This window comes from Camelus ferus, chromosome 13 (genome assembly GCF_009834535.1).
Source record: "Camelus ferus isolate YT-003-E chromosome 13, BCGSAC_Cfer_1.0, whole genome shotgun sequence".
Lineage (NCBI taxonomy): Eukaryota > Metazoa > Chordata > Mammalia > Artiodactyla > Camelidae > Camelus > Camelus ferus.
Genome location: NC_045708.1, coordinates 7,916,851 through 7,983,746, shown reverse-complemented (window position 1 = coordinate 7,983,746; position 66,896 = coordinate 7,916,851). Strand labels below are relative to the sequence as shown.

The 66,896-nt window shown below is 53.8% G+C and overlaps 5 protein-coding genes across 19 annotated transcripts in view; 2 read left to right on the top strand and 3 right to left on the bottom strand.

Moving 5' to 3' along the window:
* DRAXIN (dorsal inhibitory axon guidance protein) overlaps positions 1-22,809 on the bottom strand; it is a 23,039-nt gene extending 230 nt beyond the window's left edge. The window contains exons 1-7 of the mRNA XM_032495197.1: positions 22,693-22,809; positions 10,228-10,673; positions 7,696-7,886; positions 6,360-6,471; positions 5,857-5,946; positions 4,280-4,369; positions 1-789 (exon numbers count right to left, since the gene is read on the bottom strand). The exon at positions 1-789 is cut by the window's left edge and continues 230 nt beyond it. Coding sequence (XP_032351088.1) covers positions 677-789; positions 4,280-4,369; positions 5,857-5,946; positions 6,360-6,471; positions 7,696-7,886; positions 10,228-10,663 — 1,032 coding nt within the window. The 5' untranslated portion in view covers positions 10,664-10,673; positions 22,693-22,809 and the 3' untranslated portion in view covers positions 1-676. The remainder of the gene's footprint in view (positions 790-4,279; positions 4,370-5,856; positions 5,947-6,359; positions 6,472-7,695; positions 7,887-10,227; positions 10,674-22,692) is intronic.
* A 7,137-nt stretch (positions 22,810-29,946) lies between these two features.
* Positions 29,947-34,938, top strand: MAD2L2 (mitotic arrest deficient 2 like 2). Of its 7 annotated transcripts, none has more exons than XM_032495191.1 (10): positions 29,992-30,143; positions 30,284-30,362; positions 30,494-30,545; positions 30,645-30,763; positions 31,804-31,875; positions 32,452-32,552; positions 33,375-33,469; positions 33,790-33,863; positions 34,332-34,424; positions 34,600-34,938. In XM_032495191.1, exons 3-10 carry the CDS (start codon positions 30,506-30,508, stop codon positions 34,639-34,641), a joined length of 636 nt encoding a protein of 211 aa, XP_032351082.1. In that variant the 5' UTR covers positions 29,992-30,143; positions 30,284-30,362; positions 30,494-30,505; the 3' UTR covers positions 34,642-34,938. The 7 variants fall into 7 exon arrangements, with proteins under 7 accessions (XP_032351085.1, XP_032351087.1, XP_032351086.1 ...); XM_032495189.1 differs by having other exon boundaries at positions 30,284-30,367; XM_032495194.1 differs by lacking the exon at positions 30,284-30,362 and having other exon boundaries at positions 29,947-30,090.
* FBXO6 (F-box protein 6) lies at positions 31,342-47,327 on the bottom strand. Of its 7 annotated transcripts, none has more exons than XR_004325343.1 (8): positions 46,961-47,063; positions 45,425-45,558; positions 39,392-39,687; positions 37,360-37,486; positions 36,737-36,832; positions 35,744-35,879; positions 35,156-35,504; positions 31,342-34,247 (listed from the first exon to the last, which is right to left on the bottom strand). XR_004325343.1 is itself a non-coding variant. In XM_032495188.1 (8 exons), the coding sequence occupies exons 3-7, from the start codon at positions 39,654-39,656 to the stop codon at positions 35,176-35,178; spliced, it is 723 nt and encodes a 240-aa protein (XP_032351079.1). In that variant the 5' UTR covers positions 39,657-39,687; positions 45,425-45,558; positions 46,961-47,063; the 3' UTR covers positions 31,342-34,247; positions 35,156-35,175. The 7 variants fall into 7 exon arrangements, 6 of the variants coding, with proteins under 6 accessions (XP_032351079.1, XP_006192521.1, XP_032351076.1 ...); XM_032495188.1 differs by having other exon boundaries at positions 35,156-35,274; XM_006192459.3 differs by lacking the exons at positions 31,342-34,247; positions 46,961-47,063 and adding an exon at positions 47,235-47,327 and having other exon boundaries at positions 35,064-35,504.
* Positions 47,328-48,187: 860 nt separating this feature from the next.
* On the bottom strand, positions 48,188-53,314 carry FBXO44 (F-box protein 44). Of its 3 annotated transcripts, XM_032495184.1 has the most exons (7): positions 53,177-53,314; positions 51,968-52,249; positions 50,700-50,826; positions 50,449-50,544; positions 50,205-50,340; positions 49,133-49,310; positions 48,255-48,367 (listed from the first exon to the last, which is right to left on the bottom strand). In XM_032495184.1, exons 2-6 carry the CDS (start codon positions 52,230-52,232, stop codon positions 49,167-49,169), a joined length of 768 nt encoding a protein of 255 aa, XP_032351075.1. In that variant the 5' UTR covers positions 52,233-52,249; positions 53,177-53,314; the 3' UTR covers positions 48,255-48,367; positions 49,133-49,166. The 3 variants fall into 3 exon arrangements, with proteins under 3 accessions (XP_032351074.1, XP_032351075.1, XP_032351073.1); XM_032495183.1 differs by having other exon boundaries at positions 48,188-49,310; XM_032495182.1 differs by having other exon boundaries at positions 48,255-49,310; positions 50,729-50,826.
* A 99-nt stretch (positions 53,315-53,413) lies between these two features.
* Positions 53,414-59,122, top strand: FBXO2 (F-box protein 2). Its single transcript, XM_032495181.1, has 6 exons — positions 53,414-53,854; positions 56,810-57,181; positions 57,620-57,749; positions 57,828-57,923; positions 58,374-58,512; positions 58,682-59,122. Exons 1-6 carry the CDS (start codon positions 53,833-53,835, stop codon positions 58,814-58,816), a joined length of 894 nt encoding a protein of 297 aa, XP_032351072.1. The 5' UTR covers positions 53,414-53,832; the 3' UTR covers positions 58,817-59,122.
* Positions 59,123-66,896: the final 7,774 nt, after the last annotated feature.

Here is a 66,896-nt window from a genome sequence, read left to right as displayed (position 1 = left end):
GTCCACCAGCATCCACATGCCCCGAAGCTTGTTAGAAATGCAGAATCTACTGAATTGAAATCTGCATTTTAACCAGATCCCCAGGGGATTCTTACACAGGTGAAGGTTGGAGGAGCATTGATCTGGGAGCCTGGACAAGTCGGATAACCCTACCTCTGTTTCCTCCCATGTAAAATGGTAACCATGCCTTCTTTAAAAGGTCACGTAATAAATGAGATAACGTATGCCCCGCGTTTAGTACAGTGCCTGGTACGTAGGAAGCGTTGCATATTCATCTCCTGCCCTTGGGTTCCCTGTCTCTCAGGGAGTTTCCATTCTTTCCAGCTCAAAACCCGCTTTCTTTTTTAACTTGAAGCCGTTGCAGTGCTACGGTCGGACAGTAGAGGGCACTCTCTACATTGCCATCGCGGAGAACCCGGACAACGAGATGCGCAGGCGGCGTGGGTCTCCCATCGGCCAGGTGGTGGCTGCAGGTGTACTGCTGCTCGGCTCCTGGGCTGGGGGCAGATCGCCCAGGGCTCTCTTCCCGGGGCTGAGTGTCCTGGGCCTGAACCTGCAGCCTCAGTCATCTGGTCCTCCGTTTGATCTGCCACCGCTACTTATAAACAAATCGCCCGGCTTCACGAAGCCTCCCGCGTTCAGCCTCCAGGCTTGGGGAGGCGCCGCGCGCCGGCCGCTAGACGTTGATGAAGGATCCCTGGTCGCCATTGGCCGTTTCGGGCTCCACGCAGCGCCCTTTCCTCCGCGTGACCCTGCGGTTCCGGTGGAATTTGGCGTAGCAACGCAGCCCTGAGCGAAGAGAGGCAAGCGGGTCAGGGGTGCGACCAGTCAGTCCCCTCTCCCCAACCCTCTGGGACCCCCTGCATCCTTCCACGACCACCACCCATTTCTTTATTCAGCCCTACAACCAACCCATCCCTCCACAGCAGCCTGAGTGGGCTTAAAAAAGAGAATCATCAGAGGAAGAAGCCAAGAGTGAACAGATGGAGCACAGGGGATATTTAGGGCCATGAAACTATTCTGTGTGATACTATTATGGTGGCTACATGTCTATGCATTTGTTAAAATCCATAGACAAAGAGTGAACCCTAATGTAAATTATGGGCTTTAGTTAATAATGATGTATCAATATTGGGTCAATTGTAAAAAGTGTTACCACACTGATGTAAGATAATAATAGGAGAAAGTGTGTGTGTGTGGGTGCATATGAGAACTCTGTATTTTCTGCACAATCTTTCTATACACCTAAAACTGTTCTGAAAAATAGTCTATAAAAAACCTTTCTAAAAGAGATGCAGATTCTGCCCTCCCCTGTAAAACCTCTCATGGCTCCCCACTGTACTCCAAAGGAAACCTAAGTGTCCTACCCTGACTTACAAGACCCTCTGGGACCTGGACCTGCCTCCTGTCTGCTTTCCACCCCCATACGCCTCCTCACTCTCTAACTCCAGCCATACCCAGTCTTTTTGCTTTTTCTCAGCCATTTTTGGCCTCAGGGCCTTTGCACTTGCTGCTCTCACAGCCAGAAACCCCTTCCTGAAACTCTTTGCATGGCTGGCTCCTTTACAGCCTTCAGGTCTCAAAGGGTCCCTCCCTGACCACCTTAATTAAAGTAGGCGTGGCCCTCCTGACCCAGGGAGGGTTCCCTGGCTGTGGCTCTATCTGGCCACAGGCATCTCCTGACGTACATGGGTAGACATATTTTTTATTTAAGGCCACATCCTTCTGATGGGCGGTAGGAATTGGGGGAGAGATTTCACTGTTTTCTAAGCAATCCCTACATTTCAGTTTAGGAGTGACCACAGGGAGAGAGGACATCACTACTTTAAGATCCTCTTATGTCACTGTCAAGAGAATAAAGGAATTGCTGTGAAGTTCACGTTTGGGGTCTAGAATTTACACCTGGGTTACTGGGCTTTCAGACCTCTGGCCGCACAAGTGACACTTGGGCGGGAACAGGGGGCCATGAGCAGGAGTAATCGGTAGCCACAGGAGCCCATCCTGAACCTTCCAGAACCCAGGCTGGCCTTGAGTGCTGGACTTCAGCCCTGGTACCCATGTTCAGCATTTCAGGATTTCTCAGAAGTCCTCAGGACTCCTGGTCCTCACGAGGGTTCTTGGCATCACCTAGATCCCTCTGGTGTGGCATCTTGGTGACAATGTCTTCCTGGACCATCTTTAATGTACTGTTATTTCCACTCTAAATTTTTTTTTTCTGGAGCCTGAGTCTCCAGGGAGGTAGTAAGAGTTGGGTGGGACCAACCAGGGTAACAGGGGTCAGAGGAAATGAGCAGATGGGGTTTTGGATGCACACATATTTTTTGGACGCCTAGAAAGCTGTGCCTTCCCACCTAAGGCCCAGGGGAGGAAGGAAGGATGGCTTCCTGGGCAGAGGGGCCGCACACTGAGCACCCAATGGGGCATGTGCAGCTCAGTAGGGCCATGTCCCCCTCACCTAGGCAAGCTGAACTCTGAGGACCTGGCACTATTCTGGGCTCCCTGGACTGGAGTGGCCTCCAGCCCACTCTGCCCCTCAGTCTCCTTCTCTGCAAAATGGGCCCCCATCCCTGCACACAGGTAACAGAAGGCAGCTTTCCAGCATCTCCCTGCTCCCCCGACCCTGCCTGCCTCCATCCCCTTACCTCCCAGCTGTTCCCCCATGTCTCCACTCTTGCCCCGCACAGTCCTGCAGCCAGTGTGAGATTTTATACTCCTAAATCAGACCAGGTCATTCCCCTGCTTAAAACCTGCTGACATCTTCCAATTACAAATCAAATAAGGCCAATAAGGTGCTGGGGTGATATTCCCCCACCAGCTTCTCCCACGTCCCCTTGTGCCACTTTCCCCATTGGCCATGGTGTGCCAGGCTCACTCAAACATGCCAGCCTCGTTCCTGCCCGAGGTCCTTGGCTTTGCACTTACCCGGGACTCTCTCTCCCTCCCTCCGCCCCCATCTTCAGGTGTCTGGTTCTGCTGTCTGCTCCTGTCCATCCTCCCTAACACAACTCCCAGACTCCTCATCAGACCAGCCTGGATTGTTTTCTTTACAGGCCTTACTAGTTTCTAAAGGCATCTAGTTATTTGCTTATGGTTTGATCATCTCCCTAGAATGGAATCCATGAGTGCAGAACCCGCTGGTTCTCTTTGCTGCTGAGTCCCCAGTGTCCTGAACAGAACCCGACACAGAGGAGGCACTCAATGAGTATTTCTTGATTGAGAGGATGCATGAATAATCGGACCTAAGCAGCTTTATTGCTTTCACAGCAGATAGTTTTTGAGGCTATGAGCAAAAATAGGGCATGTGTCTCAGGATGGTCCATAGAGGAGCTGAGACCAAACTCCCTCACTCATGAGATGTCAACACTGGACGTGGGATGACAGTAAGCAATTGTGCATTTTTGGTATTTTGTTTTTAAAAGAGTGCTTTTCTCTTAGAAATATATATTGAAATAGTCATAGATGAAATATCTGTAAACTCCCAAGAGTCGCTTCAAAATCATATTGGAACGGGGGAACTGGATGGGGGTGGGGCAGACAGCACAGATGGGCTGTGAGTGATAATTATTGAAGGTGGGTGATGGGAAATCCCCCGTTATACTATTCTGACTATGTTAATATGTGTTGGAAAAGTTTCAGAATACAAAATTTAAACTATGCCCCCATTTTTCTAGTTGTGTAGATTTGGGCAAGTCACTTAATCTTTCTGTGCCTCAGTTTGCTCTCATGTAAAGTGGGGATAATAGTAGCCCCCTTCCCGGGATGGTTGTGAGGATTAAGGAGATAACGGGTAAAGTGCTTAGCACAGAGCCCGGCACACCTGGGCACACCTGGGCAGCAGGGCATGTACCGCTCCAGGTGGGAGCTTGGAGGAGTTAAAGAGAGAGCTGGGCATGTGCATCCTTCCCTGGGATGGTGCTGGAAAATCCACCCCCACCCCGTGTTACCATACTTGGAATGCCTTCCCTGGGATAGAATTCTGGTTTGAAAGCACCGCCTTCTCAAGTTTGATCTCAAAATTTTAATACACTCCTTTCTCCTCCCTTCTGCTGCCTCCAGATCTTGGGAGATCACGCCAGCTTGGGTTTCAAGAGGTGAGGAAAGCAAATCTGAGCAACGATGCCAGGAATCGAGACTAACTGAGTTCACAGACTGGGAAGGCACCGAGCAAAGCTTTCCTGCTCGGTCTTCCCTTCTCTTCTCTTCCCACCCAGCTTCCAGGAGGAAGGGAGGTTGTGGGGTTCTCAGCAGGCACCGAGGGGGCCCCCAGTGTCGGGCTCACCTTCCACACACATGCAGTCATCGAAGCATTTGTTGTTCAGGCCTCGGTTGTGGGGCGTGCAGAGATGCTCCCGAAGGTCGCAGCAGGTCCCTGCCCACAAGGCAAGCACACGCGGTCAACCATGCTGTGCGGACCCTCCCTGCCGCCCTGCACACACTCCCACTGGACAGAAGATCCATCATCTCCGTGGCGGGGCTGTCCCTGGCAGGGTGGGCCATCTGGTGCGAAAGGCTCCCAAGCTGAACCATCGATGGATGTAAAGGACGAGACCCCCCCAGAGACAGGCGGCAGAGACCCCAGCTGCCCCAGAAGGGTAGTTGATTGATCCTGGGAGGAGCGAAGGCGCTGTGGGATCCCCTCCTGGGAGAGTGGATGGAACAGCTGGGGGCTGCCAGGTATGGAGCCAGCTTGGAGCTGGGCTGGGCCTCAGGGATCACTGACTAACGTCCTCTTTTGACAGCTGGGAAAATGGAATCCCCTGGGAGGCAGGCTCGAGGCCCCGCCTCGGCCCCCATGGAGCCAGTTCTTGGAGCCACTCTACAGTTGACCCAAACTTGAGCCTTTTGTTTCTGCTCAGGGTGAAAACAATGGTTTAGAAAGGAGGGCAGCTTGTTGGAGCTGGTGGTCTGGCTTATACGATGCCACATGGCTGGTTCGGTTGCTGTTTTGTAGAATATTCTGGACACTGAATTAACAATCGCCATGGAGCTGTGCCACTCGGATCACCCCCCACCCCCTCCAGAAAGCATTTGCCGTCCATTGGCCGGGAGAGCAGTTAGCTGCTAGCCTCCTGCTGTTAACACCTGCAGGAAACACCTGGGCCGACTGTCACTCTGTTCCTGAGCAGAACAGCGCAGGCAGTGACTGGCTGGGTGGAGGTGCCAGGGCCTGGCTATTTCTGCCCAGTGTGGGCCTCTTCTAACAGGTAATCTTTGTCCTGGAGCTCCCTGTCCACCTGGCCGAGATGGCATCACAGGTCTCCTGTCCATTCCTGCTTCCTCCCATTTTTATCCTTCAGGGGCCTTACCCACCCCCACCCCAGCCACCTCCGCTCTGAAACACCCTGCAACTTCTAACTCCGCCTCAGCAATGGCTTCCCGGAGGTCCCAACTGACCCATCAAGGGCCAGCGTTTAGGCCATCAGTCAAAACACCAGGCCCCCGTTTACAGACTGTCTTGGCGGGCTGAGCTGCTGAACAGGTCAGGATATCATCGAAGCATTCCCACAAGCCCAGCAGAGTTGTGATGGCACAAGGATAGAATTAAGCTGGACCAGACGTTAGGAGGGAACCAGGCAGACTCAGGTTTGAGCCACTTCCTAGCTGTGTGACCTTGGCCGAAACACTCAGCCTCTCTGAGGCTCAGTTTCCTTGCCTGAAAATTGGGGATGACAGGGTCTCGTTCTTCAGGTTGCTGTGAGGATTAGGTAGAATGAAATACGACAGCGGCTCTCAGCAATGTGGTTATTATTTCCTGTCCCTAAAGGATGCTGCTCACCTATCTGAGAGCACCTGCCTCCACCCCCTCCCCCTCCAGGTTCCCAGCCTAGTGCCTCAAACATGATACTGGTTTGGTACCTGGCAGGCAGTCTTGGTGATGGTCGCAGGGCTCCCCTTCAGCTGGTGATGTTTCGTTACCATCACTGGAGAGTTTACCCCGGTGTTTCTCTGGGGACAACAGGATCTGTCGTCAGAGGCTGAGGCTCAGCAGAGCAGAGGGGTTACACACAGGATGCCAGTGTCAGAGTGTTCACACCGCCGTTCCCGCAGTGTGGCTTGGATGAGATACGACAACCTCTCTGTGCCTCAGTATTCTCTTCTCTAAAGTGGGATCAACAGCAGTGCTGATCTAATTTTTTTTTCCTTCCCCAGGGCAAAATGAATTGCTACGTGGAAACATTTGGCGTGAGATGGGCACTTGAGAGCAGCATTTCCATTTTGGGTGTCCTTCCCATTCTAGGCTCCATGCCTCCCACCCCACTGCAGACATCTGTAGGTCAGGTCGGCTGGCTGGGCTCACCAGCGGATGGTGGGGGAGGGGAGGGAGCCCGGCACAGGGGTGGCAGGGAGGGTAGACATACCTTTCTTCTTCGTAGAGGGCCAGACCTTGGGTTTTAAGTCTTCGTAATCGGTCCAGTCGAACAAGGCCATGTCCAGTGTGGGCATCACCTCCCCGTCAGGCCTGGGCTGAGCCTGCAGAGGCGGGTGGAGAGGAGGGAGCCTGAAGTTCCCAACAGGTGGAAGAAGGAATGTGGGGCTCGGGGGCCAGAGGACGAAGGAGGGGCTTCTCAGAGGCCAGCTCGTCCTGTGCTGGACAGCCCAGAATCCAGCCTGGGAACACGGAGACTGCTGCTAGGGCTACATGGGCAGTCTGCTGACAGAGCACAGACCCCCATGCAGGATGGTGTCTACAGGCAGCTGATGATGCAGCCTGGAGAACGATCTACTGGGCCTTCTAAGGGAGGGGCTGGGAAGGCAGTCACGCCTGCTCAGGAGAAGCCCAGCTGTTCGCCCCCCTGCCCCTTCTCACCCCTGCAGAAGTCATCAGCACTCGGTGGCAATGTTTCGGCCACGGCCAGGGGTCAGTTCTGCTTGCAGCCCCAGCCAGTGGTCTCGGGGCTGGATCTGCGCACAGTAGGACATGGACAATAACGGCACTTTCTAGAGCCAGGTTCTCAACAGCTGGGCTTTAGGGGCCTGAGACAGCATGGATCCCCATGGATTCCTCGGAGATGCCCCATTGTTTTATGAGTCTCTCAGGGAGATGCAAGACCCAGAAAGAAAATAAGAAAGATCTATTGCTAAAAAGAGTTTTATTTCTTCTACACATATATTTTATTGATCATTTTTAATGAGTTTATTTTGAAATGAATTTCAAAGCCACGGGAGAGGTGCAGTGGTGCACCTTGTGTTAATTACAAGACTATACACTCTCCATCTCGACTCACCAACGGTTGGTGTATTTGCCACTTTTGCTTGCTTGCTCCCTCTCTGTGTATCATTTTTTAAAGGTCTGAAGCAGATGGGTCAAAGTGTTAACTAAAGCTTGTTAATTCTGGACTCTGGGGACAGGGTTGTAAAAATTATTATTCTCTACGCTTTTCGGTATGCATAAAGTACTTTTCCAAGAGCCTTACTTTTCTAGATGGAGAGACCAGTGTGCTGAGCCCACACTTGCTTCCTTGGCTCCCCCTAGAGTGAGCCCCCAGGACCACTGCCTGGACAGTGGCAGCCCTCTTTGAACAGTGTGCACTGGCTGGAGCTGGGCTGGATGAGCATCAGGAGACCTGGCTTCCATCCAGTCCCTGTGGCCTGGACCAACTCCTTCCTGCCCCTGTGCCTCAGTCTCCCTAAATGTACTAAGAGGGGTTAGCATGACATGGTCGCAAGGACTTTTCCAGCTCCGAGGCTCCTTACCTGGGGCCACAGGGAAGTGACAGGCAGGATCAGGGACTCTTCTGTGGCAGGTGCCGCCTCAAAGGTGGTTAAGTAGAGTATGGTGGGGGCCAGGCTGGTGGAGGATTCCTCCATCGTGGCATCTGGTGCCTGGTCTTCTGAGACCTCCACCTTCTTCATCAGGGAGCTGGGACCTCTGACCAAGGCTCGGCCTGAGACAAGGAGCAGGAAACACAGGGACTTGATCTGCTTGCCACCCCGTATCAGCCCACAGCAGAACCCACATTTCCTGCTGCGAACAAGGGGGAGGCAGGAACCATGTGACAAGCTATTTGCTTGGCCAGTATCCCTGCTGCCCACCTTCCTGGGGAGGTGGAAACAGGAGACTGGGAGCAGGAGTAGGGGGAATGTCTTGGATGAATTTGCAGTGTTGCTGGGGAGATGGCTCAAAAGCAACATTCCAGCAAGTCCAAGTCTGGGTTGGCTGGGTGCAGCCAGGGGTGTAAGTGCAAGAAATGGAAACTAGTGTGATTAACCATGGAAGGCTTCCTGGAGGAGATGAAGTTTGAGTAGGGGAGCAATTTGACGAGGCTGAGAGGCACTGCAGGTGGGGAGAGGTCTCCGAGATGGCTGGGAGGTGAGAGCTTCCTGTGTGGTGATAACGGCCCTGTTTATTAAGCACATGCTGTGTGCCGGGTCCATGTCGTATGCAGGGTCCCGGCTTTACAAACATTATTTCATCTAACCTCTGCAGGAGCTCTAGGAGGTAGGTACTCTTTCAGCCTCATCTACAGGAAAGGACACTGAAGCACAGAGAGGTTAGGCGACTTGCCTAAGGGCACACAGCTAGTGAGTATCAAAGTCTGAATTCAAACCCAGGTCCCCCTGATACAAAGTCAGTACTCTTAACTACTGAGGCTGCCTTCCGAGACACATGGGCATGGGGTAGGATGAGTGTGAGGGGGAGAGTGCAGGGTTGGGGGGTGGCCACGAACCAGTGGCCTTTGAAAAAAACTTGAGGGCCCACGCTCATCCTTGACTCCTTTTCTCAGACAAGATCTGACTTGAAGGTTGGCTGGGTCATTTGGGTCCACCCCACCCTCCAGAAATGAGTCCCAGAGAGTCGAAAGGGGACATGAGGACCACTGAATCTGCTCCATTCATGTTGCACACAAGGAAACTGAGCTTCCATGATCCTGAGGCCTCACAGCTGATCAGTGGGGCTGGGCCTGGCCTCCGGACCTCCTCTGTCCCCTCCTCCCCTCACCCACTCTTGAAGGAGGGCCCCACTGGTCCCCTAGAGCTGGGGCTGGACCCGGGCTGGGCTCAGTCCCCACGTGTGCCCTCTTCTTGTCATCAAGGATGCCAGCACTTGTTCTGTCCACTTGGGGGTGGAGGGTGGTCTCGGTAGGCCTGGCAGGGAAGCAAGCCCCAGCCCTTGCAGGAGAAGGGGGTCTGAGGCTCCGTCACCCACCTCCCACAGAACCCTCGCCCCCATCCCATCCTTGCCTGTGGCACTGGGCCTGCCCCTAGAGGCAGTCTTGTCACACGAAGAGACCTGGAAGCCAATGTGGCCTGCATGGGCTCAGGGCCAGGTGAGACTGGGGAGGAGCCGGCTAGGTGGGGCTGCTGGGGCACATTTGTCTCTGGACTAAATGGGCAAAGGGAGGAGGAGGCTGGGGACGGTGGATGGCTCTGCTCACTGGGGATTTGGGAATGTGGAGGAAACTTAAAGGAAGGCAAGAGGACTTAGAGGGGACACCTCATAAAACGAACAAGGCAGAGGCAGGAGAGATAAAGACGTGACACTTCTCCTTGGGTCAGCTGTGTACTGATTCAGCATCAAGAGAGAGCTGAGAATTAACCGGTAACAACCACTGCCCACTGCCCCTGACAAGGGCCAGGCACCGTTCTAAGTCCTCGAGAAATCAAGCCGTTTCTGAAGCTACACTGAGGGTAGAAGGGGCCATGGCCCTCATTTTGCAGAGGGAGAAACCAAGACAGAGAAAGGCGACTCATCCCAGAGCAGTAAATGGTAGAGCCCAGATCTGAACTCGGGCAGATCTGGCTTCAGAGTCTAAGTTCTCAGCCTCTGCTTTATGCTTTAGAGTTGTTGAAGTGATATGCTTGCAGGGCACTGAATTGTTTCATCTCAACTCAGGACTTACAGTAGGATGGATTTAGGTCAGACACGAGGTAGAACTTCCTGATTTAGGGGGATGATCAATTGATAAGACTGAGTTTCTATTGCCACATATTCTTCTCCTCCCCCCATGCTCCACCCCTAGGCCTTTCCCAGCCTCCTTACCAGACCCCTCTGACTTTAGTGAGACCCCCTCCCTTCCTCTGGGTGTTCACTACCTGCCCATTTTGGGGGTCTCTGGATGTCCTCCCAGGGACCTCATGCCATTGACACTTCTCTCCTAGCCTCCCTGTTCTGGCCCAGAAGTCCCCTTGGCCATTTGGGTCTGAGACCTCTCCTTCTGGCCCCCCACCTCCAAGCCTCCCTCCCTTTCACTGCTGGGCCCCACCCGCTCGCAGATCTCCAGCTACCTCTGTGCAGTTTCAGCCTCTCCTTGCGTCTCTTGTGCTCCCTGCCGCGTTTCTTCACCCTTTCTGACCCTGGAGACCGGTTCTCCTCCTCAGGGTAGGGCAGTGTTAGCCCCAGCAGCAGATTCTTGTCCTGCAGCAGGCCTGCAGGACTCTGTCCAGGCAGCAGCACCCCTGCCCCTGGCAGCCTGGAGGCCTGCCTGGTGGCGGTGACCACTGCCCCATCCCAGGCCCGGCCCCGCTCCTTCTTGCCCAGGCCCCGGCGGCGGTGGTGGCTGGCCTGAGGCATCCACAGTGCTGGGCCTGGGAGGTCGATGTGATTCTCAGGGAGGTTCTGAGCAGGGCTTCCAAGTCCCAGGGAATCTGCCAGACTCAGGTCCAGGAGCAGCAGGAGGGTGAAGAACAGCATGGGGGCAACGCGCGTGGCGGGCCCAGCCATGGGCCCTTCCCTGCAAGAAAAGTAGCACTAATGTTGGGGGGCAGGTGCAGCTCTGCAGCCCTCCTCATCCCCACTCCCCAACCCCCTCCCTCATACTATTATAGCCCATTGTTTCTCAACAGGGATGGAGGGGACTTTAACCCCCAGGGGACATTTGGCAACATCTAGAGATATTTTTGGTTGCACAGGACTGTCCCCCACATCAGGGAACACTGCCCCCGAAAGACCGCAGTGCCGAGGCTGCGAACCCCTGGGTTAAATGTCTGAGCAGCGCCCAGGTTCCAGGTTAGTCTAGAATTCCTTTCCCTGCACAGACCTCTGCCTGTGGCCAAGATCCCTGGAATGAGCTGAGTGTCTCCAAGCTCAGGAATAGGCCTGTAGTCCCAGAGACTTGACTCACAGCCTAAATTCAATCTAACAATGGCGTTGGAGCACGTGCAGGAATCTTGTTCGGCGCCTTGTGTGAATTTATATCACTTAGCCATTTCAGCACCTCTCTGAAGTGGCTCCTATTATTTTCTGACGCGGAAATGAAGGCTCCAAGAGGTTAAGTCACACCGAGTAAGTGACATTTATGTAACTGCTCTGCCTATGCTCTGAACCCCTGCGTGCTGTCCCGGGACAGCTCAGCCCTTGCCGTTTCTTCTCCTCCAAGCTCCAGGCTGGTTCTGACACAGCACTGTCCCTGCTGGGGTGCGGGGGACTTTGGAGTCTTGGCTCTGACCCCGCAGGGTGGGGTGAGCACCGCTGACCTCCTGGGGGGACAGCGCCCCCTGCTGTACAGGAAGTGGAGCCTCCTTAGGGGACCTCACTGCTCTCCCGGGAGGAAGAAGCAGACCCTGGGATGTTCCAAAGGAACTTGGAGGTAAGGCTCTGGAGACTGGTGGCTGGGGGTAGGGGGTATCCCACTCCCTGGGACCCCCTCCCCCACTGCCCTCGCCCCTGCACCAGCCCCACGGCATCCAGACAAGTTGGGCACAAGGTTAGTTAGCCAGGCTGATTGAATTTTTATGGCCTCCCCGGGCCTCCTGCGTATCCCATTAGGCTTTAAAAGGTGCTTACACAACCGTTTCCTTGTGATTTGTGTCCATGTAATTGCCCAGGGCCGAGGGGAGGTTGATGGGCCAGTGGTGACTGCTGGCATCTCCCCCGCTAGCCCCCTCAGTTCTCGTAGCCCCCACAACTGGCCATCCCACCCCAGGTCCACTTTTAGCGAACCCTGAACGAGGGGCGCTTGAAATGGGCAGGGAGGGCAGGCTGACCCACTCAGAGAGGGAGGGAAACGGTTCCTCCCTGCCTGGTCACCTCCCTCACCTGGTCACCGGCCACCTGTTATCCTACTCTTCCTTCCTCCTGGCCTGCTGTGTCCTGGTCCCCCAGGAGGCCCAGGACCCTGGCCTCCACTGCCCTGGGCTCTGCCCCACCAGCCTCACCCCCAAGCCTTTCTGTAATGAGGGCCCTAGAGGCTGGTGCTCGGCAGCCAGGTGGGAGGAGGGGCCCATTGGAGAGACCTGTCCATCAAGATTGTTCTGCTCCCGGGGACCCCTCCAATCCTATTTCCAAGCCTGAGGCAGATGCCAGGCTGCATTCGCCACACTCCGCCCTCCCTTCCCTGCGATGGAGAATGGCTGAATCTATGTTGGATGTTGTCTCTGATCCAGCCCTGCCCGTCTGTCCTGTGGGGACATCACATCTGTGGCCTGGGAGAAGCCCACAGAGCGCCCCCATCAACAGGGAACCTTTGGGATGTTGGCCAGTGAATGGAATCCCTCCATCTTGGGGTAGAGAGAAGTTTGGCAGGACGCCCAAAAAGTGCAGGCAGGAGACCAGATGAAGCTTGGCAGAAGAGGGGGTGGGCAGACCCACGGTGTCTATGGGCAGCTTGTTGTCCCGTGGACACACATGAGGCCAGCCAATGACTCAGAGCCCGTCTCTGAGCTCGGTGACCAGCCTGGGCACTCGACTCAGAGGACAGCTCTTCCCCTGCAGAGCCAAGAGATGAAGCCCAGCTTCCCAACCCTAGCCCCTCTCCAGCATCATGACCCCACCCTTATCTGCCATCTCTCTTTCTCACTGAAGTCCTATTGCCAAGCCCTTGCCAGTGGCCATGGGTCTGTTAATTGTGCCCAGGAACCCCAACTTCAGCGCCATCTTTTTTCCCTCCCTCCCTTCGCACCCCATAAGTCATGTATGCAGCCAGCCTGGGTCAGGGAAGGGGGGATTTCAGTATGCAGGCTGAAGCACCCCTCGTGGATCCATCTGTCTCCCCAGACCTTATCTGCACCATGCTGCCCCCAGACCCAGTCCATACTGCTGCCAGATTACTCTGATCATGCTCACAACTGTCCATGGCTCCCTGCCGCCTTCCCGTATAACCATAGACTCCCCGCTTTGGCACTCAAGATCTTGTATAATATGGCCCCAACCTAACTTTGCAGCCCTGACTTCTATTTCCTCCCCTTCATGGCCAACAGAGACTGTTCCCTGGGCCTCAAAGACACCCCATCTTTCTTGTCTTTACGTTCTCGCTGAGGCTGTTCTTTCTGCCTGGAACAACCTCTTCTCTCCACCCCATCCCTCTCTGCCCAAATTCTGCCCAGCCTCTGGGACTCATCCCAAATACGCTGTCCGCCAGAAAGCCTTCTTTAGTCCCCTAATTAGATGCGCTCCCCCCTCGGAGCTCCCTCACAGCTTTGTCCAGCTCATTTCCTGCGGGGGCAATCAGCTTTTTCTTTTAAAGTCCCCAGCTAGCCAAGAAGATCTGTCCCACTTTCCCCTCTGTTCCTATAATATCTACAGGACCCTGCAAATAATAGGCACTGATAACTATGGATCAGAATAGAAGTGGACTGAGTACAATTGAACTGACACCTGAGCAGACGATCACAAATAAATTCCCAGGGTGTGTGTGTGTGTGTGTGTGTATGAGAGAGAGAGAGAGGGAGAGAGAGAGAAAGACAGAGGGAAAGAGAGAGAAAGACAGAGGGAGAGAGAGAGCTGGAGTGAGGGCTGGGGACCCTGACATCTCTTTGCCCTGAAGACTGCACAGAGCCCTCTCTCCAAGCCCACAGGATTTGTACTTGAATCCTGGCACAGCCCAGGAGCCAAGATGCCAGCCTGGCAAAGAGCCACTCAGGAAACATGGGCTGTTACAGAAGTCGTGCCAAGGAGCCACAGCCATGAGGGCTCCCATCCATTTCTGTCACTCTGGAAGCCAGTTGGAGGCTGCCTGGCAAAGCACCAAGCATCCAAGAGAAAAGGGGCAGCAGGTGCCCCACCTCCCTGCCCTCCCTGTCAGCTTCTCCTGTGGCTGGCTCACAAAGCCTACTCTTCTGGGCCTGGGTCTGATCCCCCTCAGACTGGGGACATTCAACAGCCTGAAGTCACCCTGGACAACAACCGTCACGGGACATAAGGACCACCTACAGCCTAGATCTAATAGTGACTCACTAAAAACCAAACTAAACTAAAGCAATTGTAATATTAGGGGCTGCCACTCCCTGAGTGTGAAGTCCAGGCTCTTACAAGCTTATTCTGTCCATTTCTTATCGCATCGTCTCAATTGCCCTGCATGGGTCAGGTTGTTCTCCGTATTTTTTAAATGAGGGAACCGAGGCTCTGGAAGGGTAAGCCACAAATCCAAGGTGACACTGGTGAGTGGCAAAGAACCACCTCAGGGCCTGGGTTCTCTCTGCACCCAGGGCATGCGGACAGTCCTTGAACCCTATCAGGGTGGGGGGCACCCGCCTTCCCCACGTAATCTTCTGCCATGGCTGTGAGTACAGTCAGGGCCCAGGAGGGGGGACCAGGCACTGGCAGCAGGGAAGAGGAAACTGATAGAGGGGAAAGAAGCTTGCTTCATGCCCTAATCCTGTCCCCGTACTGTGCAGGGCTGAGCTGCAGGAGCCGTCTCCTTCCAGAAGCCTGCAGGGAATCAGGGTCACATGCAAAGGAAGGCAGTGAATGGAGCCTGGAGCCTGCTTTGATTCCTGAGCCCCCTCCTCCTGCAACAGCCTTGCATTTGGGAGCCAGGAGACTAGGGGGGCTCCTGCCCACCTGCCTGGCAGACAACTGTGGAGCTTGGCCACCACTAGGCATCCCAGGACAGCTGTAGGGCCTGAATTCCTGCTTTGCTGGTCCGCTCACCTGCTGCTTGATGGGCTGGCGGCTGGAGAAGGAGGGAGGGAGGGGAGTGGGAGGTGGGAGCAGGGCTGGCTGAGGGGGGTCTGATGGGAATCCCGGGCCAGGGGTATCAGGATGCTCTGATGGAACGGAGGGACTGTGATGCTCAGTCCAGGCTGTGAGCCACTGGGAGAGCTTGACCATCACCCCCGTTCTCTGACCCTGGGTATCCTCCTTGTGTGTGAAAGTGACAGTTTTGAGCGACTGTATTTGGTAGAGATACTTCAGGGGTTGTCTAACCTCACTTTTTAAAAAACATTTTTAAAACTAGAATAATGACAACAGACTCAAATGCGTTCTCTACCTAATTTTAATATGAGTGCAGCCTCCCCATAACTTGGGCTTCTCCTAGATCACTGAAAAGTGTTCGAGGGATGCAAGGCGAGCAGTTTAAAAGAACTATTTGCACCTCGCATTTGCATCTATTTATTTACTTGCTCCAGGATTTTCTGGACATGAATGAACAAAGTCTGTGAGAGGCTCAGTCTCATATCGAGACATACAACCAATATGCATTACACTCTTTCATAACACTGAGCATAGCTTTTTTCTCACTGATTTACTTGCAAATAGGCAATACTGTAAACTGCGGGCAGAGCAGTGGTCACACGGCATCTCCATGGAGGAGAGGCTGAAGACAGTCTGATAAGCAAGTAGGGTTTGAAGTTGTATCTGCTGCAGGAGATGGGGAAAATTTTGATTTGGGGAAGAGATTATTGATGGTGGTGGTGGGGGGTGCTACGCTGCTCATAAAACGCTGCTTTTGTCGGTTTTTATATATTGGGATTATGAATAAGACTTCATGGGAAATGATTTGTACTGCTCAGAAAAATTGGTGAGGGGTCGGGGCATGTAGGGGAAGAGGACCACTGAGACCACTGGATCATTGGGTTACCGTGGGTGGTCTCAAGGGCTCTGTCTGCCAATGGAGCCTGGGAATTTATGATCCACGGTGACAAGACTCCTCCATCTGTCTGTCTGTCCAACTGACAGCCCCCTGTAGGGAGGGATGACGTATAACATCCTCTAGGATCAGGAGAAAGCCCCCAGGGACCACGGCCAGGTACCGAGGCAGCATGAATTCAGAGGACATGTGGGTGAGTGTTAAAAGGCAAAACAAGACAGAACAATATGTGATGATAGCTGGTTCCTGGGCCTGCCTGCCTTCTCACTCGCTTTTGGAGGAGCCCTGCCTTGCTCTGTCCGCCTCTCTACCTGTGACCGACCCTCAGGCACAGGCGAGATCCCAACCCACCGAGCTGCTGGGTGGGCACTGCAAGACCAGCGCAGGGGTCTCTGGGATGCCTGGGGCCCTTCCATCTTTCAAGGGCTCTTCAGAAAGGGGTGCATGGTACTGGGGTACGGGGAGCTGGATAGGGAGGGGTCCTGATTCCTGCCACTCCCCTGGCCACAGCTCAGGTCTTGAAATAACCCTCTGCATGGAAACACCCTAACCTGTTTAGCTCACAAGAAACTTGAAGGCAGCCGCCTTCTGCTAAACGCGGACTGGAAAGGACCTCTACCCCTGAGAGACAAGAAACATCTCCAAGGTGATCATTTTCCCTTGAGAGGCACAGCCTTCTGCTGGGGCCATCTGGGAGCCTGTGCTCCTGAGCCCAGGTGATGCACCCTCTCAGCTCACGGGGTCTGGGATTTCGTGGTCTGTACGTGATCTCACCACTTCCCCTTTGGGGACCCTGGACACTAAGGGCTGAATTCTGTCCTTCAGAGCAGCAGCCTCAGGCCAGGCTGGCCTCCGTGGGGGTGTCCCCTCATCACAGAACTCTTGCCAGTTCCCGCCATGTTTCAGGTAACCCAACAGCCTCTCATGCTGCTGCCTGCCTGGGTCCCTGCCTATCACCAAGACGTTCTCTGATCTGTCGTCCGAAGAACGAATCGGGTCACTGGTGTTCCAGCTTAAAACTCTTCAGTGGACATTTCTGCAGCCCATACAGCAGACAAGAGAAGACCACCTCAGTACACCAAAAGCTCACCCCAGTGGGCAAGGTATAGCTCAGTGGTAGAGCGCGTGCTTAGCATGCATGAGGTCCTGGGTTCAATCCCCAGCACCTTCATTAAAAATAAATAAATAAATAAACTTAATGACCCCCTAAAAGTTAAAAAATATTAAAAAAAAATAAAAAGCTCTCCACCCTGGGAGCCCAGGAGGCAGCATTTGTATGCCCAGAACCCTGACTCAGTTGTGCTTAGGACAAATTTTGTTAGACAAAGGAATCATCTCTGATTTTGTTTCCATGCTTCCGTGAAGATTTCAGGAATGCTCTAACTTGGAACTGACCTGCCTGACTCTTCCCTCTGGCACCTCCTCAACCCTCCGTTGGACACTTCCTGGCATGGCTGGAATTGGACAATAGAGGTGACCATCCCCAGGTTCCCCCTTCAGCCCTTAAAACACTGGGGCCACCCTGCAGTCAGCTCCACAAACCTGGAGCTCCAGTTGGGGAATCTTACACCTAGGAGCAGATTCCTGTCTTTTTTAGGAGAAGTTGACTCCCCCAGGGTGGAAAAATGGGTAGCTATGCTTGTTCAATCAAAATGGTTATATCCCAGGTGAGAGTCGGGGAGGGGGAGATGGACCCTAAATCCTGGGCTCTTCCCCAGGCAATTTGGGACTAGAATTTGTCCCTTTAGCCCCTCCCACCAGCACAGGCTTCATGAGGCATAATTTCCCTGTCTGTGAAATGAGATTATTAGCCTGTCATGAGATTTGACTGTTTAGGGAATCAGTACTCCTGCGTGGCTAGGGGAGGGGAGGTTTCTGGGGGTGGAAGGAACTCAGTGTAGGTGGGATGGAAGGCGGGCGAAGACGAGCTCACTGGTAGGGTGGGTGAGACTTGAAACAGCTGCCCTGGGGGGTGCTCGGTGGGGTGCTGGCTGGCTTGATAGTCCTGAGCCAATCCCTACCCATCACTCTGTCTCCCCAAGGCTCTGCATCCCCAAAGTGCCACCTGTCCAATAGGAAGGAACCTCTCAGCTCCCCTAGGTTTCAGCACAGCCAGAGCCCCACCTACCCCTCCATGGGCCTTTGTGCCAACCTGGTCTCACACAGAGAACTCTGCCTCTTGACCTGTGGAGCACCAGCTGCTTCTTGGCAGTGGAGACTGCTGGGGAGAGTGACACCAGGGGGTCAGGACTTGCTGAACCTCTCTGGCAGGACCTGGATGCCGTGCAATGGGACTTGCTCCAGTCTGAAGAGCTGGTCCTTGCTTCTGGAAATTGCCAATCCAACTGGGGACAATAGCCCTGGCCCTGGGGAGGTCCCACTGTATCAGGGGAGATCTAGGTTTGGCCTTGGAGGACTCTTAGATGAGACACAGCTCCTGCCCCAGGAAGCTCTCAGTCTGAGCAAGAAAAGCAGCTCCTGCCCCGGGAAGCCTCCATTCTAACGGGGGAGACCCAGCTGCTGCCCTTAGAGATTTCCCAGTCTGATAGGAGAGACACAGCTCTAGTATTGGAAGTTCCCAGAACATGGGAAAAACATACTCTTTGCTGGAGGGAGCCAAGCATAATCCTTGTCCTCCAGGTGTCCCCACTCTGACCTGGCAGGAAGGCCACAGGCCTAGTGAAAGACTGAGGCACAGATGTTATTATTACTGATTCAAACAAACAGATGTCAGCCCAAATCCATGAAGCTGAGCCATGAAAGAATAGAGTGGAAAGAGCTGTGTGACCTTGGGTGAGTCACTTAACCTCTCTGAGCCTTAGTTCCCTCTCCTGCAAAATGCTGGTGGTTGTGAGAATGAGGGAAGGTACAGGTAAACAAAGTGAGTGGTACCCTGGGAGGGGCGCGATAAACAGCAGTAGCTGCTATTATGGGAGGGGAAAGAGTGGGCGTGGGGGCAGGGTGAGTTCCAGGAAGCACTTGTGCATCTGTGCCCGTGTGTGCAGGCGGGCAGGCGCAGGTGGCCGTGTCCTCCGTCCTCGGTGGGGTGATCGATGGCTTCCGTGGGGCGGGTCAGCACAGGCCCAGGCCAGCCTGGAGGGAACCATTGTCTTGGCAAATGAGGTTTGGCTTCCCCACAGGGACAGCCCCATCTGCTTTTATTATTTCCAACAGCAGCCTCGGGAATTCCCACCCTCTCAAGGCCTCACACCTCCAAAAACCTGTGTAAGAGTGTTGTGTTTTGTGGGGGTAAAGCCCTACCTCCTGCTGCATTACAGGTCCTCCTCACTCTCCTCTTCCTCCCCTGAGCCCTCCTCCTGGGCCCCCTATTCCTCAGTGTTCCTTATCTTGGTTCCCAGACAATTTGACACCACTTGCTGTTTGGTCGGACCCATCGCTTAATCATCAATTGACAAAATGCCTGCTGTCAGTTCTGGCAGAGGCCAGTGGGGAGTGGAGAGACACCTGGAGTCAGACAAGCCTGGATGTGAATCCTGGCTCCAGCTAGCTGTGTGACCCTGGGCAAGTCAATTAACCTCTCTGGGCTTCAATCCCACATCTGAAAAATAAATGTTTATTTGGGTATCACTTATAGGCATGGACTATTCTAAGCCCAGAGCTTTCTATGTATTATCTAATTTAGCCCTTTGAAGTGGACAATGTATTTTATGTAATAATAATTGTAACATTGGCTCAACATCGGGACAAAGATTTGAGGGATTTGCCCAAGTTTACACAGTAGAGTGAGTGGTGGGGCTGGGATCTGAACCCTTGGCCATATGACTCCAAAGGCAGGATCTCTGACCACTCCTCATACTACACTCAGTAACTAATGCCAGTACCGATGCCTTGACTTTCAGGGATGACACATGCTGGGGGCCCTAACCCAGCCTGGCACAGAGGGGATCCCTAAAGACTTAAGGTCCTGCAATTACTTCATCCCAACTGCTCGGGTATCTAGCAGGGACCTTGTCACTTGTACCCCCACACCCATCCAGGGCTGTGGACCACATAGATGGTCAATGCCAGGCCATGGTGTTGTGATGTGGGGGGGGGGGCTGCCAAAGCTGGGACCTGGTGCGGAGGGGCAGGGCCTCTTGTGGCAAAGGTTCAGCCACTGTCCCATGTCCTTCCAGGGAGGCCTGTGCTCCATGGGCCAGAGTGGCCCACTTCAGAGGAAGGGCTGGGGTAGGGCCAGTAGAGGGCTTGGAAGAGCAAGAGAGGCAGATCTCACCTGAATGAGCCAGAGTAGGGATGTTTGTATGACCACCCAATCCCACCCCCCATCCAGGAACATGCCCAGCTCCTGCCCTTCCCAGGCTGTGGAGTCAGGGAGGCCAGGACGCAGAATCTCTGCTCTGCCACGTTTCTGGCTGAGACAAGTGAAGGCTCCTCCATCCGGGTCACGGAGCTGCTAAGCTAGTCTGCGGAACGTGGGCAGTAGCCTCCCTGTTTAGTCTGGTTCCTCTACTATCATCAGGCATGGAAATTATCCCCATCTTCCGGAGGCATGCAGAGCCCCCAGTACCACAGGGGTTTTCCAGGAGGCTTGCTCCCCTTCCAACCTCCCCAGCTATGGTCCTTTTCTTTAGGGCCAGCTCTAACCAGCAGGACCCATTGGAACCTAGCAATAACTTGTGGCTTGCAGTTTTCAGTTCATTCCTGTCCCTTTGCAAGGATCCCAACCCCTAGAACAAGTATGGACAGAGCACCTGCCATGTCTCAGGCACTGGGACCGCAAGTGGAACAAGACTCAGCCTCGCCCAGGGAAGTGCAGACCACAAGAGGCAGGGAGGCAAGGGAGGGGGCAGGAGAGCTTCCCACAGAGGGGACCATCTGACCTTGGCCTGCAAGGATGGGCAGGCTTTGACTGAACACAAGGTAGGGGAGACATTTCAGATGGAAGGAAAAGCCCTAGCAAAAGCTGGGAGGAAGTCAGGGCTTGGAGATGAGCAGCCTTTTGAAACGGCTGAAACCCAAAATGCAAGTGAGGGTGTGGTGGGAGGTGGGCAGAGTAGTTAATTTAGTGGCAACAGGGAGCCATTGAGGGGTTTAGGGATGGGGAGGGCAGTGGATTAAATGGTGAGGAGGAAAGCAGAGAAGGCAGCAGGCAGGATGGGGAGGAGTCTGGATGGGTGTGTGTGTGTATGTGTGAGTGTGTGAGTGTGTGAGTGTGTGTCCCCAGTCCCATTCTTGCTTCTCTAAAGAAAAAGGCTCTAGTTGCCAGCCCTGGCTGTGACTGAAAAAACAAAAACTACCCCTCTCCCCAAAATAGACAAAATTTAGCCAGGGGAGCCCAGAACTTGCCAGCTGGGAGAAGATGATGCTGCCCTCATTACTCCACTAAGCCCACATCACTGCCAGACTCCTGGGGTGGTGTGTCACTTGTCTTGATGATGACAGATGATGGTCTGAGGATTTGGGTGACCACACAGCAGGTGCAGGGCCCAGCATGACAATCCCCCCCACCCAGAGAAGAGGAAATGGCTCGTGAGCTAGAGCCATTAAAAAAAGAAATGGGTGCAAGACAGAGGTTCAGAACTGGGAAAGACTCACAGGGCTGCCTCGTGACCAGCGACCAGCTGTTGGCAACATCGACCAGCCACATTGATCTCATTTCGAAGGCAAAGACCCTTTTCACCCTGACTTTTTTAAGCTCCAATTTTAGGACAAGCAGAGAGGAGGAGGGAGAGAAAGAGAGAAGAGTGCCTGTAAGTGTGTGTAGGGGGAGGTGACTGTGATATGGGAGGGGCCGCAATCAGCTTTCTCAGCAGTATCTCCAAGCCTTGAATTTTTGACCCATTTCTCCCTTTCTGTGGCGTCCCCAACCCCACTCCACCCAGGGACTGTAGAATCCCCTATGGCCGCCGGGTGTGCCATGCTGGCATCCAACATGCTTTTTTCACTGTTTCCACACGCATCCCTATAGGTAGGTGCTATTATCCCCGTTTTATGAAGGGGACACTGAGGCTCAGAGAAGTGTGTTCCTTTGTCCAAGTTCACTCCCAAAGCCTCTGCCTGCCTGATCCCAGAGGCTTGGTACTGAACTAGTACCGGGTACGTTTTGCATGCCACCAGGCTGGGAGGTGGGGAGCGTGGACGAGTGCACTGGGCAAGAGAGACCAGACGATAGGCGAGGGCCGAAGGAGCACCCAGTGGAGGAAGGCAAGAAGACTTGGCGGGAAACCCAAGAGGCCTCACGTCTCAAACCTCGGTTCCCGCAGGCGGCTGAGACCCAGGTGCGCGGCTGGAGAAAAGCCGGCAGTGGGGAGGGAGAGCGCCCGAGTCGGGGCCAGAAGAGCGACTCCAGCGCCGTCGGGGTTGCTAGGGCGCGGTACTGGCCCGGGCCGGGAGGGGAGGGCGCGGGGCCACTGGCAGTGCTGGAGCGGGGCACACCCAGAATCTCCCTCTCCCTGCAACACACCCCAGTCCCCCGGGCAGCCTCGAAAGAAGCAGAGGGCACTCCTGCCAGCTCTGCCCGGGGCTCAGGGAGTCTTCGAAGCGTCTTCAAACGGTGACGGACTGGGGTCCCCTGCTTAGGAGGCCATCCAGAGACTCAGAGACAGAGAGACAAAGAGATTGGGTCCCAGAGGAAGAAAGCTAGTGCTGAGAGGGAGAGTGGGCGAGGGCTGCGTCCAGGAGAGGGCGGCGAGGGCACGCGCGAGACAGTGTCAGAACGTGGGAAAGTGAGCGTCCGGCGGAAGGTGGGCGATCGAAGAGGCCAGGAGCCGAGGGGAGACGCGGCAAGGAGCGGGGGCGGCGGACCCACAGACAGGCGGGTCCGAGAGCCGGGAGGGCAGGGAAGAAAGCAGCATCCTCACCACTAGCCTCGGTCCCCAGCGCGCCCCGCCCCTGAGCGCGCCAGGTAGCCCACCTTTGTCCAGGCGCGCAGCCAGGTGAGGCGGGAGGGCGGGGCCAGGGGCGGACCAAGGCCATGCCTTACCTGTCCAGCCGGCGGGGCGGGGGCCGAGGGGCACGGGGCCGAGCGCCTGTGGGAGCCGAGCGCAGTCAAGGGCCGAGCCGCGAAGCTGGGACTGCGTGGAGAGGTGCGAGGGCGGCAGAAGGATGTGCCCAGACTGAGCGGGGCTGAAGGGAAGGGGGAGGGGGCGGGCGGGAGGGAAGGGGGCGGGAGCGCGGGGAGGGGACGGGGGAGGGGCGGCGGGGAACGGGCGCGGCTGCCCGCAGCCGAGGGGCAGTCCCGGGCCGGGTCGGGCCCCGCGCGCTCGCGGCCGGCGCGCCCTCTCCAGCTGCGCTCGGCGTTCCAGGCCCGCTCCCCAGAGGCCTAGCCGCCGCCGCCGCGAGGGCGCGGAGGCAGACAAAGAAGGTAGACAAAGGCGGGCGCAGCCGGGCGGCCGTGCGGGCACCGGGAGAGGCTGGCCCACTCCTCCCGGTGCGTAAGAGCCGCCTCTGCGCGGCCCGGGGCGCGTGGGACGGGCGGGGCGCGGTCAGCGGTGGCGCATTTGGAGCAGCCCCGCCGGGAGCCGACTACAAAAGGCCGCGGCAGGGGGTCCCTGGCGGACCCCAACAATGGACGGAGCTGAACGCTCAGCTGCGGCCGCGTCTCTCTGGGCAGGGGCCGGCCGTTCCCCAAAAGGATTATTCCGCCTTGGCTGTCAAATGGGACGGAAGAATTGCCTGGTGCGAGGGAGGCGGAACGGGGCACCGCAGGGCCTTTGTAGCCTCGGAAAGTGCGCGGAGTCGGGGGCGGGGTTCTGGGAGGAGTAGCTCTTCGATGTGGGGATCCAGGGAGGCTTCAATGCACTACCAAGTGAGACTCGCAAGCGCTGGCGGCCGCACTAGTGTCCCCTTCCCACTCACATACCCTAGGAGGGAAGGGAGAAAGGCAGTCCCTACCCAACACACACACGACACGCACACGCACACGCACTTACACATAGTTCACCTCTCGCCCCGCCCCGTCCAAAGTCGATCTGATGCTTCCTAACCCGGCCCAGCCTGGACAAAGCCATCGCCTAGGCCGGGCTCATCCATCACCGCGCAGGGTGCCGCATCCTGCCGACCCTGGGAGCCCCGGAATGCTGTGTTATGGGTCCCACGGCCCCCATAACTCATGGCGGAGTCAGTGGGGCCACCAGCCCTGCAGAGATCAAAGAGCTGTAGGGTGAGGCGAGGCGAGCTGAAAGCGGCAGTCTTGCCTGGTGCCCAGACCTGGCCCAGTGGCTTCCATTTCAGCTGCTTTCTATTCTCCAGAGTGTGGCAAATTATGGCTCAGAGGTTTAAGAGCTCCTCTCTGCAGTCAGGCTAGATGCCTGGGCTCCTCTTCTGATGTCAAGTGGCTTAACCTCTCTGAGCTCACCATTATCCCTAACTCCTCAGAGTTCAAGGATTAAGTGCAATGGCCTGTGTAAGGAGATAATGTTCCTAAGGTCCTGGCCCCGCTGGATATGCTCTAGAAAAATTAGCTGCTTTGTTATTGTAATATTATCAGTCTGATGGGCACCAGGATGGATCCCATTATGAGCAGAGCAGAGACATGAACTGACTTAGGTTTTAACAAATTCGGTCTGATTCCCAAAATTGAGAATAGATTGCATTTGGGGGCAATGACAAAAGCAGGGAGACCAGTTAGGAACTGTGGCAGAGAAGAGGCGATGATAGCTTGGGTCTGGGAGGGGGACAGTAGGCTTTATTCTCCTTGTCAAGGATGAAGCTGTGGCTTGGCATTCACTGAACCAGAAGCGAATTTATTGGATCCTTTGGTTCAAACGCTGTTGCCATGGCTGTTCACCAGTGGGGCGATCTTTTGCCATGCTTGGATTCTCTGTTCTCTGGCTCCTCCCAGAGAGATGCTGTGGGAACAGATGGATGTTAGGTGAGGCCTGGGCTCCTGTCCTATCCAGGTTGTGGTGACTTTGGGCTTCAGTTTCCCCATGTTGAATGGTCAAAATGGAAACAACTCAAATATCCATCATCTGATGAATGGATGAACAAAATGTGGTATAGTCATACAATGGAGTATTATTTGGCCATTGAAGTACCAATACTTGCCACAATCTGGACGAATCTTAAAAGCAGTATGTTTAGTGAAAAAAACCAGACATAAAAGGCCACATATTGTATGATTTATATGAAATGTTCGACATAGGCAAGGCCTTAGAGACAGAAGGTAAACTAGTGGTTGTGGGGGGTGGGGTAGGGAGATTGGGGAGTGGCTGCTAATGTGTGTGGGTGGAGTGATGAAAATATTCTGAAATTAGATAGTGGTGATTATGCACAACTTTGTGACTATACTGAAAACCACTGAATTGCAGGCATTAAAAGGATGAACTTTATGGTTTGTGAGTTATATCTCAATAAAGCAGTTATTTAAAAAACAGTAGTGGTTGAACTGGAATCAAGGTTCTCACCCTCTGGTCCAGGGTGACTTCAGAGGATCTGGCAACCCCTCTAAATGTTTGTCAAAACATTTAGTGTTTCTGTACATTTCTCTGGGTAAAGGTTCAAAGTTTAAGAGGTGATCTGCAGGGCCCCCTGACTAACAAAGGGTCAGTGACACTGGGGAATCAGCAGAACCTCCGGGAGGGAGTGGTGTGAGGGCTCTGCCCTGGTTGAAGTACTTGAAGTACTAGAAGCTGTGCAGTGTTACTGGCCTAAGGTCAGGGCTCTGATGTGGGTCCGAGATCAGCAGTGGATGCCAGAATCTGGGCAGCTGTGCAGGTCAGGCCTCACACCAGAAGACCAGAGGAGTGGGGAGAAGAGCTGTCTTCGGCTGCAGCTTCTGTCTTTAGGCATCTTGGGCCATGAGGATGTGTGTCCTCCATAGGCATATTGGGGGCTGCCTGCTGCTTTCAGAAATGGAAATGGTGAGAGGGGTACAGCTATGGATGCTTTAGATGGGGTTTTGAAAGGCATGATGGCTGGTCCGGAGTGTCTGCTCTAGGAGCTTAGCTAGAGTGTGTGTCGATCTTCATATCATTATCATAACAGCCATTAATTGGGCATTTATGTGCCGAGCATTGTGCACTTGATATTTTCACAAACATTATCTCCTTTACTCCTCGCTCAACTCTACAGAATTGGTGCTAACTTGATCCCATTTTACAGATGTGGAAACTGAGATTTAGAGAGGGAGGGGCTTCATGGCTAGATAAGGGGCAGTGGTGGGGAGAGAAGCAGCAGGCTGTGCATGTGAGTAGCCCAGTGTGTGTGAGGACACCATAGTGAGCATTCTGCAGCTCTTGCTCCATTTTTTAAAATTTAATTTAATTTTTTATTTTTTTATTGAGTTATAGTCAGTTTACAGTGTTGTGTCAATTTCTTGTGTATAGCACAATTTTTCAGTCATACATGAATATACATATATTCATTTTCATATTCTTTTTCACCGTGAGCTACTACAAGATTTTGAATATATCTCCCTGTGCTATACAGTATCTATTCTATATATACCTGTCAGTATCTACAAATCTCCAACTCCCAGTCTATCCCTTCCCACCCCCCTCCCCTCTGGTAACCGCAAGTTTGTATTCTATGTCTGTGAGTCTGTTTCTGTTTTATATTTAATTCATTTGTCTTCTTTTTTTTTTTAATTCCACATATGAGTGATATCATATGGTATTTTTCTTTCTCTTTCTGGCTTACTTCACTTAGAATGACATTCTCCCTGTTGCTGCAAATGGCATTATGTTGTCATTTTTATGGCTGAATAGTATTCCATTGTATAAATATACCACAACTTCTTTATCCAGTCATCTGTCAATGGACATTTAGGTTGCTTCCATGTCTTGGCTATTGTAAATAGTGCTGCTATGAACATTGGCTCCGTTTTTGAAAGCAGCTCTTCTCTGCACACCACTGCCTACAGCCTGAGCATGGAAATCAGAGATCTTTGTTCCTCATCCAGACTAAATTAAGATACATGTCAGGCAAGTGGCAATAAACCATTGTCCATCATCCTTTCATTTACTCATTTAACACACACTCATTCAGAATCCGGATTTGGCCAAGTGCTGGTGAGGTGCTGGACTAACAGAATGAACGAGGCTAGGTCTCTGCTCAGAGGAGCATCCCAACAGGCTGGGTCCCTGAGCATCGGGGAATCAGTAGAATTGTCACCAGGCTATATGTGGCTGAGTCTCTGTGGCTCCTCAGACCTCCGTGTGTTTTGTGTTCTGGGAACCTTAGGCAGGGATGAGATGGATGATATATCCTGTGATCAGCCTGGTGGGGATGGGAGGGACTTTGGAAGCATCTTCAGGGTCTGGACACTTCACTGCCTGCTGTTATACCTCGTTCGCTCATTGTGTGTTGTTCAGTGAACCCCAGGAATTCTCCTCTCCCCACGCAGGCCTTAATCTTTGCAAGACTTTCTTGCATCTTGCCTTCCCTTAGTTTCAATTTAAATGTCTCTAGGGAGTGATTTTCTTTCCATCCCCATTGCTCAGGAACCTACTTCAGTTGGCAAATAAGCTTTCTGTCCTCCTAACCATGCATCCTTCCCTCCCAGATGCCCTCCTATATATTGTCATTATGGTGAAAAATATGCAAATAACTTTGAAAAACAGCCTCCCAGCAAATGGGTATTCAAGAATGTAATAAATTAACCCCATAATGTAATCTGGGTCCCATAACCATCCATCACACTGATGTGATTAAGATATGAAAAACCAGATGCCGCAGAGCCCTATGGATGGAAATGACAGATGACTTTTCATAAAGCTCCCCCATGGCCCCAGCTGATTCGTCCCCCTGCCCCTGCCCTATCCCCACTTTGTTGGCCCCCATGGAACCCAAGGCCATCAGAGGTATAGAGAACATCTGTCCAGCTTGTTCGTTTTATAAATGAGACAGAAGCCTTTTGGGGCTTGAGGTCAGGTCAGTTTGATCTCTCCTTTATCTCCTAGCCACCCGTCTTCCTGTTTATGGCTGGCTCTGAATCCAAAACCCCAAACTCAGGCATTTTTATCCAGTTTCTAGTTGACAAGGTGGGTACCCCAGTGTCAAACAAGGCTTCTGGGACCTCAGTTTCCCCATTGGAAAAATGTGAGTGTTGAGTTGTATGTCCAACAAGGCTTCTCTGAAATTCTTTAGCTCTGTGGCAGAAGACCTGTGTCTTCTCAGGGCAGGGGGCTGGGGCTGAGGGCCCATGGAAGGAAGGCCTCCCATGAGCCCCCATGTCACTCACACTGTGCCCTGGAAGCCACCACACAAGAGTAGCTAGGCTCTGAGTTCCTCCACCTGTTAGGCCCTAATCCTAAGGGACCCTTTACAGGGCATTGCCCCCTTAACACTGCTACTTCCTGTTACCAACGAAAATGCTGCTTGGACAGCCTTCAGGATGGGGCAAAGAGGGACCTTTGTTTCCCCCAGTTTTCAAAGCATCCACAGTGATTACGTCTCAAGGAGCCAGGGGATACCTGTCTACAAGGCAGGGGCTGCTCAGCTGGCTCCATGTGGAAATAGTCCTTTCCCATATGATGTGGGCAGGCTCCCCAGATCTTAAGAAGGATTATTGTACCCAAAATAGGCTGCCAGGTGCCTCCATGTCTGAATTAAATAATCCATTCCTTTGGGTTAAGCATTGCAATTTTATGAAATGCAGACTTCCTGCGGAAAAGCCCAAACCACTGTGGTTGCGATTCCCACACTTTCTTGGGTATCAAGGCCCCTCGGAGCTTGCTAAAGGGCCATTGCCCTGCTTTGCACCCCAAGTGATCTGGTAGGTCAGGGAAGTCCAGGTTCCAGGTGTTTAATGGGCTCCTTGGGGAGTCTGATGCAGATTTCCAAGGACTGCTTTTGAAAAATGCTCTACTGGCATTCTTGGCTTAATGGGCCAGGTTACTTATTCTCTTCTCTGTCCCCAGCCATCAGAAGTGTGTTAATGCAGGTTTGAAAGCATCTGGGGTGAAGGGGGTGCAAATCTCCAATACTGAGAACTAAGCAGTAAACATTCCTGGCTAGATCTGGGTACCAACAGATGCGCATGACTCCTAACAAGCCTTTATGTCCCTGGAGGTCAGAGACAAGATCCCTGGACTTCTGGCCCAACTTGTTGTCCATAACGACGCAGTCACTTCTCTGACCTTCCTGTAAAACAAGGGGGCTGAGAATAAGCTGAAGCCCTGGGGTCACAATAGAAGTGGGCTTGTATTTCAACTGTGTGATTTTGGCAATTTAGGGACCATCTCTGAGCCTGTTTTACCATCTATTAAATTGCAACTGTAAAATGGGGGCTTAGCTCCTAGGCTTAATGACAGAATGAAAGAAATCAGTGCTTGAAACATAGTAAGTGCTCAACCCATGTTAGTAATTATTTTAATATTAATATTGTTATTTCCCAGGGTCTTCCCAGACCTTCCAGAGTCCATGCTTCTAGGGGACTTCCGAGCTATAAAGAGTAGTGGCAGTGGCTGAAAAATTGTGCTGTACACCAGAAATTGACACATTGCAAACTGACTATAACTCAATCAAATCAAAACAAAACAAAAACCAAACCAAACCAAACCAAACAAAACAAGAGTAGTGGCAGAAGACAATTCCGCCCGCCCCTCCCCCACTTAGCTGGGTAACTCCCGCGCCTCGTTTGGCTCATCTGTAAAACGAGGACAATCGTAGTAAACATCGCGTGAGATTGTTTTGAGCATTTAATGGACCAATCCACGGACACACTTAGCTCAGTACCTGGCACCAGGTTGGACCTCTATAAATGTCAGCTATTGTTACGATGCATGAGCCAGGAGGACTTATCTTACTGGGAGGTAAAGACAGGCTGCATTTAGGATCCGGGTGGGCTGGGGGTGGGGACGTCCCCGGTGCGCGCCCGATCTCCCCTGTCCCCGCCCCGGAGCCGGCGGATTCGCTTTCGGTTGGGCAGCTGAGGTTCTGAGGATGGTGACTCCAGAGCTCTCGGCAGATGTCGCTATCCATAGCCCCCAGCTGTGAGCTTCACCTGGCTCTCACCAGCAACACCTACCCGCCCTTTTCCCGCGCCCTAAAAAGAGAGAAATGCCCTGGGGAGGAAAATACGTAGCCTTCCGGTATGGAGACCAAAGCTGTCTTTTTTCGCGCCTACCCAAAATTGAAAGGAAGCGGCGTGGCGCAGCATCTGCCCACTCAGGCCCTGGGATCATACCCGCACGGAGGCAGGGCCCCGCCCCCAAGCCCCGCCCCTCCGGCAGCCGCTCCCTCCCGCACCCGTGGTTGGCTGCGCGGGGAGTGGGCGTAGCTGGAGGCGGGCGCTAGGACCCACCGGAGCACAGCGGACGTCACGGAGCGGCGCCCGGGCCGCGGGTTGAGCGGGAGGCGCGAGTAATCTGGTCGGTGGTTTCCCTCGCGGGGGCCGGGCCGCGATCCGGGAATCGAGGCCGAAGCCGGTACCCTGGTTAGAGGAGAGGGGCAGGATTCCCTCAGGGGAGGAATCCAGCCAGGCAGGGGGTAAAGTCTTATTCCAGCCTAGTTTCGCTTTCCGCGTGCCCCGCTTTACGCTCCCGGCCCTGCGCATCCAGCTGCTTCCTCTGCGGCCGCGGCCGTGCCCTTTATGCGGGCATAGCTCTGTCCTTTTCTACCCCAACCAGACAGCAGGGCGAGGCGGCCAGCGCAGCTGATACCTCCGAGGGCTGACGACAGCGTGAGGGGTCCTTCTCAGCTGCCCCGGTTCGGTGTGAAGGGAGGCGCGGTCCTGCCCCGATGCCCCCCTAGGCGGAGGGGAGGGGCAATGGAGGGGGGCGGGCCCTGCGGCTGCCTGGGCCTTTGGAACTAGCTCCCGCTCCTGCCCCGCCCCCTAGGTATCCAGGAGGATGACTACGCTCACGCGACAGGACCTCAACTTTGGTCAAGGTAGGGTGGCTGGACCTGCGGACCCGGGGTGGGGGGCGAGGGACGGCCTGGGCGGGCGGGCTTCCCCGAGCGCGCGCACCGAGTTCTGCCCCCTCGCAGTGGTGGCCGACGTGCTCTGCGAGTTCCTGGAGGTGGCCGTGCACCTGATTCTCTACGTGCGTGAGGTCTACCCGGTGGGCATCTTCCAGAAGCGTAAGAAGTACAACGTGCCTGTCCAGGTGAGCCCCCACAGTCAGGTTGGGTGCACTGGGTAACCCCGTGCCCCGAATCACAGGAGTGGGTAGGGGGGTATTTTTAACTCTCTTCCACCTTCGGGCTCAGCCCCCTCATTCCCCAGTAGCCTGGCCTTGCCATCTAGTTCCTGGCAGCTGCTGATAGGCCTACAACCTTCCACCTAATCACTGCAGTGGCATTTCCTCTCATCCCCTCTGAATTGGGAGTTCCCCTCGCCAAAAGTTAGGGACCAGACCCTCTGATTAGAGCCCCCCACAACCCTCAACCCCACCATCATTGTATTTTAAAGGTGTCCTGCAACTGGTGAATGGTTGGTTTGGGGAGGGGGTTCCTGTAAACCTCAGGCACCTTCTCTCTCCCCTCATTTACCCTAATTGTAACGGGTTGTTTACAAGTGAAAAGGAGACAAAGCAGTGAATATAAGCTACTCTATCCCCAGTCTCTAGAAGTGCCTGCCCCTTAGCACTCAGTAAATATTAGAATAAATGCCGACTACTGGAAGGTGGTGGAAGCTTAGAGGATATACAGGGAAAGGGAAAAAAGAATCAGCACTTCGAGTGCCCACTGTGTACTAGGTACTTATCGCATTTAATCCTTACTTTTTAATGAAATCTTCAGCAGGTGAAGTAAGTAAAGCTCAGAGAGGTTAAGCCTGAGGGCACACAGCTTCTTAGTTCCAGATTCTTAATGTTTGAAAATTGATTAAATTTCTGGATCCCTTCTCTGGAAAAATGCCTGTTTGCCCAAATACAATTTAGGGACTTCTAGACTCTGGAGGAGCTCAACGAACTCCTGATGCTGTATGAAGTGCTAATGTTGAGACTGAATTCTTAAGATCTCCTAACTTCTCTTCCTCTGGGGATAATCCAGTTCTTTGCCTCATGATGGGTAGTCTGTCCCGGGTGGGGAGCCTGAGGGAACTGATGGGCCTTTCTCTAAAGGCAGAAGGGGCTTTGCGCTGCTGGAGGGAGTGTGGGGTTGTTTCCCCATCCTGCCTCACCAGCCGTCATGGGGTTGTATGCAGATGTCCTGTCACCCGGAGCTGAACCAGTATATCCAGGACACGCTGCACTGCGTCAAGCCGCTCCTGGAGAAGGTGAGGGCACCGGACCCCCTGGCCCACATCACCCCCAGTGCTCCCCCATCCTCCAGGATGGGGTGATGCTGGGACCATGCAGGGTCCCTATGTCTCTAACACCCAGAAGCCTGTTGTCCCCTGCACTCTAGAGACCACTCCTGCTCAGGGCCCAGGGCATGGGGACACATTCAGGGCATCTTGGCCTGGAGCCCTGCCCCAATAGTGGAATTGGCTCCCCAGGTGGGGCCTGCCCTGGAGGATTCTGGGTTCTTCTCAGGCACTCTCTTCCTCCATCCCCAAGTTCTGTCTCAGCTTAGCCGCTCAGTGCTTCTTCCTTCTATCTTGTTCTTCTCTCTGAGATGTCCTGGTATCCCCACGGGGCCCAGGCATCCTCTCCTCTCTGCCTGTACCATTCATTTCTGGGGGTGCCTACTTCAACTTCTCAAACCTCTTTCTGGGCTGTGAGGAACTCTGGGCCTAGAGGCTGAACAGGGCTGCGACTGCCCCTATCCCATCCTTCCCTGGGTAGGGAGGGAGTGGTGGTGGTGGTAGAGGGGTGTCCTGTTCTGGAGTGGGGGGTTCCTGTCCTTGCAGAATGATGTGGAGAAGGTAGTGGTGGTAATTTTGGACAAAGAACACCGCCCAGTGGAGAAATTTGTCTTTGAAATCACACAGCCTCCGCTGCTGTCCATCAGGTGAGCTGCCTCTCTCCCCGTCCATGTGCCAGCTGGTGTGAGGTCCCTAGCTATACCCCTGACCCTCACCCCTTTCCGGTAGCCACTAACTGCCTTGCTAAAGGTCTGAGAGGAGACATGGCAAGGTGTGCTGACCTAACAAGGCTATTAGTGGCGGAGTTGCAGCCGGCCGCCCCCAAGTCTCTGTGAACATCACACAGGTTACAAAGAGACCCTCCTGTATCAAACCTTGAAAATCACAGCATTGGCAAATGGCTAGTCCCAACCTCATTTTGTAGATGGAGAAACCAAGGTCAGAGAGATGACCTTGACCTGGTCACCCAAATGGTGGCAAAGCCAGGACACAGACCCGGTTCCTGACTTCCCAGTCAAGCATCCAGTCCACAGTCAACTTGAAGTTGACTTTGGACGGGTGTGTTGGGCTGGTCAGCTACCGGCTTCCTGTGATGAGGTCAGAGCACTGGAATCTGTCCCCACTTGCTATGTGGCCTTGGGCAAGCCCTCTCCCTTCCCAGCTTGGTGTCCTAGAGTATGAAGTTTGGGCTGTGTCCTGGTTCTCAGACCCGGCTGCACGTTACAACCACCTACTGGGGTTCCCTACACCCTTTGCCCACCATTCTGACTTAATTTGTCTGTGATGGTACTTAGCATTGGTTTTAAACTCCCCAGATGCTTTAGCTGTGTAGAGATAGGTAGCCAAGCCCTCAAAAATACCAGGCGGAGGGGACTCTGCACCCGAGGGCTGCTTCCAGGGTTGACTGCCTGCTGGTGGGAGGGGGGCCACCCGTGTGCTGGGAGACCCTCTTCCTCTCTCCTTCCCAGCTCAGACTCCCTGCTGTCTCACGTGGAGCAGCTGCTCCGGGCCTTCATCCTGAAGATCAGTGTATGTGATGCTGTCCTGGACCACAACCCCCCTGGTATGCTCACACCCCACCCCCTCTTCTCTGGGTGTTTCCATGGCTACTTGTGTTGGTCTGTGTCCTCAGGTCCCTATTTGTCTGCACCAAGTCTCCTCTCTTTCTTTCTGCCTTTTGTAACTGCTCCAAAAGCCCACCCTCTCCAGGAAGCTTCCCTGATTGACTCCACCTGGCTTCAGTCTTCCTGTTGACTGTCTTGTCTTAGTACTTGGTTAACACTGTGCTGTGGGGCTGCTGAGCCAGCTAGGGAGGTGGGAGGAAGCTGTGTCCCGAGGCAGGCATGGGGTAGCCCAGTCTTGACCAAACTCTTGCCTCTTTAGGCTGCACCTTCACAGTCTTAGTGCACACGAGAGAAGCTGCCACTCGCAACATGGAGAAGATCCAAGTCATCAAGGTGAGATGAGGCTGGTGTGGAAGGGTGGGTGGGGAGGCAAGATAGCCAGGATGCTCTGAAAACCAGAGCTCTGACCAGCAGGGGTGTTGCTGGAGGCAGCACCTGGCACACAGTAGGCTCTCATTGTGTGTCAGCCCTGTGGCCACCTGCCTGTCATCGCCCCACCTGGGCTCTCAGTGCTGAGAGGAGGGCGCAGCTCAGTGGGGTTCTCAAGAGAGGGGATCCTTGATCCAATTTCACAACTGGTGTTTGGGGCTTGTTAAATCACTTGGGTTCCCAGCCCACCTTGGGTCTCCAGTCTCAGCCTGTCTGGTGGACGAACCTGGGAATCGGCACTGCCAGCGGTTCCCTGGCGATTCGGATGCTCCCTGAAGTCTGAGGGCCCTAGTTCGGGGAAGGGAAGGGGTAGCAAAGTGAGGGTAGGCCACAGCCAGCCCCCTGCCACCCTTCCCTTGGTCGCCTCCCTAGGACTTCCCCTGGATCCTGGCAGATGAGCAGGATGTCCACATGCACGACCCCCGACTGATACCCCTAAAAACCATGACATCGGATATCTTAAAGGTGAGCTGCTTGGGGGAGGTGACCAGGGTGTGGCTGGCTTAAGACTCTCAGTCCCCTCTTTCCCTTAATGCTGGCTGTGGCTACACAAGCCCACTCTTGGCAGAGGCCCCATGGGTCCTCCAGAGTAGGGGCCCTGGCTATCCACCTGACCATGGCTGTTTGTTCCTGCCATTAGATGCAGCTCTATGTGGAAGAGCGAGCTCATAAAAGCAGCTGAGGGTGTGCCTGCCCATGGATGCCACAACCAACCATCGGACTTTGGGGGCCCTCACCTAGGGCAGTACTGCAGGGCCACCCTGATTCCAAGTGCTCTTAATGCCTCTACGTATGGACCCCTGACCCTCCAGCCTGGAGCTGCTCAGGCCTGACTGCCTTCATGGAGGAATTCTCCCCAGGCGGGCAGTGAAGGGCACTGGGACCTCGATTTCTCAGCCTCCTGGGATTCAGCCGGCCAACGCTGTCTGTCTCAAATGCTGTGCTGTGAGTTATTTCAATAAAGAGCCCCAAGGGCTGAGCTGGGTTGTCACTGCCTGGGTGGGAGCCATAGGTGCTGCCAAATTCACCTGGGGGGAGGGGCTGCTCCTCCACCAAAGGGCCAAGGACCTGGCACCCCTGCCCCTAGATCCAACCCCAGGCTGGTTTTACTGAAAACATTTATTACAACAAAATGACAGAGCTATGTAACAGTAAGTTACCACAAACTGGTGGGTTTGCCCTCAGTCGGAACTTACGCGGAGGGACTTGCTGCCCACTATAGGCTCAGCTCTTGCCTGGAGGCAACCTTTGGCACTCCACTGGCCGGGACAGAGGACGGATGAATGGCTGTCAGATGACAGGCTGTCAGAAGGGCCTGTGGAGATGGAGTGGGGAAGGCAGGTGGGTAGCCTCCTCCGGCCCCTGCAGGGTCTAGGGGTGAGCCGTGGAGGGGGCCGGGTTCCTGGTCATCTTATGGCTGATGACGATGCTGCTGTTGGTGACACGGGGCCCGTACCAGCCTGCCCAGAACTGGGTGTCCTTGCCCCCGTGCTGGAAGAGGATGTGGCGGACACCTGGAGGGTAATCCGAGAAGGTGTGGGAGACCTGGGGGGAGGAGAGAGGAAGTGACCACCAGGACTGGAGAGGGGACAAGACAGGGTAACCACTGACCCTGGGAGGGGAAGAGTGGAACCAGGTCCTGGAGGGGAGAGCTGCCTGGCCAGAAGGCAGAAACTCCAGGCAGAGGACTGGGGGCACTCCGGGCCCTGGGGCTGCCCCCTTACTTCCTGCCATCCTGGATGTGGGAGAAGCGGGTGGCAAGGGGCAAGCAGGTCAGGCCTCACCTCTGTCCACCTGGCATCGTTCCACTGATGGATGGTCACAGGCGGGGGCTCAAAGGAGGCTAGGATGATGTAGTCGGCCGAGGCCAGCTGTACTCGGATGTGGTAGGTGCAGCCACAGTCTGCCCTGGCGGCGAACCTGAGGGAGGGTGGGGCTTAGGACCGTGCACTCCAAGGCAGAGGTGGCCCTGGAGGCCGGCAGGCAGCGGGCCCACAATTAGAACTCTGAGTTTCATTTCCCTGCCCTGCCCTGCTGGCTTCAGGGCTCCTCGTGTCCCACTGTGCCCCCAGGGTAAGCAGTCTATCCACGCTGGGCCTCAGTGAACCCATCTGAGAAAAGGGGCATCCATTCCGGGTGTTCCAGTGAGGATGTCACCATAAAAAGCATAACGCCTGGGCTGTCAGATCTGTGTCACCTGTACATGATAATGGACTGGGCGGTGGATCCAAAGGAGGTTCGAGAGGGGTGGCCCGTGTGATGGGGGTTGGTACAGAGCTCATCCTTTGCTCAGCCCCGCAGCTCTGCACACCTCTCAGCCCTCAACCCTGCATCCTCAGTGGTGGCCCTGGGGCCTGACTGGAACTGGGGTCCTGCTTCTGCACTGGGCCAAGCCAGAGCCTTGCAAAGCTCTGGGCACAGAGTAGGAGCTCGGGACAGAGTTGTGGGATGAACAGTGAAAGGGGCAGGAAAGGCAGATTCACAAGGAGGCAGGAAGTAGCTGCGAGGTCCAGAGAGGAGGGGTCCTGTTTTCAGTGCTGCTTCAGTGCCTGTGTGTGACAACTCATCTGTTGGCCTCGGACTCTCCACCTGTAAACTGGGGTTCACATCTCCTGCTGACTTAGGGAGGAGGAGGGCCCAGGAGGTGCTGTGTCTGTCAGTGGCGGGGGAGCCCCTGCCCCAGGACATTGCCAGCACCGTGGGCACTCTCTACAGGGGTTCTCAGGAAGAGAAGAGGGAGGGATGCAGAGTGTGGGATGGGTGTGGGCCCTACTCACCAGTCCTTAACCACGATGTCCGGCCGGAAGGTGTCCAGTAGCTCCTCCCAGTAGCCCTCGGCTTTGAGGTCTATCAGCTGGGACTTGAGACACATTCTGGGGAGCAGAAGGAAAGGTGTGCATTCCCAGGCATGGTCTGCATGGCCCGGACCCAGGGAGATGGTTCAGCGGACCCAGCAGTAGCCCTGACCACTGCAGGGCAGCCACTGGTGCTGACTCTGGCTTCTACCTCCCTGCAGGCTCATGAGAAACATTCGGGGAGCTTCACCCCCTTGTGACTGGGCAGCATCTCATCCCAGTCTCTAGGCCCAGTCTCCCAGGGCCCTGAGGAGGGCGCCTCCGTGAACTCACATCCCTAGAGGAGCAACAGCCTGTGCCACCCCTGACTTACCCTAACCACCCAGCGGGCTCCCAGCCTCCTCAAACTGCTGTCCACCCCACTGCCTGTGAACCCAGCCACGGCGGTGACGCATGCTCAAGGAAGCAGTACATGTAGACCCTGAGCTGGTTTTGGAACCACCTCCCTTGAGCTTTGCAGAGAGGCCCTCACTTAGGCCTGGGGTTTGGCAAAGGTGTCCTGACCCTCTTCCCTCCATACAGCTTCTTGGTTTAGTTTGTCTTACTCATAGGACGTGACAAAGTACTTCTTGACTTTGGAGTCAGGAAACTCTGTGCCATGAGGTCCGGGGAGGCGCTCCACCTTCCAGTGGTCCCCCCCATTGGAGTCGATTTGCCAGGACGTCATATCCTCTAGGAGAAGCAGAAGCCAAAGTGAGATCCGTGGTGTGAGTGTTCAGTCTGGCCCTCCCCACCTGGTCCTGGGATGGAGAGGGTAATGCTCAGATCTCAAGGTGTGCACCACAACCGTGCCTTGGAGCCACCCTACAAGGCTCCCCTCCACCCACCATTCCCCCCTGTGCCCACCACATCAGCTCTGATCTGGGTCCCTCTCCCTCCTGCTCTGTCCCTGACTGGCTCAAATCCTAACCTGAAATTGGAGAAAGAGTATTACCAGAAATTCCGAACTGACATTTCCTTGCTTCCGTGTTGCCGAGGGGCTCTGGGAAGTACCCAAGTTTCAGCTCTCAAATCATATTATGAAGGGCCCGTGATGGTACTTATGTTCTTAAGGGCCAATGTGAGATTGTCCCGACTCCGACTGCTTACTTGACGATTGACATTCTCCAGATGTCAGGGTCCAGGAGGTTAACTACGTGACTGAGATCTGAGGTCCTGCGAACCTACTGTGCCGACTTGGTCCCCCTCTGCCCAGGGCAGGAGGGATGACTGGGAGGCTGAGCGTCCTCTGTGTTGGTGGTGTGTAGTGACCCCGCATTGGTGGAAGGATCCCCAGTGGGTTGGCTCGGCGGGTATGGAGGCATAAAGCTGTCCTTCCTGTCTCCCCCTTCAGACTGAGCTGAGAGGACCTCGGGAAACAACACTGCTTCCCCACCTAGGCTTTCCAGAACAATCTTCCCAAATTCCTCCCTTGCTCCCTCTACTAGGAGCTGACATCTGTTCCCTCAGGTGCCTTGGGGAACTCCCAGTAGAGCATCAGAGGAGTAATTCAGAAACCCGGGAGCCGGGCTGGTACCCAGGGCAAGCCCAAGGGGAGAGCTGAGCAAGGCTGGGCGGCCACTGCTGGGCCCTGTGCCCTGTGCCAGGCAAGGCTGCAGGCTGGCTCTGCAGGCCTGTGTGAGCTGAGCTGGCGGCCGAGTCCAGTCCCGTCAGACGAGGAGACTGAGTGTCTGGGATGCTGTCTGTGAGGCCTCTGAGAGGGGCCTGAGGGCCTTCAGCAGTGGGGACCAGACCCCAGAAACTGGGCAAGTTCTGTTTCTTTGGGCAGGACACTCATCGCGGGGGCCTAAGGCTCCCCGTCTATAAAATTGAGCCAACCTTTCTTATGTGGCTCTCAGGATCCTCATGAGGATAAAGAGAAAACAGACACTAAAGGGATTCTAAGTGTGTAAAGTCTGCCTCTAAACCAATTGCTGCTGTAGCCCCAACAAGAAGCATGATGCCTGGTACCTCGTAGGTACTAAAAGAAGGGGGAAAACCCTCGGCAAATTTATAAGAGAACATGAGCTAAACGGGTTTCAACCATGTGATCGTAGTTACCTCTCAAGTTCCTCATTTTCTTCCTCTGCACGATCAGGTAACAGGAGGGTAAGCACGCTTGTAAAGACCTCAGACTAGTGCCTGACACAGACAAAGCCCTCCCTCAACGTCAGGCAGCACAGACTGAACTGAAGGGGAGGGGGTCTGCAGTGTGTTCACTCACTCAACAAACATTTCCTGAACACCTGCTGTGTGGACATGGGCTGCAGGGTGGCAAGAGCCGTCATGCCCCAGGAACTTGAAGTTTGTGGCAGAGAGAAAAAAAAAAAAGAGAGACAAAGTAATGACAGGCTATGACAAGTGCTATGAAGGAAGGACACGGGGTGACAGAGCACAGAGGGGGAGCACTACTTTCATCAGATGAAGGATCAGGGCAGATCTCTGAACTGAGATCCGAAGAATGAGGAGAGGGCCCAAGGGGGCATGACAAGTGTTCAGGGGGTGACAGAACATTCCAGATAGTGTAGGAACAGCAAGTGCAAAGGTCCTGAGGTTCAGGAAAGAGAGGGAATCGGCCCAGCAGCAGCTGCAGCCCACCTTCAGCACATGGGTTGCGCAGGAGGTTCCTGCGAAGGCTGCACAGAAAGAAAAAGACCTTCCAGTCGGCCACGGGCTGGTCCCAGTCCTCGGTGACGAAGCCCTCACGCAGGCATTTTCGCTTCCAGAGGGTCACGAGGTCAATGATGTCGCGCCAGAGACTGCAGACAGGGCGGCAGTTCAGCAGCAGCTGGCGGGCGGGCAGGTGCATGAACACCTCCAGCAGGATGCTCTCGGGCAGCTCGTTGATGCTGACCCCGGCCATGGCTGTGCCAAGGTGGGGTGCATGCACAGGCCTGTGGGGAGCAACAGTGCTCAGGAGCCCTGATCAAGGAGGTGGACCCCTCAGATCCCTAGGGACCTGGACCAGGGACTCCTAATTCTGTTTCCTCTTTGGGGAGAGGTTAGGGAGCACCTGAGCACCCTTCTAGTACACAGCAGAGCCTCAAAATATGGAGAGGTCACATGTTATGCACATTTGGAAGAATGCAATGAAAATATTAATAAAATCTTTAGGGACCAATTTTTTTAAGAGGCCCCATCCCCCAGTAAAAAATTAATTGCTTAATTTTAAGTTGGTGGGCCTGGTGAACTGTGAGATAGTGCCAAGGCCATGCTGTTGTCTGGAAGCTCTGCAGAGACCTTTGTTGATGTTACTTTAATGCTGTGAATTCACCATTGGAACATAAAACCTTTATTCATGTCATCCACAGACTAGCTCACAACGTAAGTGATGGGCTTGGTGGGCTAGTGCTGAGACTCAAACTTCCTCTCCCCAAGCTGCTCACTTTGGCCTGGAATCCGGATGTGATGAAGCATCCGAATGAGGAGGCTCCCCACCACAGTTCTGGGGTGGGCGTCAGGCCACTCTGCAATGCCCAGGAACCTAAAAGCAGATCGAGGCGAAAGAAGCAAGACTGCTTGGGTTTGAATCCTGGCCTGCAGTGACTAGCCAGGAAGGTGTAAAAAGGAGATGGTAACTGTCCTGACTTCAGAAGGGCTGGGAGGACAGAGTTAGTACCAGTACAGCATTTAGCATGAGGATAGTTGAGCAGTGCTCCAAAGCATCGTTACCCACACCCCTAGCATTGAAGCAAAACCACTCTCCAGTAGCTGTGGAGTTAGCTGCCCCCAAGAACACCTTCCTCCCTTGACATCTGAATTGCATGGGGGTTTGGGAAAATTACAGAGCCACTACCTCAGCCTGAATTCTGCCTGGCGGGGAGGTCCTGGTTATCCAGCTCTCTAAGGGGACTCCCCTAGGTGGTTGGGGTTGGGCCTGTGGCCATTGTCACTCAAGATGGCTTGAGCAGATGGCCCTTATCTGCCTATGGGTGGGTGGGTGGGGATATTCTCCCACATGTAAGGACACTGGGGAGACTTCTCATTTTCCACTGAGATGTGGCCAAAGAAGCAGTTGTTAACCTAAAACAGTAACACAGTCAGGTATTTTACCAGCAAAGCAGATCATGTGGGAGCAACTGCAATGTGGGTCATGCAACTGGTGAACCACTTGTAAATCCCATTAAGCAAAGGAGAGGGAGCTCTTTTACAGAAGAGAAGGGGAAGTAGGGAGGGGCTGTTAGAAACTTAAAGTCCACTGGAGGAAGCTGGGAGTTCCAGATATAGTGGCTTTTCATTGGCTAGTCAGATGCTTCAACAAATTTGTGTTCTTTCACTAGTTTTACAACACTTCCACTGTGCTAAACATCTTCAGACCTCAGAGTTAGTCAAACGTACTATTAGAACCCAATGGGCAAAATTCACAGGGACTCTCCAAAAAAAAAAAAAATTGCCATTGGTCCTTCTAAATCTCAGAATCAACCCTTTTGGAATTCAGACTCTCACTCTTTGAGATAGCCACAGGGTACCCAATGCACCTGGCTCCTCCCACTTTTGATCGGCAGCTGATAAAAGGAGATGAATTTCAGTATCGTAAAGGCCTAATTGCTTCTATTAAAAATAATGATGTTCTGGTAGAGCAGGCTTTTTCATAGTGCAGTCTTAGGAGACAAAGACCATAAGCATCACATCTTTCAACCTGGAGATTTCATCTATTGGAAAAGACACCTCCAGAAGGACTCTCTTCAACTTCACTGGAAAGGCCCCATCAGGTAGTGCTAACCTACCCTTGTGCCACTGAACTCCAGAGAACAGACTCCTGGATTCACGTGACACATCTAAAGAAAGCGCCAGATTCAGACTAGACCTGCACACCATCTGGTGCCCTGAAGATAAAGATTTCCCGGAATTGAAGCAGATGACACTGATGAGACAGCTTTTCCTAAGATGTCTAGACACGTCTAGACATTTTCCTAAGGCCTGTTACAAGGTTTAGAATTCACAGAAGCCTCTCTCTTTCATCTAAACTAGAAAACTGACTCTGGATTCTTATCCAAATTCAGTCCCTGAATTTGCAACCTACAGTCTGTTGTTGAAGCACTGACCAGTAAAATGACCCTTGATCACTTTGAACTTCAAGAGGGTTCCCCAGGCAGGGATAATCTTTTCTCACAAAATTGTAGCCACAGAAGAAGCAGTGACCTGTCTGCAAGGGAAGGCTTCAGTCCAGTAAGAAAACATACAGATCATGTGTAAAAGACATTTATATCCAGGAGATGGAGGCAGCTGTATGAAATCCATCTACTAATCTCTGCATGGCCCCTGAGGCTATTCAGAGTGTCTGGGAGCAGTGCAAACAGGTTTCCTGTTTTGTACTTTGGACAGGTGGGACAAGAGGGCAGGCACTCTTTGTGACCTTATTAATATTCCCCAACACTGATTCACGAGTGCTATCATTTTGTCAGTGGGGCGATAGTTTTAATGCACGCACAGTGATAAGGATTGGGAATCAGACTTTCTGGTAGGACCAGTTTGTTATTTGGTCCAAACCAGAATTCTCTCTTTCTGTTGAACCAACTAGATCTCCAATATTGTTTTTCCTTTTCTGGGGTGTTGGGCATTTCTAGTCAATTTTTCTAGATTGTTATCTTAGGGAGCATCCCTTTGGATCACGACAGAGGTTTGGCCATTGGTTCCTTTGAGGGCAGCGTCTTGGGCAGAAACATGCTTGATTTCCTTTAGCCTATAGAGGCTCGAGCCTGGAATGCCCAGGGATATTAATCATAGTCAAGGCAGCTGGCAAGAGTACAGCATCTAATCAATTTTGGATGTAAGAATCATTTTATTTATTTATTTTTATTTTTAGGTGGGGAGGTACTTAGGTTTACTTGGTTGTTTTGTTTTGTTTTGGTTTTTTTTTGTGGAGGTACTGGGGACTGAACCCAGGACCTGTATGTGCTAAGCACGCACTCTACCACTGAGCTATATCCTCCTCCCCTATAAGAACCATTTTAAATCTTTTTCCCATTAAAGGTAAGGAAACCTTGTTGTTTCCAAGTCACCCCAGAGTCATGGGTTGCTCTAAAGGCATACTGATTGCAGGTATAAATGTCTGCGGTTTTGCCCTTGGCTAAAGGACAGGCCCCAGTGAGAGCATTTCATTCAGCCTATTGGGTAATTCAGCCATAGGTAAAGGTGTTGCTTCAATGACATCAAAAGGAGTTGCCAATAGCATACCCAGCACAATATTTACCACTTTCTCCCTTTAAATGAGAACCATCAGTAAACCATGAAAAACTGGCATTGGTTAGAGGAGTCTCCTGTGAATTATTACACGGAGTCAGAGGTGATTGGTCAGCGTCAGGCAGCCGTGAGGGGTTTCATGAGTGAAGGAGGGGAGAAGAGCAGCAGGGTGGAGGTTAGTAACTGTGAGAGTTACAGGAGGAGCAGGTAGCAAAAGGATTTCATAAGAGGCGAGGTGACTGAAAGTACTGCGTGGATGAGAACCTAGGAGGGCTTCCACTGCATGGGGGATAGACATGGTTAAAAGGGATCCTATGATTATCTCTTTTGTGGCCTTAACCAGAAGGGCAGGCAGGAATGGCTCTGAGGCAAAGGGAATATCCCTTGCACCACAGGGCCCAGCTGTTGGCTACAATACCTACAGGTCCATGATGGTCCCCAGGTTTTGGGGTGACTATGCCAAGGGCATTCCCTTCCTTCTCATATACAAAGAGGGAAAAGGGAAGCTGATAATTAGGCTGTCCAAGGGCAGGTGGTCTCGTTAAGCTCTTCTTTAAGTCTTCAAAGGCTGTGTCATCTTGATCCCCCCAATTAATGGGGTCAGCTTTGCTGGTTTTAATAAAGCAGGTAGGGGCTGAGCCATAGACAGAAATTTGGAATCTGATTTTGACAGCAGCCCGAGAAAACCTCATAATTGGCACTTAGTTTTAGGTTTGGGGACGTTCAGGATGCCATGAAGCCTATTTGGATTCAAATGTCATCCCTGTTGTGAGATGAAGTGCTCTAAATATTGAACCTGAATTTGAGCAAACTGCAGTTTTTCTTTGGAGACTTTATGTCCCTTTAAAGCCAAAACTTTTAGCAGATGGATGCTGTCTTCTCATAAGGTTTGAGAAGGAGAGCGTGAGGGCAAATCATCTAAATATTTTTTCCAGCACCCTGGCTCTTTGCAGTAGCAGAAACCAGGTTTTTGGTTTTGTTTAGGGACCTTCATTTGCTGGAGTTGAAGATTAAGATTTTTAGTGGTCTTTCTTTTTGGTGACTCATCTAGGGTGCAAGTGAGCTGATTTGCCACATAAATCTAGAGTGGGCGTAGTTTCCCATTCCATCCTGGTTCTGTTAACTAAAAGATTCCGGTTCAGCCCATTCATAAACATGGAGGCAACAGCTACCCTAGTGGACTCAGCATCTGAAGGGAGACCAGAGTTTTCTTTAAAAGTAACCTGAAGTTGATTGGAAGAGTCACGAACAGGTTCATTAGATTTTTGTGTGCAAGGCTGAATTTTGTTCCGATCAACAGGTTTAGGAAAGGCTACTGCAATTGCTCAGTGGAGGCTTTCAGGCAGCGTTCTAGCCTCTTGCCAAAATTAGGGGCTGGCTCTTCTAAATCTCCTCCAGAATGTTCCCACCGGGCTAGTCTCACCCACAGTTTGCTTGACCCTCACCAACGAATACGTGGACTAACTGATATAAATCTGAGAAGCCAGAATGGTGGGTTTGAACAAACTAGGTTAAAATCTTTGACGAACCTACGGGGGTCCTCAGTTACTTTAGGAAACTCTTTACAGCTCACAGTTCGACATTTGTCCAGGGACTGTAAGTAATTCTGAGGTTTATTTCAATCCTCAAAAGATTTAACTGTGAAGGAGCAGGTTCTGATAGGTTCAAAGGAAGGATCAGGAAGAATCAGCAGAGCTTTTAGGAATAAGGGAAGCTCAGGAAGAATCAGAAGAGGGCGGGGCAGAAGGAAAGGAAGATGGCGCCTGGGATGGGGTCGCGCACAAGATGACAGCCAGCGTCCGGCGACGAAGACGACCGGGGCAAAAGAGACCTCAGAAGTCCATTTTGTCTTGCTTTAAAATTTTGTTTGCCTCGGTTAATTTAAAAATTGTGTTTGGCAAAGAGGTAATTTGAAACTCCTGATAAGTTTTGGAAGTCTTAAAATATCAAACAGAAAAGGTGTCCAGTTCAGTTTTGACCATTTCATATCCATGGCTGTCTAACAGAAGTTTAAGAAAGGTAAGTTTGGGGAGTTCAAAAGTTCCCCATATTGGCCCTTGATGTTTTAAATTACTTTTGTTTCAGGTGGCCCCTTTAGTTAGCAATGCATATGAGGAAATACTGCAGTTTTTAAACAGAAAATGGCTCAGGGTCCCTGAAAAGGGGGAGGCACCCTCAAAACATTTAGATAACTGGGATCCCATTTTTCAGGGGTTTTTCTCTAGAACAAAAGAATAATTCTTAAACAGCCTGTGGACCAAATACCAGCATAGTTCCAGTAGGAACAGCCTGATTTCAAAAGAGTGAGGCTGAAGTGCCAATAGAGTACTCACAGGTAAGACAAGGCCTTAACTAAAAAACACAAAGCCTTTAAACAGATTCCAAATAAAGCCTGGAGAGAGTCAAAACGCAAAAAGGGCAGAGCTCGGATCCAGGAGAAAAACTCACCCTCAAACTCCAGGGTCGTTGAGAAAGCAGTGAGCTCACTGGGCTCTGTGGGTACCAGCACCTGTTCGCTCCCCAGCCTCAGAGTTGTCAAGGGTCTTCTCTGGCTCTTGGTGGAACCTCCATGTAATGTTAACCTAAAACAATAAAATAGCCAGTTATTCCACTAGCAAAACAGGTTTATTTGGGAGTGGCAAAGAACTGCAATGCAAACTATACAACTATGGTGAACCATTTGCAAGCCTCGTTAAGCAAAGGAGAGGGAACTCTTTTTATAGAGAAGTGGAAGTTTGGCGTGGTCATTATAAACAAAAAGTCAATTGGAAGACACTGGAACTTGGAAGTATAATGGTTTTTCATTGGCTGAGTTATGACAGTCTCTCATTGGCTGAGCTGTTGTCAGACAGGGAGAAAATCTTCACTGCTGCTGGGAGTAGTAAAGCAGCCGTCACTTCCCACCGGAGACAAAGTATGCCTCTAGCTGCTGGGGTTGTATTGACTGTCAAGTGTTCCTCCTCCTTGCTTCCTGACTTCATTTTTCAGGTTTCCCTTGATTAATTTTCATACGTTTCACAGGCTTCTCAAAGCTCTCATCCCCACCAAAAAATGAGGATTGGCACACGGTCTGGCGCCTGCCCTGGAAGGGGCATTTTACTAGAGAAAAAAATAAAGATAAATAAGGTACTTGTATCTTGTGCAAAACTCCACGACGGAAAAATACTCCTTGTGGCCAGGTCTTCTGACTTTTCAGGAGAAATTGTAAACATATTTTAAATACACGAACCGTCAGTTTTTAAATGTTGGCAACTTCTAAAAGCATTGTCTAGGCCAAATAAAAGTCGCTGGGCTCCAAGACAGAGGCGTCTTAGGTATGAAGTTTCTCCCCGTTATCCAAAGTCTGGTCTTCGGCTCTGGTCGCATGTTACCACCAGACTCCACCCCTAAAGCCTGACTGCAGAGCGGTGTGGCAGAGTGAAGGCCATCCTGCGGCACTCTGGGATGGAGACGTCCACGCCGGCCCTAAGCAGCTACCTCGCACCGACTGGGCTTCCCATGAGCCAATCCCGGAGCCAAGCGCTGGCCTTTCCTCCACAGACCCTCTCAACAACCCCTTAAGGCACTGTTACCAAGCCCATTTCTGAAAGCAGAAGCTGAGGCTTGAGAAAGTTAGGCCCTCGTCCCAGGCCCCGCGGGCGTGACGGTGCCCAGAGGCCCTAGACTGTCCCCGGCTGGGGCGCTGCACGCGAGTTGAGGCCGGAGTGGCCGCGGATGTCCAGGCTGCTCCGGGACGCACCCGCCGGCGGAGCAGCATTCTGCGCAGCAGCGACCAGACCCTGGCGACTGGCCCCGCCCGCGCCCCGCCCCATGACCCGCCCGGAAAAGCATCCCCCCCGCCCCCGCCGCGGATGCCGGCGTCCCAGCCCTCCCGAGACAGCGTCCGCGGGCTCGCTTAACGCCCTGGCGACCCCTGGCGCCGGACACTCAAGCCCCCTCCCGCGCCTGTCGCCCCTTCTACCCACCCCCCGGCTGGGCCGAGACCTGGGCGCGGGGCGGGGCGCTCAGCGGAACCAGAACTTCGGCCCGGCCTGGAGCCTGTCGCCTCCGCGGCGCCGTCCCCTATGGCCCGCCCCGCGCCTGCGTCACGCGCTGCGCTCGGGTGGCCTCCCTCCTGCCCCAGGCGGCCGCTCCCACCGCCTCGCCCCGCCCCACGCCAGGACCCGTTCCCCAGGAGCGAGAAAAGGAGTCTGGGGTCCTCAGGGCGGGGGCCGCGCTATGGGAGCTCCAGACCTCGTCTCCCGAACCTCAGTCTTACCCTCCAGGCGGTGGGCGGCTCATCAGCGGGGACCCATCTTCTCTGTGCTTCCTCCTCCCGGAACCTCCTCCTGGCCACTAAGAAGTGGCCTAAGGCCTTTGACCTCATAGTTCTCTGGACGCTACGGTAGGGAGGTGTGGCCAGCTTCCTGCCCTGAAGCGGTGGGCCCCCTCTTGGAGGGTGACTGATAACACTCCAGCCTTGAGCCTGGCTCCTGCCTTCCCTTGGGCAGGCCTCAGTTTACTCAAAGGTAAATGTCTCCCTGCGGTTTTGTTAGGACTAAGTTCATTAATTCCTTTCTTCGTTCAACAAATAATTCTCAAGCACCTACTTCAGGCAGCCACAGTGGGTCGTGCAGGCTGTGCACTGCACAAGGGTGCCTCACCCAGGCCAGTCTGTTAACTCATCAAGGCTGCACCTTCTCTAAGGAAGGGTGTTTTGGTTTTTCTGGTTTTTTGTTTTTTTTTTTTTTTTTTTTTTGCTGTGTGGTGGTAGCTACTCTGACTGGGGACCTAAAATAGCTCACTGATGAGTGAACTAATGCAATAACAGTACTCACTGAGCACCTACTATGTGCCAGGCACCATTCTAAATTCTTTGGCTTCATCTAATGTCAGTAAAGTTCTAGGCAGTGAGGAAAACACCAGTAAGTATGCCTGGGATGGCAACTCAGCATGAGTTATATGCAGGAGCTACCCAAGATACACATTCCACCCCCAGCCTGTGGCCAGGCCTCCAGAGGAAGCTGGCAGTACTGGAGGGCTGCCGGGGCAAGATGTCTGCAGCTCGTCCAGGGTTCTGTCCCATGACCCTCATTCTGTGAAGGTCTGGCTCCTGAAATGTCAACCCCTCTCTGTACTTCGGACAGAGCCACGCAAGTTGCACCTTCTGCAGTTCAGGGGCAGGACCTCCCACAAAGTCTGCCTTTTCCCCCAGAAAGCACAGAGCACAGGTTGGGCTGGGAACACCTTTTATTTGGCCACATGCAGCAGGGGTTGGATAAGAGCATTGCTGTCCTTCTAGTAGGAGGAAGAGGCAGGAACGAAGTCGGGTAGGGTGGGGAGATCCTGGGAACGGCAGTTCCAAGGGTAGGGTGGGGGCTTGGAATGCTCTCCTGGGAGCCTGGCCTATGCCTGGAGGTGGACAGGTGGTCCTTGAAAATTCTCCATCCCACTCATCCAGGGTTCACACATCCCAGCTCTCAGGGCCCAATCCTGCCCCCCACCTGCCTGGGTTACCGTGTGCAGGATTGTAGGAGGGTCTTTTGGAGAGCCCTGTCTCCAGTAACCATGTGGCTTCTGGGGTTTCATTTGAGTGAAGACCATCCAGACTTGGCCAGGACCCCACCCCACCCTGGGCCTGCCTATCTCAGACCAGGCCTGAGCCTCTGGGCCAAAGCCACCTCTATGAGCAGGTAGGCAGAGCAAAAGAGCTCAAGAAAGGCAGAGAATGGGGCAGAGGACAGGCCAGCAGGGCCCTCCTTCCATGCCCAGATTTGTCTGAGCTACACGTCACCTCCCAGTATCTGGACTACGTGGGGCAGCCACAGGCTTGCCAGGTGTCCTGACTATCCCTGCTCTGAGGGCCCTCAAGAAGACAAGGAGAAAGGGTCCAGGAGGGGAAGGTAGAAACACAGATCTAGGATGACAGCAGAGCTCGGAGACCCACCCTCAGAGGAGTCTGGGGGAGGAGACTGGGGAACACCCTGCACCTCCCTAACTTCAGGGGCCCCATCATTCAGGTTGAGACCCTAGGCGGACACCTAGCTACCCATAACAGGTGAAGGCTGCACAAACTAAGAGGCTCCACAAAGAGGCAACTGGGGGACAAGGATGAACCAGGGAGCCTGGCCTCCACTTCCCCTTCCCAAGCCCAGCCCTTCTCTGACAGCAGTTTACCAGTTGGGGTTGGGTGGCTGGGGGCTCGGGGGTGTCATGGCAGCGGGGGCCCGATGGTGATGCTGCTGTTGGTGACCCTCGGGCCGTACCAGCCGGCCCAGTAGTGAGTGTCCACGCCGCCGTGCTGAAACCAGATGTAGCGGACGCCGGGCGGATAGTTGGAGAACGTGTGGGAGACCTGGGGGTGGGGGCAGGTGGAGGGAAGGAGAGAGGTCAGGAGAGTTAATCCTGAGGATGGCACTCCCTGAGCCGGTGAGGGGGCAAGGATGGGCTGAGGTCTTAGTGCTGGATCCGGAGTCAGCAGAACAGAATTCTAGTCGTAACTCTGATTTTGGGCATACCACCTCCCCTGTCTATGCCTCACTTTCCTTATCTGTAAAATGGAGCTAAATCTTGCTGGGTCCACTCCACAGGAGTATCTCAGTGCAGCTCAAAGGAACTGAAAGGAACTTTGCAAGCTGCCAAAGGATATCCAATACAGTCATCACAGCATGTATGGTTTAAGTTAAAATTAATTAAGGTTAGACAAAATGAAAAATTCAGTTCCTCAGTCACACTAGGAACTGGCTCTCTGACTTCTGTAACCGGATGGTGCAGACAGACCAATTCTATCACTGCAGAAAGTTCTGTTGGAAGAGCGCTGGTCTAGATCAGGAGTTGGAAAACTGTGGTCGAGGGGCCCACTGCCTGTTTTTGTAAATAAAGTTTTATTGGAATACAGCCATGTCCATTTGGTAAAGCTCCTTTCATAACACATCGGCAAAGCTGAAGAGTCGAGTGGTTGTGACAGAGACAGTACAGCCTGCAGAGCTTAAACTATTTATATCTGACCTTTCAAGGAAAAGTTTGCTGAACCCTGACCTAAATAATAGTAATAACTGATACTAGTAATTAATAATAGTCAACCTTTTTGAACATGGCTTTACCAGCATCATTCCACTGATGTCTTTAGAGCTCAGAACAGCCACAGCCCAGGTGAGAAGCAGCAGAGCTGAGGTCTGAACCCAGGCCTGTCTGACTGCGGCCACAGCCTTGGGCAGTGTGCCCCCTGCCCCCTTCCCAGCTCACACACCTCTCTCCACTTGGCGTCGCTCTTCTGCTGGATTGTTGCTGGGTCTGGCTGGAAGGTCCCCAGAGGCGCATGCGCTGACGACAGGAGCTGAACACACAGCTGGTACTTGGACCCGCAGTCTGGCCTGGCTGCGAACCTGCAGGCAGAGGGAGGGCCCATTAGGGCCTTGGAGATTGGGGGCAGGGTGGGGGTGGGGCACCTGAGTGGCAGGGCCCCCCCCCAGACCCTCGCCCCAGGCACTCACCAGTCCTTGACCTCGATGTCCGGCCGTGTGGTGTCCATCAGCTCCTCCCAATACCCTTCGGCCTTGAGGTCCACCACCTGGGACTTGAGGCAGGTGCTGGGGGTAGGCGGAGGGGTGGGAGGGGCTGGGGCTCGCCACTAGGGCACTGGGGAGCTAGGACTGACCCTCCCAGAGCAGGAGAGACCCCAATGTGCAGTGACTTGATCTTCCCCCAACCCCCCACCCCCACCCCAAGACCCCTTGGATCTTACTAATAAGAAGTCACGAAGTATTTCTTGACCTGGTCATTGGGGAATTCCTTCCTCTGGTCTCCAGCGAGATCTTCCACTTTCCACTCATCGCCTCCATTCACGTCCAGGCTCCAGAACTCAAATCCCTCTGGTGGAAAAGCAGAGTTCACATTAAAGGGAAGTCCCCCAGTAGTCACCTCCCAGGTGCCCCTTGCTCCTGGCACCTCTCCCTGGATTTCAGCAGCTGCCCTCAAGCCCCATGCTGGGGAACACTGCAGACCAACAGTGCTGACTGATTTCTCCTAGGAATTCCAAGACATGTGGTGATGTGAAGGACCAGACCACTTCTGTGATGGAGAATGCTCTGATACTGGCCAGACAGAACTGGGTCGAGTCCCTAGTCTACCAATACTTGGGCTCTATGACTTTAGGCAAGCTGGTTTCTCTCTCTCAGACTTAGTTTTGTCCTCTCTAAACTGAGGTCAAGAATAGGGGCTGGCAAAGTTTTTCCATAAAGGGCCAAAATATTCTAGGTTTTGTGGGTTACATATTGACTCCATCAGTTTTTTTTTTAATAACCCTTTAAAACCACAAAAGCTATTCTTAGCCCCTGGGCCAGATTTGGTTTATGGACCGCAGTATGCCAACTGCTGGTCAAGAACATGGCTGTTGGGCAGTCGAGTGAGACAGGCATCTGGAAGCTCTGGACAGCTTAGAGCTGTTTCATTAACATTTTGCTCCAGCATTTGGCACCATAACAGAGAAGGAGGTTCTCATCCCATCCCAGTGTCTAGCTATTGAGTTACAATATAGCAAGGGAGAAAGGGGGCACTGGATGCCTGTATAAGTCTTGTTTTACCTGCTGTTGTAATGTGCTGGAAAGAAGACTGGATATCTTATTGTTTCATAAGCAAAGGCCCCTTTATCCTCTGGGACAGTCGTAGTAGGCCTGGTCCTGGAGTCTGGGAACTAGGTCAACAAAATACGGCTCAGACTTCCTGGTCTTGTGTCTTGGGCACAATTAGTTCCAACTGGCCAACACTCCCTCTGCTAGTAAAGGTCACTAGGAAAATCATCTTATGATTGAAATAAGAAATGCCACTCTTGGCCTCAGTTTGCCCATCTGAAAAATGGGTGCCTAACAGTACCTACCTCTTGGGGTTCTTGTGAGAAGATGAAAGCATTAAGCCCCCTAAAGTGCCTGGCTCATAGTAAGTGCTTCATGGATATTAGCTGGTATCCTGACAGTGTGTGTGCTGGGAACACACCAGCCCCACTCTGCACCCCACCTTCAGCACATGGGTTATGCAGGAGGTTCCTGCGGAGGCTGCGGAGGAAGTAGAAGATCTTCCAGTCGGCCACAGGCTGGTCCCAGTCCTCGGTGATGAAGCCCTCACGCAGGCATTTGCGCTTCCAGAGGGTCACGAGGTCGATGAGGTCACGCCAGAGGCTGCAGACCAGGCGGCATCGCAGCAGCAACTGGCGGGCAGGCACGTGAGTGAACAACTCCAGCAGGATATTCTCAGGCAGCTCGTTGATGTTGCCCACCGCCATGGCTTCTGGTCACCCTCCTGTGGGTGTTGAAAAGCTACACTACAGACCTGGCCCTCTCCCCAGGAACCAGTATTCACAGCATCCCGTGGTGGTGGAGGTCCCCTCCCAGCTCTGCCACTATCTCAGGGCAGTCACTGGGCCTCTCTGAATCTCAGTTTCCTCCTCTGTAAAATGGGGCCAGGAACTGTACTGACCTCCTGCGGAGAGTTCAAGGACCTGAGACACAGCAGGAACTCAAAGATGAGCTCTGATCTTTTTTTTTTAAGTTGGCACCTCATAATAGCCTCTAAGGGAGGCTAAGGAGCCAGGAGAGGTAGCAGGATCTGCTCAAGGTCACACAGACAGGAGCAGAGGGGAAAGGAGCCTGAGCATACTCTGATTGTAGAGCCAGCCTTTTTTAGTAGGCCAGGCAGTCTTTAGAGTGGAAATAACAATTCGTAGGCCCTCTGATGCCCTCTCCATTCTCTCTCCTATCCTCAAAACGGAGGAGGGGGGAGAATGGGGGTGAGGGTGGGAATAATTATAATTTTCTCCGACAGAGGTCCAAAGGGCTCAAGCGACTTTCTCAAGACCGCGGAGGAAATCTGCCTGGCCTGGACTAGAGAAGCGATGGTCGACGGGGAAAGGCCGTTCCTATACTCCCACCCCCAACCCCTGCGGCTGACTTCCAGCCCCAGGTGCCTCTGTGCGCCTTCGACTTCCCATCCCGCCTTGTGGCGCTCAAATGTCCTCCCAAATCGAGGCTCGGACCCCTGCGCATTGATGGCGAGCCCAGCTCGGGTTGCCGCCCTCGCCGCCGCTCGAGGCCGCGCGGCGCAGTTCTGCGGCCTGGGCCTTGTCCGCGCCGGGCCTCCTCCGGCGCACTGCAGCGGGGCCCCGAATCGCCAAGCCCACCCCGCTCGGCCCGGACCCCGGGGCTCCCCGCGCCTACTCCCGCGGGTCACCTGCGCTCGGCCGCTGCTGCGCGATCCCGCTCTGCCGCCGGGGATGAACCAGCCTCGGCCTGCCGTAGCCGGTGGATGCGGCCCCGCCCCAACCCGCAAGGCCCCGCCCCTGTCCTCTAGGCTCCGCCCCGGCCCCGCCTCCGCGGCCGGCTCTCATCTCCGAAGCGCGAGGGAGCACCCGACCTGGAACTCGCCCCCCATAGACGTAGGAAAATTACCTGGGGGGGCCGTTGCCGGGAGGAGCCTCTGTCCCCTCCCTCAGACTGGGCTGCACGCCCTGCACCCTCCGCATGACCCAGACTCTCCCTGCCCCCTCGCCGCCTCCTCCCAGCAGCCACCCCGGGAGGGGGCTGGGAGACGCCCCGAATAGGACTCCCGCCATTAAAAAAAGAAAACCCGACTCCTGACCTTTCCTGGCCTCCTGGGTCCGCTAAGGAACCGGGAGCCTCAGGCCTCCGGCCGATCGCTCGGGACTGCGGGGCGTCCGGGCGCGGGGCCAAAGGCGGGGCGGGGGCGGAGGCGGGGGCTTTTAAGAGGCGCTGCCGGCGGGGACCCGACCCAGAAGCGGGCAGCGCCAGGACTCGCCGTCGCCGCGGGACTCGGACAGCCCCGCAGCGCTCCGGCTCCTCCTCCTCTCGCGACCGCCCTCCGCAGCGATGGACGGAGACGGTGACCCAGGTAGCCGCCGCCACCGGATCCACTCGCTTAGCCCAGGAGGGGAGACCAGGGCAGGCGGGCGAGTGCAACAGAGTGGGAGCATCAGAGAGCGAGGGCGCCCCTCCAGACCTAGAGCGGCAAACTTTCACCCAAGCAAAGCCCTTGAGACAATCTCAAAAGGGCACAGTCCTCTGGTATCTTGGTATGCGGGAGGCCTTTAGAAATGACAGGCAGGGAGGGAGGACTCCTGGATCCCATTTACCCAGGAAACAGCATACCAATAATCCCATGTTCCCGCCTCGCAGCTTCCTGAGGGTCTGTCGGGCTGGGATCTGTGACCCATCTGGGATGGAAGAGGCCATAGCTCTTTTTCTTCCATCAGCTTCTTCCGTTTGCCAACTCTGGCCCGTGAGCTGCCTGAATCCTCATGGATTTCTTGGGATTACAGGCCTCTCCCCACCCCATCCCAGCCTTGCTCCTGGGATCCCTTGTCTGGAGAGACTGCCGTTCTTTTGTGGCTGGATGCCCAGTGGGGGACCAGGCCCATGGTGAGGGAGAGTAGCCCCCTGAGACTGCCCAGTCATCTTGTCTGGCACCAATCCCCCACCCCCAGAACTGCCTGCTGGGCCTGTAGGGGTTGCCTGCTGAGTCAGGGGGGAACAAGACCTGCCCACGGATTCCCCCACCCCTTCCTCATCAGGCACATGTGAGAGTGGCCATTACCTGGGGAGGCAGTGGTAAATACTGGTGCAGACTCAGGTAGCCAAGCCCCTCTCCCAGCCCTGAAAATCCTAGCTCCTTCAGCTCCTGCTCCCAATCCATGGCCCCCTTGCCACATCCTATGTAGGGCCCCAGAATGGGCTCCTGCTTCTTCCCAGGGCCCAGCTATTCCCCAGACTCCGGGGCCCAATCCAGGTGAGTGAATCAGCTTCAGAGGCAGCTTCCAGGGGCCAGGTAACTTTCCGAAGGCAACAATGTGGGGAGTTGTGTGTGCTTGAGAGGGGGTTGGGGGGTTGTAATCAGATCTGGGGCCCTGAGTGCCAGGCCTGGGGCCAGAAGAGGGGACTGGCCAAGGTGCACCTTTCGGGGGAGCATCAGGTGTCCACCAGGGCCAGGGCAGGGCAGAGGGAGGGGTGGAAAGGTGGGGACACTGGGCCCAGCTCCCCAGAGAGCTGTGGGCAGTGGGACAGGCAGGTGATGTGGCTTCAGGGCAGGCATTTTCCTCTCTGCCTTCCCACCATTGTGCGGTGTGACTTGGGAGAAGCCAGTAAGCCTCTCTGGGCCTCAGTTTCCTCCTTGCCAAAGTGGAAGGGTAAAGCCCTATATCATAAAGATGTGCTCCCCCCCCCCCACACACACCACCAAAGGCCAATAATGAAGGGAACCGTGAGAGTAATATGATTCATTAAATACGACTACAGAGGACTCACAGTGTATCCTGGGCTCTGAAGAGGTAAACCCTGATTCCGATCTCAGGAGTCTGACTGGGGAGTGGGGGAAATGGATGTGAGGTGAAGAGCTGGCTGGCCAGGTCCTGGCAACACCCAGACTTGGGTCTAGGCCCTGCCTATTCCTCTCCTGGTGCCTGGCCTGTTTCCACCACCATCTTGGCTTTCCAGGGCCCAGCCCTTAGGAACTCCCCCGCCATCCAAGGTCTGAGAGCAGTGGCCTCCCCCATCACCCAGTGACTCCTCTTGTCCTCACTATCTCTCCCTCCTCCAGAGACACTGGGCACTGGGTATCTGCTTACTCAAAGCTTTGATGGCCCAGGTGCGGCCAGCCAGGATCCAGGAGACAGTCTAGCCCTGACATCTGTCCTTTTTCTTATAATTTGGAATGCTCTTACCCACTCCTCAGAGGAGTTGAACATCAGCACTGTCTGAATGGCCTGGCACAGGGGTTACCCCCATTTTATAGATGAGGAAGCTGAGGGCCAGGGATAGGAAAAGGAGTGAAGAGACGGTCCTTCCCAAGCAAGTATTACATCTCCCTGTTTGATTTGTTTTCTTGTAACACGCCTCCCTCTGCCATCCTGAGGTCCCTGTTCTCCCTTCCCTTCAAGCCTCAGCTCCCCAAATCCCCTGCCCGAATACTAGCAGTGTGACCTCTGGCAAGTCACTCCACATCTCTCAGCCAGAGCATCTCTATCGGCAAAATCAAAATCATAACTCCTAACTCAACGAATTATTTTCTCAAAGCTGTGGTGGCCAGGGTGGCTCTGGAGACAGACTGCCTGGGTTCAAATCCAGCCTCCAACCACTCATTTGCTTATGATCCTGGGTTGTTTCACTTCTCTGTGCCTCAGTTTCCTCATCAATGAAATAGGGACAGTAACAGGGACAACCTTGTTTCAACAGTAAATAAAATTAAAATGCTGAGAACGGTGCCTAACACTCGCTAAGTACCCAACAAACATTAGCTGCTGACAGTGTGCCAGGCGGGATGCCAGACACTGGGGATGGAGCAGTGAGTTTCCCAGACCTGATTCCTGCTCTCATTCTCTCAGTCTAGTCTCGAGAAAGAAATATGTCTACAAACCATCACACCCCTGGACAAAAGCTCGGAAAGCTGGAACTCAAGGCTGTGAGATGGCAGGATGTAATAGGGGAAGTCGAGGAGGGCTCCTCTGGGGAGGAGGCTACAGGAGCAGGGATCTGAGAGGGCGGTTGAGAGGGTTATGGGACTTCATGTGTTAATAATATCATCAGTTACTGCTATCGGCTCAGGAATAGAGTTTACTGGCCCTGCAGGGGAAACTGAGACCTCTAAGGCCGGTCTTCAGACTTCGGGCTGGTCTACGGACCTCGGACCTCGTCCCCTGGGCCTCCTCCACAGGGCCCCAGTCTCTGGTCAGAGAATCTCCGGCCCTAGCTGCGGACTGTTTGAGCGTGGGTCGCGGGCGGATGCCCAACACATCACGGTGGGTGCGTGGCGGGGGGTGAGTTTCAGCCGCTCCCCTGCCCCGCCTGCCCTCAGAGAGCGTGGGCCAGCCGGAGGAGGCAAGCCTGGAGGAGCAGCAGGAGGAGGCGTGCGCGGAGGAGGCAAGCGGCGGAGAGGAGCGGCCGGAGGAGGAAGAGGAGGAGGAGGCGGCGTACCTGGACGAGCTGCCCGAGCCGCTGCTGCTGCGTGTGCTGGCCGAGCTGCCCGCCGCGGAGCTGGTGCAGGCCTGCCGCCTAGTATGCCTGCGCTGGAAGGAGCTGGTGGACGGCGCCCCCCTGTGGCTGCTCAAGTGCCAGCAGGAGGGGCTGGTGCCCGAGGGTGGCGCGGAGGAGGAGCGCGACCACTGGCAGCAGTTCTACTTCCTGAGCAAGAGGCGGCGCAACCTGCTGCGCAACCCGTGCGGGGAAGGTGAGGGGTCACACCCTGTTACCCTGGCCTGGGGAGCTCAGCTTCCCCTTCTGTACAGTGGGCCGGAACAAGGCCAGCCTGCTTTGAGGGGTGAATGAGATAAAGCGCTCGGCGCAGTGCCCGGCACAGAGAGCCCCAATGCGTACGGTAGTATTGTCTTCCCGTCCGGCTCCTGGGGGTCTCTTTCCCAGGTCCTTCCACCCTCAGGGAGCTGGGGCACGACAGGTCTCACGAAGGACCCTCCTAGGACAGGGAGAGGATCCGGGGACAAATAGGAAGTGCTCACCATTCACTCCCACCACTATCTGCCCACCGCGACACCATTCAAGGACCACGTTTGCCCTCTCCTCCCCTCCCCCTACGATAGGGGCAACAGCCAGCGCTGCCACAACCTTGCAGAGACTGGGTGACCAGCGTAGGGCTGTCGTGTTCCCACAGAGGACTTGGAGGGCTGGTGCGATGTGGAGCACGGTGGAGACGGCTGGAGGGTGGAGGAGCTGCCCGGAGACTGTGGGGTGGAATTCATTCACGATGAGAGCGTCAAGAAATACTTCGCCTCCTCCTTTGAGTAAGGAGAAGGGGGATGGAATGGAAGGGGGGAGGGAGACCTCCACTGTCCACTCCGTCCTAACCCCCAATACCCTAGGTGGTGTCGCAAAGCTCAGGTCATTGACCTGCAGGCAGAGGGCTATTGGGAGGAGCTGCTGGACACCACTCAGCCGGCCATCGTGGTGAAGGACTGGTGAGCTGCCCGGGGGAATGGGTACGGGGTTGGGGAGCAAACTGGAGATGGCTGCTGTGCTTCAGGGACCAACGCCTCGCAACTCCAGTGGTTGTGGCCACGTGGGCCACGGGTTTTCAGAAGGTAGAAATCCACCTCCTCTTCTGAGTTTTAAAGGTTGGCAAGGTTGTTTTTTTTTTTTTTTTAATATCCATCTTCAGTCCAAATAAAAAGTGTCTCTGCGGGTTAGCTTTGGTCCCAAAGTTGGGTCTGGCTCACTTGGGGTTTAGTCCTTGGATTTGGACCTTGGGCGAGTCACTTTTTCTCTCCGGTCTCGGTTTCCTTATCTGTAAAATGGGAACACTGGTAGTACCGGCCGGCAGGGTTAACTTCTGTCGAGGGCCTGTCCCATAGTACCCCCTTTGCATGGCCGAGGCCTACCCCAGGCTCTTGCTTCCTCCTTCGGGGCAGGTATTCGGGCCGCAGCGATGCCGGCTGCCTGTACGAGCTCACGGTGAAGCTGCTGTCGGAGCACGAGGACGTGCTGGCTGAGTTCAACAGCGGGCAGGTGGCAGTGCCGCGAGACAGCGAGGACGGCGGCTGGATCGAAGTGAGCTTGGGGCTCAGGGGCGGTGGGGCGGGGCCTGGGCGAAAGGGGCGGGGCTCGTGGAAACCCCGCCTACGGCTGGACCGGCTGAGAGGCGTGGTGGAAGACACTCAGCGCTGAGAAATCGAGCCTGAGCCTCCCGCGCCTTCCCTTTCCACCGCCCCTCCCCCAGATCTCCCACACCTTCACCGACTATGGGCCTGGCGTCCGCTTCGTCCGCTTCGAGCACGGAGGACAGGACTGCGTCTACTGGAAGGGCTGGTTCGGGGCCCGGGTGACCAACAGCAGCGTGTGGGTGGAGCCCTGAGTGACCCCTCCTCTAGCCTCCCCCAGCTGCCCTGGAGGGGCAGAGCCCCGGGGGTGCATATATAGGCCTTGGTAGCATCCTCACCTTCCCGACCCCACGCACTTCTCTTCTGTCCCAAACTCCAAGCCCACCCCCCACGAAAGGGAGACAGGGTTTGTTGGCGCATATTTGCATCTAGAAGATAAGATGGGTGAGGGCCTGGGCTGAGCCCACCGCTGAATCCCCCGAACCTAGCACAGTGCCTGCCACAAAGCGGGTGCTCAATAAATATTATTTGTCCAAGGAAGGAATGAATGAACAAACGGACGAATGAACTCTCCTCCCTTTGAATTTGTCTCTGTCTCCTGAGGGCCCCTTGCCCAGCCTGGAAAAATACTTGGTGGGGCTCCAGCTGCTCTGGTTTCCCCAGGCCCTTGGGCCGGTGTGGAGCCAGCCAGGCCTGGGCCGGCCGGACAAAGGCTGGAATTGTGAGACCAAGGAGCTGGGAGCTGGGCCTGGCGCCTGCCTGACACCCAAGCTGACCAGAGGCCAGAACGGGGTGTGTGTGTGGGGCTGCCCTCCTGGCCTCTCTTGATTTCCCCTCCCCATTCCTTTCTGAAGGTAGGGTGGTGGGCGGCACCATCTCTAGGGTAGGAATTCTCCTGGGTGCAGGGATGGATGCCAGTGGCTCGAGGGTACAGAAAGGATCAGCTTGGTGTCCCTCTGCAGCTCATGCCGACTTCATGCTGTCCTCCTCGGCCTGGTATTGGATCGTACAGGAGTCATTAGCATCTGGTCTCATTGGTTAGTTTCCAAACCCCACCCAGAGACTGACCCCTGGCACTGGTTTGAAGGGAAGGGGGGAGGGAAGGGTGTGGTGCCAGGTTCTGGGCCAAGCACTCCGTTTCTGGCCTCCCCAGAAGCTCCCAAACCCAGCCCTCCCCAGGACTCTCAACAGCTGGTCCTGGGGGTGGTCGAGGGTCTTGAAACATCTATTCCCTCCAAAAGGCTAACCAATAAAATCTCCGTGCCCCTCTAGCTTTCCTTTGATTCTAAGCACCGATGCCACCTGCTGGACAGGCGGGAGGGACTGCAGGGCTTAAGCTGGGGCCTGCCTGCATTTGTTCATTGTTTCATTCACTCACTCACTCATTCTGTTTCATTCACTCACTCACTCATTCACTCATGATTCTGGAAGTTCCAACCCCAGGTCAGGCCCAGGGCAGGGTCCTGAGGTTACAGGGGTTAAGTTAAACAGTCCTTGTCCCAGAAAGAGTCACTGGCCTGGCCACACTGAAAAGATAGGGCATCTTGGGAAGGATCTATCCAATGTCATGGGGACCCCCAGTCTAATGGTGGAGGCATGGTCCCTGCTCAGGGAAGACAAATTGCTGAGGACTCCCAGTCTGAAGTTAGGGGCACAGCTTCTGTCCTCTGAGCACCCTCAGTCCTTTCTAGGGGATTTCACAGTCCAGTGGGAAAGGCATCCACACCTACCTGTGTTGCCAATCAGACCAGGGAAGTGATGCCTTGCCTGGCCCAGTTTGATGAGGAGCCATGAAGGAAGAGGGGCACCCCCAGGAGTACCCAGGCTCAAGGAAGGGAGTAATACACGAGGCGATGCTTTGGGGTGAAGGACGAGGATGGGCATGAGAGGATCCAGAGCCCACGCTGGGGCTGTGGGAAGAGGCTGGTCAGAGAGATGCAGTGGGTGTGAGAGGCAGGAGTCCAGTGGCAGGTGTCCTGCCCAGTAAGGACTGCAAGACTCTATCCTCCACAAGGACTAGCTGTCAGGGCAGGAATATGGAGGGGCATGAAAGGTGCTGCGGGTGAGGGGAGCTCCCTCCGTGGGGCATTCGGAAGAGGCCTGTAAGGAGTCTGGAACTCTGGGCTGGAGACATAGAAGTTGCAGTGTCTGTAGCCAGCAGCCAAAGCCAAGGCCCTGGTGAGAGCTGGGAACACGTGTGGAGTGAGGCAAGAGAAGGCCCAGGGAAACCTCGGCTTCTGGGGCCATGATGGGGGAGACAGAACAGCGGGGGGGGGGGGGGAGTGGGCAGGAGGGTGTAAGCCCAGCAAGGCCACCGCCGGCCAACTCCGTTCTCAGAGGGAGTAGCCGGGAGGCCAGAGGCCAGATGGTCTCCCCAGGACACCGGGCCCACAGAGGGGGCCTGAGGGGCTCAGACAACAGGGCGGTCCAGACTGTCCCTGAGTGTCACCGGAGGGATATTTGGATACACTGGTGGTGTTTAGCTTGGGAAGACAGGACCGCTTCTCATGGGTTACCCAAGGGCTGCTGTTGTGGGGAAGGGGGCCTGCAAACTCACTGGCACAGGGTATGACCTGTCACACTGCCTCTGTAACCCAGCTGGATGTGGGGAAGGGGGCAAGGGCATGGTACCCATTTCTAGATGTGAAGAGACTGAGGATGAGAGACTTTCCTGGCATATGATACACAGAGTAACTGGAGAAGCACAAGTTCTGATCCAGGTACCCCTGGATCCAAAGAGTGTGCTCTAAACCCTTCAGTTTCACTGTCCCCTACTCCAGATGGCCGGCCCGGCGGCAGGCCCAGAAACTTTACCATCGGAGGAGGCAGGTATCAGCTTCCTTCAAAGAAACACCTACACATTGTCCAGCAGGGGGCGCCTCGGGATCCTGAGAAGTGTGGAAGCCCGAGATGGCAGACAGGTTGGCCACAGGCTCACAGGCACTGGAACATGGCTAAGGAGAGAGAGGCCTGCGCATCCCCCAAGATCCTTTCTAATCAGTCGATATTTTTGAGTACCTACTGTCTGCCAGGCAGCGACAAAACAGACAAGGACTCTGTACTCCTGGAATATGCATTCTAGATGGAGAAACAGAAACACAGGCAGCTGAATAAATAATTACCAACATGATAGTTCACTTAATACACATGCCCGGCACTACTCCAAGAGCTTTATATATATTGATTCATCATAATAACCTTATGAAGTGGGAACTATTATTATTTCCATTTTTACAGATGAGAAAGCTGAAGCACAGAGAGGTTAAGTGACTTGCCTGAGGCACACAGCTAGTAAGTGGTGAAACTGGAATTCTACCCAGCCCCTTAGCCACTTGATCCATGTAGTATAGTAAACAAAGTAGAGAGTGAAGGTGGTAGTGCTATTTTGGTCAAGGTGATCAGGGAGGATCTCTCTGAGAAAGTGACACTTGAATGATGAGGAGAAACCAGCCATGCAGGTATCTGGGGGAAGAGTATTACCGCAGCAGTAAGTGCAAAGGCCCTGAGGTGGGAATGGATTTACTTACAGATCAGTAAGGCAGCCAGCACACCTAGAACTCAGTGAGCAAGTGGGGGAGTGGTTTGACATGAAAGTTGCAGATGTAGGCAGGCCACCCTGAGAGTTTCCCTAGCTCCTATTGCATGCTCTGTCTTATAAGGTATAAACACTACAAGAAGCAGTGGCTTTTAAGGGAAAACCTTTCCTCTGTCTAGCAGAAGATGAGGATGGAGCGTTAGACATCAGCAGCTTACAGTTTCCTTGGTGAAATGAAATTTCCCAGGAGTAACGGGATGAACATGATGTTGATGATGGTGGTGACAAGAACAGGTGTTTGCTGAGGTCTTACTGGCGCCAATTCCTGTGCTAAGCATGCAGGCTTGTTTAATTTGCTGAATGGCCCTCTCTGGTAGATAGAGATATTCCCATTTTATAGATGAAAGAGCTAAGACTCAGAGATGTTGGGTAACTTGCAGGATCATATGAGAAGTAAGTGGTTAAGCTGGACCTAGCCACTTTACCACAGTACAGGGTCGAAGATAGGCTCGTGCTAGAGGACAGAGTTGGGGCAGGAAGAGTGGAAGGAGTTGGAAATGACAAGGATGCGGGGACTCCAGGGCTTCTCTGCATACCATTGTCCCAGGCAGAAGGAAAGGATGCTAAGTGTCTGGGACATTTTGGTTAAGGGGTCAGGGGAGGTAAGATGAATTTTCTTTTAGATTTCTTGGTGGAAATCTATTTAACCACTTTGAAATGGAAAAAGTCTCTTTTCCCCTTTCCGATTTATTCGCTTGTAAATCCGATTGTAAATCTGGATTTTTGGATTCATGGTGTAGTTTACTTGGGGACGTAGAGGGAGGAGGGAAGGAAGGACCAGTTTCTCTAAGCACCACTAGGTGTCAGCATTGTCGAGGGAGTCCCCAGGCGGGGCTGGTTCTGTCAGGTTCTCCACAGAGAATGGGACATCAAAGTCAGGATTTGAATCCAAATCCTGTTTTCTTTCCATTGCCTGGGGCTAAGTCTGGGTCTGCAGAGGCTGAGCTCCCTGCCCTGCTTTGGGGCTGGTCTTAAACCAGAGGCTCCTGAGAAACAGTAAGGCTGGGTCCTCTGAGCCCTGAGTTCTGTAAGACTGGAAAGGGCTGGTCCAGGGATCCAACCCGAAATGGTTCTGGGGGCCTAGACCCTCCAGTCTGTCCCCATCTCAGCAGAAACCCAGCCCCTCCTTGTGGCCCCTAGCCTGCAGTGAACACAGAACACCCAGGCAGATCCAATCCTAATCCCCTGGTAAATAATGACTTTGCCATTTTTCCCCCCGTAAATTAAACCTAATCTTGTGTTGACTCTGCTGAACAAGGAGAATAATGAAAACGATTAAGATGAGATGGTATTCATTCTTCTCCAACAAAAGCCAATTAATTATCAGCAGGATTATCGCCCTGAGCCAGGAGTCTCTGCAGTCAGGGTGGGCATCTCCTAGTGCTTTAGCCAGGGTCTGTTAGTGATGCAGCAGGAAAGATTTCAGTTAGATGTAAGGCAGAACTGCCTGGATGGGGGTGGGGCTGAAGCGAAGGAGGCAGAGATGAAAAGCATGGAAACACCCACCCAGGTTATGTTTATAAGAAGGAGTCTCCACAGAAATTCCTGAACCCCTGCACATAGCAGGGATTTGCTCTCTGAGGCCCTGGATCACTCACCCGTCTCCACCCTGGACCACCTGGCACCCTTCCCTACTTTTCCTCCCACACGGGATCTTTCTGTAACCTATCTCTGCCTTGTGGGCTCCTTTCTGGGGTCACCTTTGATAAATAAACCTGTGTGCAGGGGTCTCTAGCCTCCTTCCCACATTGCTTTTCCTTCTCCCTTCCTCTCCCAGGAATCAGGGAAGCTGCTTGTCCAGGGTTAAGAGCATGATTTGGGACAGAGACACTTCGATTTCACCTGGCTTTGCCCCTCATCCTTATCTGCAAAATGGAACTGGCAACCCCATCTGCCAACCTGCTTTGCTGCTCCAAGGAGCTAAAGCACCCAGGGCTCCAGGCCCCGGTGCCTACGAGTTTCTCTGCACAAGGTGGGAGGCCAATTAGATTGGGCTGACTGCTGCCACTGGGGCTGCTGCTGTTGAGAGGTGGGAGGGAACGGCTCCCTCTTGATCACCTCCCCTGGCTACATTATCTCATTGACTCCCCAGGGGAGACTTCATTTTGTCATCCCAATTTATGGATAAGGAAGTCGAGGCTCTGAGAGGTGGGTCTCAAGGTCAAGGTCACAAAGCTGTCAGCTGCAGAGCTAGCTGGGCTGAGGCCTGGGTCCTCAGGCCCCCCAAGGCTTGTGCCCCTACCTGACTCCATGATGCTTCAATGCACTTGAAAGGCATTCCATCCATGCTGGCTGAATGACTGAAACACACATCAAGTGCTATTTCTGGTTCAGTAAGCCCCTGTTTCAGACTCTCCCACATCTCAGTAACTCCCAGAAGTAAATGGATTGTGTGTGCTTGCAAAATTCTTCTTGGTAGTTCTTGGCAACTCACGCATCTTAGTACTACTATTAAGAAAAACCCATCCTTCCATCCAGATCTCAGATCTTGCTTCATTTGCTTGGATTGGTAGGGTTTTGTTATTTTCTGAGTGTCACAAAAGTATCCCCAAAGCCCATATTTGATAGTCCAGGGCATTTCACACCTACTGAGTACTCACTGTGGGCCAGGTGTATTCAAAGTGCCATTGGTGCATGGCTTTATTTAATCCTCCCAGCGCGCCTGTGTACTATTTTCATTCCTTTTTGAGAGACTGTGACAGAATTGAGGCTCAGAGAAGTGCAGTCTTGCCCAAGGTCACACAGCTGGAATCTAGCTGAGGCCTGTCTCACTCTAGAGCTGGAATTCTCTGCACACCAAGGGGCTTTCCCATGTGACTTTCATGGGGATTTCAGTCTTGTAGGTGGTGGGACTGTTGGAAGGCCTTGGCCTCTGGATTTAGTGAACCAATGAGGTCTTTGTCCCTTGGGAGCTCACAGACTAAAGGGGGAGACACCTGGACTCTCAGTTCTGACTTTCCCTGCCTGGGTGACCTTGGCCAAGTCACATAACCAGTCAGTGCTTCAGTTTCTTTGTCTGTAAAATTGGGGTGGATCTCATAGGTTTATTATGAGGATCAAATGAATTAATATTTGGAAAGCACATGGATCAGGACCTGCACATAGCAAGTACAATGACGAGCTTGTTAAATAAATAAAATGAACAAGTCTGGCAATTACTGCCCGAAAGTAAAAAGGATGCAAGGGGGAAGCCCACTGTATTTTGGGAGCCCAGAGAAGGGGCATTTAACTTGGACCTTAATCAGGGGAGGCTTCCTGGAGGAGGCAGTGAGTGGACTCTTGATCTGAGGAGTAGTGGGAAGATAAATTACTTCCCTAGCCAGCTCTTAGCTTCCTGTCCGATCAGCTGGAGCTGTGGTGTTAACTGGTCTTTTCTCAGGGCTTATTGCTGTGATTTATCCACTTGCTAAGCACCATAATATCATCTGAATTTGAATAGAAACCTCTGTCCTTGGGGACCCAGGATTGAGGGGAGTGGGTGGAGAGGGTCCTGAGTCTTCATCAAGTCAGGAGAAGAGGACCCTAGATGGGGTGGGCAGCTGTGAGAAAGTCTCTGGTGGTGTAGGTTGTAGTGAGGACCTAAAGCCTGCATAAAGACAAAGATGTCTCTGAAAAAAATAAAAAGAAAAAAAAAGGAGGGGAGAAGCAGGCAAGGAAATGATTTTCTCTGCTGGCGTTTCTCGGGGAATTAAATCTTGTTTTTCGTCACCACGGAGTGGAATAATCCAATATATTAAAGCAGAAGCCCTCCTCCTATTTATTGCTGTGACTTTGACCTAACAGTCTCCGGGCTGCATTTGGAATCAGATGGTCCCAGGGAGGGAGAAAGGGAGGGAGGTGTCAGCCCCTGGATCAATTACTCTCCTCTCCAACACCGGAAAAATGAATTATTCCCTGAAAAGCAGGCTCCTCATCCGATGAATTCTGCACTGCAGAGCTCATGGAGTTATACGAAATTGAATTTGGTCTTTGAGAGACATTTAAAACCAGGTAGAGTGTGTGTGCAGTGGGGAGCGTCTGACAGCCCGGGTTGGGGGGAACCTCTATTGCCTGACTGGGGAAGCCCCTGGCTTACAGACCTCCGGGGCAGGGGACAAGAGGCAGCCATCCTGCTTGCCTGATGGGCCACCTGCACTCTGCAGGGGTGAGGCATTTTGTTCCCAGCCTGAGGCTCAGAGAGGTGAGGCTGCTTTTCTGGGACCACACAGTGAGCTGGTAACCATAGCAACCTGTTACCTTTTTGTCCCTTGTCCTGTTGAAAATGGTCTCAGAGACTTCCCCCAACCCCCTTCCTCCCAGAACCTCTAGGGGAACAAGTTGTGGTTGAGAGCTTTTCACTCTGAAGCATTGGTTCTGTCCATCCGTAGCTGTTTGACCTGGGGCAAGTAGCTTGACCTCTCTGGGCCTCAGTTGCCTGATCCAAAAAATGGGGTGTGCTAAAAATCCTTGTACTCATTGCTACTCTGTCAGCTACAAATGACAGAAATGCAATTCAAAGTGGTTTAATTAAAAAGCAAATTTGGGGACTCACATCACAGAAAAGCCCTGTATTGATTCCTTATGGTTAAAACTGGATCCAGAGGCTCCAACAGTATATTCAGAACTTGGTTTTTCTCTTTGTCTCTCAGCTCTATGTGGCTGCATCCCAGGCAGGCTCACCCCAGAAGGGGCTGGGCACCCCTCCAGGTGTATGTCTTTCTAGCAGTAAGTCTAGTGGGTTCACATGCCCACCACTGAGC

Coding starts and splice junctions, on each gene's coding strand:
- MAD2L2 (XM_032495194.1), top strand. CDS start 30,506: ATGACTACGCTCACGCGACAGGACCTCAACTTTGGTCAAG. Junction 30,764..31,803: donor AGTACAACGTGCCTGTCCAG/GTGAGCCCCCAC, acceptor GGTTGTATGCAG/ATGTCCTGTCACCCGGAGCT. Junction 33,864..34,331: donor AGAAGATCCAAGTCATCAAG/GTGAGATGAGGC, acceptor TCGCCTCCCTAG/GACTTCCCCTGGATCCTGGC.
- FBXO6 (XM_006192459.3), bottom strand. CDS start 39,656: ATGGCCGGGGTCAGCATCAACGAGCTGCCCGAGAGCATCCTGCTGGAG. Junction 37,487..39,391: donor GCGCAACCCATGTGCTGAAG/GTGGGCTGCAGC, acceptor TGCTTCTCCTAG/AGGATATGACGTCCTGGCAA. Junction 35,505..35,743: donor ACGATGCCAGGTGGACAGAG/GTGAGGCCTGAC, acceptor TCCTCCCCCCAG/GTCTCCCACACCTTCTCGGA.
- FBXO44 (XM_032495182.1), bottom strand. CDS start 52,232: ATGGCGGTGGGCAACATCAACGAGCTGCCTGAGAATATCCTGCTGGAG. Junction 50,545..50,728: donor AGGAATTCCCCAATGACCAG/GTCAAGAAATAC, acceptor GCCTACCCCCAG/CACCTGCCTCAAGTCCCAGG. Junction 50,341..50,448: donor GACATCGAGGTCAAGGACTG/GTGAGTGCCTGG, acceptor CTCTGCCTGCAG/GTTCGCAGCCAGGCCAGACT.
- FBXO2 (XM_032495181.1), top strand. CDS start 53,833: ATGGACGGAGACGGTGACCCAG. Junction 53,855..56,809: donor GGACGGAGACGGTGACCCAG/GTAGCCGCCGCC, acceptor GCCTGCCCTCAG/AGAGCGTGGGCCAGCCGGAG. Junction 58,513..58,681: donor AGGACGGCGGCTGGATCGAA/GTGAGCTTGGGG, acceptor CCCCTCCCCCAG/ATCTCCCACACCTTCACCGA.